Source organism: Cupressus sempervirens, chromosome 5 (genome assembly GCF_028749045.1).
Source record: "Cupressus sempervirens isolate cs-2001-9-10 chromosome 5, ASM2874904v1, whole genome shotgun sequence".
NCBI classification, from domain to species: Eukaryota; Viridiplantae; Streptophyta; class Pinopsida; order Cupressales; family Cupressaceae; genus Cupressus; species Cupressus sempervirens.
Window position 1 is genome coordinate 387,425,244 of NC_143122.1, and position 72,089 is coordinate 387,497,332.

At 34.2% G+C, this 72,089-nt stretch overlaps 2 protein-coding genes across 2 annotated transcripts; both read left to right on the top strand.

Moving 5' to 3' along the window:
- The first annotated feature begins 30,810 nt into the window (after nt 1-30,810).
- Nucleotides 30,811-34,746, top strand: LOC149556405 (putative laccase-17). Its single transcript, XM_089785864.1, has 6 exons — nt 30,811-30,927; nt 31,402-31,553; nt 31,661-31,905; nt 32,372-32,500; nt 32,985-33,926; nt 34,471-34,746. The coding sequence occupies exons 1-6, from the start codon at nt 30,811-30,813 to the stop codon at nt 34,599-34,601; spliced, it is 1,716 nt and encodes a 571-aa protein (XP_089641990.1). The 3' UTR covers nt 34,602-34,746.
- Nucleotides 34,747-55,130: 20,384 nt separating this feature from the next.
- On the top strand, nt 55,131-58,617 carry LOC149556406 (senescence/dehydration-associated protein At3g51250-like). The gene is made up of 4 exons (XM_089830696.1): nt 55,131-55,944; nt 57,622-57,788; nt 57,878-57,962; nt 58,265-58,617. The coding sequence occupies exons 1-4, from the start codon at nt 55,172-55,174 to the stop codon at nt 58,377-58,379; spliced, it is 1,140 nt and encodes a 379-aa protein (XP_089686822.1). The 5' UTR covers nt 55,131-55,171; the 3' UTR covers nt 58,380-58,617.
- The last annotated feature ends 13,472 nt before the right edge of the window (nt 58,618-72,089 follow it).

Here is a 72,089-nt window from a genome sequence, read left to right on the forward strand (position 1 = left end):
TTGTCCTCTATCCCCTTCCTCTCCATTCCATTTCTTTGTAACTCCCTGTCACTCCCTTCATTCTTCTTGTTTGAGCCTTCTTGTTTTCTTGAACATTCAAGGAGTTGTTCACATGATTCCACATTTAGTTCTTCTACATCTTTCATTAGTTCATATTTCAATGGAATTATTTTTTCCTTCAACTTAGCCATCTACTAGTTTATCCATGTGGAAGTGAATGGTGTTAAACATGAATCATTATTGTGTCAAAAATTCATCTCTGTTTGACCAATCTATAGCAGGAATTACATTCTTTCTTGTTGTTTCATGATCATCTTGGAAATAGCATCTACATTTGCTCAAACCATCATATCCTAATATCTTAAATGCAATAAATTGGAGGGTATAGTAACTCAACTATATGAGCTTCTTCTATTGCTGACCGCTACTTTCATTCATACTAATTGTCAACATACTCTCTTGAAATTTTTTAGCTTATATTTGTTCTCTAATTATTTTTAGTCAAACAATGCTCTTTCCTGGATTTGGCTTGGGCTTGATCATGCAGGGACAATCTGTGTCTGTGATCATATGTCATTGGCACCTTGTAAGCCTTTTTTCTTTCTTTATAAAATCTAACCATGATTTTTCTATAGCTTTCTCATATGAATGGCATAAATATTGGTATTGGTATTTTATTATGTAACAATTGAGTCTTTAGCTCAACAGGCTAATAAAGATCATTTAGAGGAGGGTCTCATCTATCCACCATTTTGAAATATTAGGAAAATATCAGTGCACATAGCTGCATAAATTGCTGCAATGTCCTATGAACTAGGTATTTTCCTGGGGATCATTTTCATTTTCTATACAAAATTTTTTAGCTAAAATTCTTGAAAGTGGTGGCTTTTAAAGCTAATCTTTTTCATTCTCTCATCTACAATTTTTTAAAGAAAATAGGACTATACAGACAGATGTGTGACGGGAGAAAAATACTTGTGTAAGCTTGGTCTTAAGTCCATAGTTTGATTTTTCCATATTATTCTATTGTAATATGCCCTACCTTCCCTTAGCTAGCTCATAAAGTTTTTCTCTAGTTAGAGAGAGGTATGGTCAAATTTGTTCTTTTGAAACATTTTGCTAGTTTTTGTGTACGTTCTTTTTCTGGTTTCTCCTTTAAAAGTTTGTGTGCATGGGATCTTTAAAGAAAAAAAACTTCTCACAAGATTCTTACCCTCCAATTTATTGCATTTAATATATTAAGATATTAAGATTTTTCATGATCACCTTGGAAATATCATTTGATCAGCTTGGAATTTGTCATGTATTGCATTTGCATTTACTTTGACATTGCTTATAAGAGTGTTTCAAGGTTGGGAACCACTTCAACATCCTTTGCATGGTTTAGAGGTAATTTCATTGTGGCAAAGGCTTCTAGAAGGGAATACACATCGTGATTATGGCATTCACATAGAAGTAGAACTTGCTTCTTCAACTCCTTTCACTCAATTCTTCACTAAAGTTATTCTTCCAATAGTGAGAATAGCTACTACAAATTCATGGGAGCCAATAGAACCTGAACCTATGCTAAATTTTCTAAAGACATGGGAGAAGTTACTACCAAATTCAATACTTGATAACATTTTGGATCATATAGTGATGCCCAAATTAATAGCAACAATAGATACTTGGGATCCTCATAGGGAAACTATGCCAATACACGCATGGTTACATCCTTGACTTTCATTTTTGGGCCAACATATGGAGCCTTTGTATCCAACCATTCATTATAAGTTGGGGAATGCACTTCATGCTTGGCATGCAAGTGATGCATCTACATATACAATTTTATCACCTTGAAAAATTGTATTTGATCATGCTAGCTAGGAACAATTGATTGTTCATTTTATTGTACCTAATCTGATGATAGTTCTACATGAATTTGTAATCAACCCAGATAATTAGAAACTAGACCAATTTAACTAGGTTATGGCTTGTTTCTTTCTAAGAATATATGCTATGATATGTTTTTGTAAAATTTATTGTGAACTCTACCCATTTTTCGTTATCAACATTATTTTTGTGTAGGATCTTGAGCTAAGTCATTTAGTGTGGGTTGAGTGAGTTTTATTGTTTTATTATTTGGATTATGGAAAATGTGTGGAGCTGGATCAATTTTTATATTATGCTAATATTTAATAAGAACCTTCAAAATCTCTCTATATATATAAAGACTACAAGTTGTACACTTTGTCATGTATTGCATCTATATTTGCTTTTCCATTTCATATAAGAATGTTTGAAGGTTGGAAACCAATTCAACATCCTTTGTATGGTTTCAAGGTAATGTCATTGTGGAAGAGGCTTCTTCAAGGGAATGAGCCTCATGATTATGGAATTTATACATAGAAGCAAAACTTTCTTATTCAACTCCTTACACTAAACTCTTCATTGAAGTTTTTCTTCTAGCAATGACAATGGTTGCTACAAATTCTTGGGAGCCAAGGGAGCTTGAGGCTATTCCACATTTTCTAGAGACATGGGAGAAGTTACTACTAGCTTCAATACATCATAACATTCTAGATCATATAGTGATGCCCAAATTAACAACAACAATAGATACTTGGGATCCTCATAGGGAGACTCCAATACATGCATGGTTACATCCTTGGCTTCCATTGTTGGGCTACCATATGAAGCCTTTATATCCAATCATTCCTTTTAAGTTGGGGAATGCACTTCTTGCCTAGTATGCAAGTGATGTATCTGCATGTGCAGTTTTATCACCTTCAAAAAAATTATTTGATCTTGCTAGTTGGGAATAGCTGATTGTTCATTTTATTGTACCTAATCTAATGATAGTTCTACAGGAATTTGTAATCAACCCAGCTAATCAACAACTAGACCAATTTAACTGGGTTATGGCTTGTTTCTTTCTAAAAATATTTGCTATGATATATTTTTGTAAAATTTCTTGTGAACTCTACTCATTTTTTGTGGTTTGCATTATTTTTGTGTAGGATCTTGAAGTAAGTCACTTAGCATGGGTTGAGTGAATTTTATTGTTTTATTATTTGCATTCTAGAATATTTATGCAGCTGGATCAAATTTTTTTGTGAGCTAATATGTAATAAGCACCTTAAAAAAACTCTTTGAATATATAAAGACATACATGTTTAGAAAGAAAAGAGAAGAACATTTACATAGGTACCTCTTCTTACCCTTGAAGAAAATTGTAGAGCAAGGGCACGTAGATCATGAGGGCACATCACAACAACAAAATCACAAAGCAAGGGCACAACAATGAAATACAGAGATCACAAGGGAACAAAAATAAAATGTACTAATCACAAGGGCATGCCAATGTTCACAGCTCTCCACCCTCATTCAGAGCTCTCCACCTCTTTCGCCGCAACTTTCCATAATCAAAATAAATGGAGAATGATTTATGGGTGTATGCACCAAGTTGTGGTGCCAAAAAGATGACAAGGTTTTTTTTTTTTTTTTTTCTAATTTTCAATAGTGCGTACGCGCTATTCTGATATGAAAAAAGTTATATGATGGGCCGCAGACTCGCGGCCCATCATTTTCATTTTTCTTTTTGGCTCACCAACAGCGCGTACGCGGGTTTGATAGCAAAAATTCACCACCATTTGCCAAAATGCCTCCTCACCAACGAAATCCAAGACAACAAGCACGCCGACGATGATGAGGTAAGTGATATAAACTTAACTTTTCATTGTTTAATATGTTTTCCATATTGTTTTATTGGTTTTTGATATTCTTTTGTAGGGTTTTTACAAATTTCATTTAGATTTGTTTATTTAGTTGGATTTCAATAGATTTTTTATTAGGAAATGTCCATAATCAACCGAAAAATCCACAAAACCCTCAAGAACCTCAAAATCAAAACCCTCCTCAAGAAGAACAACAAATTCCACAACCTAAACCAATTGCAAGACCTCCGCCAGGAACACAAGAAAATATAAGAAATGAAATACAGAGAGGCAAAACTGAATTAGAAAGACTCATTTCTCGGTTGAAAGAATCCGGACAAACCAATCCAATGAGGGCTTAATTGTCATCATCCCTCGAATCCATTAAAACTCAGATAGCCTAAGTTAGTGGTTAGTTAGATATTTGGTGGGCTAAGAGGGATGAACAAAAAAGATTTTATGCAAATAAATTGTCATATGAAGATGTTAAAAAAAAAGAAATATCAAAAGGTAGTATATGTGCATTATTTAGAAAACCCGGTGAGCCAAATACTGTTAGAGAGGGTACTAAATGGTTCCCCATCCATTGGTGTATACACGATGCTATTAGAAATAATTTTTGGGATAGATGGTGGATGGTTTTTGATGCCCCTCCTTGCAACAATCACGAGGTCCCCATGTATTGTTTGAAGAAATTATATTGTGAGTTTGTCCTTGGGGAGATCACCAATTATTTTGATATGTTAGACTCCTAGGGTAGAGGTGGCGGGTCATCATTTGAGAGGCTAGGAGCACGTCGTGACCCTAATGTAGTTAGGGCACCTGTGGTCCATCCACAGCATGAGCATGTGATTATTCCTTCAGTTGTGATGGAACATGTAGAGGCCAGCACTCTAGGGACCATTATTGCTTTGATGTAGAACCTCATCCATTCCATGAGCCCATTAGTTGAGGGGGAGCCTTCTATGCGTTGTGGTCACATGTGCACTTCATGCGGATCCCTATGCACATTTGGCACTCATGCCAGAGATGCTACGGATGATGGGCTTGTCAGTGATGAGTTCCTGAATGAGACATTTGGCATTGACACATAGGTAAATTACTAATTTGATCACATTTCATATGTATAGTGAATGATTAATTAATTAGCATTTATTGACATTGTTCAAAATTTAGGGTCAAAATGTTGCTAGGCCTAGCATCGATCCTCTAGGCCCATTTTTTGTCCCTTCGACAAGTCCTGAGGTATGTATAAATTTAATCATTTTAATTAATACATATATTTATTACGTAATCATATTAAGGATTGAAAAAAAAAATTATGCATGTGCATCAGTTCTCCACAGGATCCTCAACCTTTACCACAGACACAGAGCAGAGACATCATACGAGCTTCACACAGGTACAGTTGTTTCATGTTAATTTAATTCATTTGATTCTATTTATTCCATGTTTCATGTTAGATATAATATGTATTGTATGACATGCAGCTCATGATGTCGGACACACCTCCTCATCTGTGACAGTCTGTTGATAGTGGAGTGGCCGCAGCTGTGGCTAGCTCACAGCCACTGATGGAGTTATGAAAGAATTTTCTTTGTTTTAGTTGTTGTTTATAATAGTTAATCTCAAATTTTCTAATGTTAATTATAAGTGATTATATTTATTGAATTGTTGTAGGGTCTTGTCACACCTGATCGTCCACGAGCATTTGAGGTGGACTTACAGAGTGACTATTTGTTGGTGGTAAGAAAATAATTGATTTTGTGTGTACATATATTTGATTTCAATGTATAATAAATATTGATTCATATCTACTTTCTTTGTATCAATTGGACTTGGAGAAGAGCCTCAACAAGAGGTCAAGTGAGCGTGTCAGGAGGGCCCCGTCATCTCCACTGTCTCCCTCCACACGACGGCAGAGGATGTCGAGAGACTTGTTTCCTTCCCCTTGTGAGAAGAAAAAGATGTAGTTGAGATATTCAATACATATATATATATATATATATATATATATATATATATATATATATATATATATATATATAGACTTGTTTCCTTCCCCATGTATATATATAGGCATCAGAGAGACATTTTTGACATACATTTGATGTACATATGACATTCTATATTTGATTTATGACATTATTGGTTAATATATGATATGTTTGTTCATATACGACATTATTGGTTATCATAATATATTATGTGTTTGTTAATGTATATTACATTATTGGTTATCATTTTATATTATATGTTTGTTCATGTATGACGTTAAATTAGATATGTTCGTGTATGATATTAAATTAGATATGTGCATGTATGAAATTAAATTCAATTTCTAGAGAGTTGCCATTATGTCTACGAACTAGTAGATGTTATTTTTTGCTTTATTAGTATTTCTCAAAAATTGCAAAGAAGTTGTTTCTAGTGAATAGTTGTAAACAATTGTGATCATCGACTTCATGTACTCATGGCTTTGGCTGTGAACACTTGTAACTTTGGCTATAAGCATCCATGGCTTTGGCTATGTGCACTAGTGGCTTTGGTTGTGAGCATTTATGACTTTGGTTGTAGGCACAATATCGCCTTGGCTGTAGGTTGTCTTTCTTGCTGCATGTCAAAGTTACCTTCAAGAATATCATTAGTCTAAGATCATTACAATTAAAATACTATGACATAATACCTTGGAAATAATAGTCTTTAACTCATTACTTTATTTGTTAAAACATCATGTAGTATCTACTATAGTGCTTCTACTCAAATATGTTTTCAAAAATACTTAGTATGGCAAAGAAATGTCTATGGAAAGCTTGTCAAATAGGATATTGAAGAACTAAATGTGGACAGTCATTAGTACCCATCAATCAGAACACGGACATCTTTCTCAAGCAAGCCATATGACATTAGCTTAATTTATAAATTTCCTTTGCAAATAACTAGAAGATGCTATGAATCTTAATACAGAGTTAATCATGAACTCATTATTCCATCCAAGAAGCATATATCACCCTAAGCCAATTAATTGACAGGATAAAAATTAATTTAATTTCAACAAAATTTTGAGTATAACAAGCATCTTAGGGATTCTTACAAGAATTAACACGATGTTCACAAGAGCATTACAAGTTCTCGTGATGCTATTTCACATATTGTAACCATATTCAATTTTGAATGGCCATTTGTGTTACAAGCATAAAATTTCTTTAAGGTCTTTTAATTCTAGACATGAATTTTATTCTAAAGCTTTTCTATGAAAACCCACTCAATGCATATATTGTTGTTCCACATTATGCTGATTTGACTTTCATTGGTTGATTTGGATCTAGACATGACGTTATTCACTACCTTTTTTATATATTATTTTTTTGTAGTGAGGTTCTAGCCTGAATGAATGTATTAATCATCGAAGTTGTGAACCTTGGTTGAGATCCTTACAAATATATTTTCAAATTGGACCTCAAATAGTTTTCTCAGTCACCCCCTGTACACAGATACTGAAATTGTAGTTAATTACAAAATTAATACTGAATTAACACAAGTTTAATTGAGAAGTATTATGTACCTCAATAGGCTAGATTATTATTGACCAGGAAGCTTTATCTTAGAGTAGTTGGTTTCCTAAATTTTTAGCGCAATGACACTCTTATGGAATGTGGAATTAGGTATGCTAGCTAAGGAACGTTCTTTAAAAGGCAGAGGAAACTCAAGATTCACATGTTTCCAATCAATATAAATGTTTAAATTGCTTCTCTAATTTTTTCTATTTATGATCTTCTTAAAACTTAACTTTCTAAATGCATTGATGGGGAAATAAAGATCTTCTAGGAACTAAAGGCTAATCATGTTTAATACTTACAATTCTTTGTTTTTATCTAATAATTTAAAAAAGATTGTACAAGTGTTTTCAAAGAGCAACACTTGTCACTAACATCATAAGAAGGAATATCCAAGGATAATTACCATTGATCCCCCACCACCAAATTCAAGAGAAAACAAAAATCCACTACTAAAGAGATAGTAACAATGATCATCCCTAGTCTCTCCCTTATCACAAAATGATTACCATCAAAATTTGCATTTCCAATTGTGTCATGTGCGTTGAAGTGATAGTAACATTTTCACTCTCTTACCTAATGTCTCCCATTTCTGAAACTCCTAGGGAAGGGCAAGGCCATCTTCTCAGTACTTCAAAATACAATGAATTCCATTTTTTCCCATATTGATAATCGTTGAGTTAAAGTATAGTCAAAGTATTGACGACCCATAGGAACTCAACCTTTGAACATCCCATCTGTAAATGACCTCATAAAGAAAGTTCAATAAACTTACATGAAATAGTGAAACAAAAGTTGCATACTTGTGAAGATGATCAGACTGCAGGTGATCAATATGTCTCAAATCTATATTCAGTTCTTTTACTATGCATATAAATGGTTTGTTATATAAAAGACTTATATCCACCAGATAAATAATCATTTTCTTACTATGCTATCCTTATCCTTGGCTGATCTTTGGTCTCTGCAACATAGTCCTGTAGGAACTAGAATCTCATCCATATCTCGCACGAGCTCCGAGATATGCCCTGTCAAAGATTGTAGCCCTGTGGGATTTAGTGACCCTTAGGGACATTCTGGTTCAGTATGCCTGAGAATGTTTGAGCACTAAATGGGATAATACGAGGTTGGGGATAGGGTTTACCCATCCACATGGAGCTAATGGAGTAGATAGTTTGATCCCACGACGAAAGATGAGAGAGATTTGGCAGTTGGCAACTTTGTACTAGCCAACACTGCAAGTTTCAACATCACCCGAGATGGCGTTGTAGAATGAAAAAAAAATGCAATCTTCAAAAAGAGAGAGAGGTTATTGTAGGTCTTTGCAATACGGTCCTTGAGGAATTGGAATCTCATCCATATCTCGCACGAGGTCCGAGATATGCCCCGTCAAAGATTGCAGCCCTGTGGCATTTAGTGACCCTTAGGGACATTCCGGTTCAGTGTGCCTGAGAACGTTTGAGCACTGAAGGGGACAAGACGAGGTTGGGGATAGGGTTTACCCAGCCACTTGGAGCTAATGGAGCAGACAGTTTGATCCCACGATGAAAGATGAGAGAGATTTGGCAGTTGGCAACTTTGTACTGGCCAACACTGCAAGTTTCAAAATCACCCGAGATGGCGTTGTAGAATGAAAACGGAATGCAATCTCCAAAAATTGAGAGAGGTTATTGTAGGTCTCTGCAATACGGTCTTTTAGGAACTAGAATCTCATCCATATCTCGCATGAGCTCTGAGAAATGCCCCATCAAAGATTGCAGCCCTGTGGGATTTAGTGACCCTTAGGGACATTTCGGTTCAGCGTGCCTGAGAAAATTCGAGCACTGAAGGGGACAAGATGAGGTTGGGGATAGGGTTTACCCAGCCACCCAGAGCTAATGGAGTAGACAGTTTGATCCCACCACGAAAGATGAGAGAGATTTGGCAGTTGGCAACTTTGTACTGGCCAACACTGCAAGTTTCAACATCACTCGAGATGGCGTTGTAGAATGAAAATGGAATGCTATCTCCAAAAAGTGAGAGAGGTTATTGTAGGTCTCTACAACACGATCCTTTAGGAACTAGAATCTCATCCATATCTCACATGAGCTCTGAGCTATGCCCCATCAAAGATTGTAGCCCTATTGGATTTAGTGACCCTTAAGGACATTCCGGTTCAGCGTTCCTGAGAACGTTCGAGCACTGAAGGGGACAAGATGAGGTTGAGGATAGGGTTTACCCAGCCACCCAGAGCTAATGGAGCAGACAGTTTGATCCCATGATGAAAGATGAGAGAGATTTGACAGTTGGCAACTTTGTACTGGCCAACACTGCAAGTTTCAACATCACCCGAGATGGCATTGTAGAATGAAAATGGAATGCAATCTCCAAAAAGTGAGAGAGGTTATTGTAGGTATCTGCAACATGGTCCTGTAGGAACTAGAATCTCATCCATATCTTGCACAAGCTCCGAGATATGCCCCGTCAAAGATTGCAGCATTGTGGGATTTAGTGACCCTTAGGGACATTCCAGTTCAGCGTGCCTGAGAATGTTCGAGCACTGAAGGGGACAAGACAAGGTTGGGGATAAGGTTTACCCGACCACCCAGAGCTAATGGAGTAGATAGTTTGATCCCACGACGAAAGATGAGAGAGATTTGGCAGTTGGCAACTTTGTACTAGCCAACACTGCAAGTTTCAACATCACCCGAGATGACGTTGTAGAATGAAAATGGAATGCGATCTCCAAAAAGTGAGAGAGGTTATTGTAGGTCTCTACAACACGGTCCTGTAGGAACTAGAACCTCATCCATATCTTGCACGAGCTCCGAGATATGACCCACCAAAGATTGCAGCCCTGTGGCATTTAGTGACCCTTAGTGACATTTCGATTCAGCGTGCCTGAGAACATTTGAGCACTGAAGGGGACAAGATGAGGTTGGGGATAGGATTTACCTGGCCACCCAGAGCTAATAGAGTAGACAGTTTGATCCCACAACGAAAGATGAGAGAGATTTGGTAGTTGGCAACTTTGTACTGGCCAACACTACAAGTTTCAACATCACCCGAGATGGAATTGTAGAATGAAAATGAAATGCGATCTCCAAAACATGAGAGAGGTTATTGTAGGTCTCTACAACACGGTCCTATAGGAACTAGAATCTCATCCATATCTTGCACGAGCTCTGAGATATGCCCTGCCAAAGATTGCAGCCTTGTGGCATTTAGTGACCCTTAGGGACATTTCGATTCAGCGTGCCTGAGAATGTTTGAGCACTAAAGGGGACAAGACAAGGTTGGGGATAGGGTTTACCCAGCCACCTGGAGCTAATGGAGCAGACAATTTGATCCCACGACGAAAGATGAGAGATATTTGGCAGTTGGCAACTTTGTACTGGCCAACACTGCAAGTTTCAACATCACCAAAGATGGCATTGTAGAATGAAAATTCAATGCGATCTCCAAAAAGTGAGAGAGGTTATTATAGGTCTCTGCAACACGGTCCTATAAGAATTGGAATCTCATCCATATCTCACACGAGCTTCGAGATATGCCCCGCCAAAGATTGCAGCCCTGTGGCATTTAGTGACCCTTAGGGACATTCCGGTTCAGCGTGCCTGAGAACGTTTGAGCACTGAAGGGGACAAGAAAAGGTTGGGGATAGGGTTTACCCAGCCACTTGGAGCTAATGGAGTAGACAGTTTGATCCCACGACGAAAGATGAGAGAGATTTGGCAATTGGCAACTTTGTACTAGCCAACACTGCAAGTTTCAACATCACCCGAGATGGCATTGTAGAATGAAAATGAAATGCGATCTCCAAAAAGTGAGAGAGGTTATTGTAGGTCTCTACAACACGGTCCTGTAGGAACTAAAATCTCATCCATATCTTGCACAAGCTCCGAGATATGCCCCGTCAAAGATTGCAGCCCTGTGGCATTTAGTGACCCTTAGGGACATTCCGGTTCAGAATGCCTGAGAATGTTTGAGCACTGAAGGGGAAAAGATGAGGTTGGGGATAGGGTTTACCCGACCACTGAAGCTAATAGAGAAGACAGTTTGATCCCATGACGAAAGATGAGAGAGATTTGGCAGTTGGCAACTTTGTACTGGCCAACACTGCAAGTTTCAACATCACCCGAGATGGCGTTGTAGAATGAAAATGGAATGCGATCTCCAAAAAGTGAGAGAGGTTATTGTAGGTCTCTGCAACACGGTCCTGTAGGAACTAGCACCTCATCCATATCTTGCACGAGCTCTGAGATATGCTCCGCCAAAGATATTTGAATTCACAGTGTTTAATGAGAATATAGTTGAGGCTTGCTTTACTTTTCTATGTTAAGTTTGGCTTTCAATTTTGGTTTCCCTACTTATCTATGTGAAAGTTCCACTTTCATAAGTAACATGGATGCAATAATACTAAATTAAGTATAGGTCCATGGTTCTAGAAGCTTCACATAGCTTCTCTTCAACTATGGATCTTGTAAGCATTGTACCATGACTATTGGTGTTGTGAGAATATACAAAGTAGATATATTGTTTGACCAAATGTCTTCAATGAACATGAACTATATGGAAGAAGAGAAGACATGTTGCAAAGTCTTTGAAAATTTTCTTCAAGAAATGTAAGGAGCCATGGGTGATTCATCCAAATTATTTGGTAAAATAAGAGAAGGAATGAATCAACCTTGATGATAGAGGTAAATGCTGAATAATATTTATTTAATCACATTGTTTGAAAAAACTTTAATGACCTTTAAATACAATTGAAAGAAATGGAATTGATCTCCCTTACTCATGTAGATGAATAAAATTGGAATTTAAAAAAGAGAGGGACATCCACCATAAAACCATGCAATCATGCACGTCTTGATGGGAGTATCATAAGTTCATTGTTAGATGGATATGCCAAATGTGGAAGAATTAAAAGGAAAATATGTTGATTGATTGATAACAAAAAATCAAAGTTGATTCCATAAGGTCTAACAATATCATATAATTCATTTATCAATAATTTGAAACATCATAAGCATATGTCTAATAATGTCATACATGAAATATATGTAAAAAATGACATACATAGAAAAAATTATACAAAACATATGCCCAATAATGCCATATAGGTGTAAAATGTACATCATTAGATATATACTCTTTCCAACTAGGGGAAAAAAATAAATCCCTAATTGTCTTTAATTGCCAACAAGTGGGAGATGACCAGTGTATATAACGAGGTCTTCCTAACATGCTCACTAGTCCATTAGTCTAGAATCTTCTGTAACTTGACATGTTACAATCAAAATTATATATGAATAAATAACTATTTTATATAAAAAAAAAATATATATTTACACATAAAACTTAATATTTTCTTTTAGCTAGCTGATAATTCCTCTATATATACACCTCAAGGATACACTGATGGTCAGTAATAATAAGACCCTACAAAAACTATCAAAGTTACCACTCGATTGTGCCTATGAATTTTATATTGAATTTTAGTACTAATGAAATTTTAATGTAAACTCTTTCATACCTTAGTCATTGGCTTAGAACTAGTGAGTGCAATAAGGACTCGTTGATCAATATAATGATGAAGATGTAAAGGTATCTCTGATGTCAATAGCTGAAATTGATAATACATGAGACTCAAATACAGTTATGAAGAATACACATTTTCTTTTGTATCCATATCAAATAAAATATTTTGGTACCTCTGTGAATGTAGTATGACATCCTTCATTTTATAGTGTTGATCCCAAAGCTACAACACTTATTATTTATTACACATGTATGTAAATCTGTTAAGCATCAAATTCAACACCTTTGTCTGCAAAATAATGTACTATATGTTAGAGTAATAATTTCATTTCCTTAGTAATTAAATTATATTGATATAATTACTAAGTTACTTATTATATTGATATAGTTTACTTATAATTCCTTTCGATTTACAACTAATTGAAATGATTTCCCCAATTTTCCATCTAGTCACTAGAAAATTGGATTTGTTGTCTCTTTCTCTTAAAGAACCGGATCTACTAGTTCTTTTGGTCTAGAAGCCTTCCATTGAGATTGGGGTTTTGAAAGGTTCAAGGGTTGAGGAACTTTTTATAGAATATCTTGAAGAAGGAGAGGTCATGTATAATGGTTTTGAGGAAGGCTAGAGTTCCATCCAGATGTTGTTGCAAAATGGCCAAGCAGAGGAGGAGGTAGAAGAATAAATAGAATAAATGCATGAGAAGGAGGGTCATGGGAGCAATGGATTCAAAACCACAACCAAGCTTTTATACCATTATACAAATTACAAATTATAAGACTATGCCTTTCATGATAGTCGCATTTTCATATTGGCAAATGAAGAATGACTTCTGGAACAAACATAATAAATACTTCCAAATAAAAATGAAGCCAATGTATTGTATTATAAGCTCAAATGGTAAAGACCAAGCCCAAACATTTATTAAGGTGTAGCATTTATAATTTGTAGGTTCATGTGAAGAAGTCATCGTTCATATTCTCATTGTTGTGTAATTTGATGATAAGAAGAATACAATGATATAGAGGTTGATAGTGACTTAAAACTTTACAAAATGCAATCAATGAGAATTTTACATTGAGGGGGGAGTAATAATAAATGTTTCATTCTAATTGTTTGACAAACTCTTATATAAAGAGGGAGTAGACAGATGATATGGTTTAGTCTTCTTCCGAGAATCTTAGTCATATTGGTTCAGAAGGATTCATGATACAACTACTATACTTAGCGTGACCAATTGATGCTAAAAACCTTAGTATTGATGCTACAAACCTTAGTATTGACATAATTTAACCTCTTCAATTCCAAGCATAAGATGATTATCATACAATGGTACTTGAACAAAGAATACTAATAAATATTGAGGATGTGAATTGATAATACCATTTCGCAGATGATTTTGGCATCTCACCCTTTATCACTTGTGCATCAACTTTATTAGCCCTCTTCTTTGGTGACCTACAAATGAAGAATTAGCACAATAACAAATCTAAGATAAGATTAAAAAAATGGGTCCTATTAAAGAATCTAATATGAATTCAAATAATGTATCTATATTCTAAACAAATCAAAACTAAATCTCATCACTTACACATCATAACAATACGGTCCACCTTAGTCATGTGATAGTCTTGGGGAAGAGGTTGTAACATTGTATTTGGATCCAATTGATCACTTTTTCTCTCTCTCCCATTTCAATCTAATGAGCCAACTGGATCTGCTCGACATTTTAATGTCTCAAGTATCGCCTCATGGTCTGACTCGTGAACTTTCCAAAGAATCTTATTATGTGGTTTTCTACCATATTTTATCAAGTGGACATTTGATGCGACAACAAGGTTTGAATAATGAAGAATCTTCCTCTCTGTTTGCCAATCCTCGAATAACCACAAGTTAGGATTCTTCATAGGATATCGTCTAAGCCATGTGCCTGTTACAACCACCACACCGACATGGTACTCTAAACCTTCACCATCTATAACTGAGTGATCTAATTTTTGTTTGGCTTCAACACAATGACACAAATAATAATCTGTCCCTTCTTCATTGTCTTCAGGTGCAATAACAACAAAAACATGGCCTACAGTGACAAATGTACAAAATGCAGTCATTAATTCAGAAAATACTTGGGTAAAAGTTATAAAGTTACATATTGAAATTACAAAGATATATAAATATAAATATAAATAAATAAATAAATAAATAAATATATATATATATATATATATATATATATATATATATATATATATATATATATATATATATATATATATATATATATATATATATATATATATATATATATTACTAGGTTGCACTAAATCTGACAAGTGGTCAAAGTCAATAGATGAATCCATCTCTACCATTTCCAGTGCTTGTGGGGGATGATAGGTGTCAATTGGGTCCAAAACCCGTATATCCCATTTGTCCACCCATTCAGTTGACTCACAGTCATCCCAATTTTCCTCTACACATGATGGACAATATCATGCCATTTTTCGTGTGTGGATACTCCATGAACCTGCATTAGAGCTTCTAAAAGAGTGTAACTCACTAGATCCTGTTAGTGTGCAACAATCTTGATATGGTGCAATGTTAGTATTATCTATCAAACAAAAAAATCTACGAACTATAGACTCACCTTCTTTACCTAGACCCATTGTAGCGTTACACCATTGGACGATGGATTTTGCATCTATCAATATTGCTCCATCTTTGTACTTTAGTTCTTCATGAGCCAAGGCTCTTTTAATGCATGTGCCTGCACCATCATGCTCTCCCTTACCATGACCAGCCTCTGTGAAATTCCACATATATTGAATTCTACACAACCTATGCATCCTGCTCAACCAATAGAACATCCGTGCATTCTTGAATTGAGATGCACAATTTTCTGACCAAATAATGTGTTGATGATATGATATGCCCCTATTAGCCAAATCTCCATAAAATAGTTGAAAACAACCATGTACAAACTTCATAGAATGTGATCGATCATCGCTAGTGTAAAAATGGTACTCCCTCAAAATCTTCATGTCATCCTCTGTACTTGTAGGTGAATGCATGAATGTTATGTGAACAAATATAGAAACCTGTTGAGATGTATAATACTTTGCTTGCACCTCATTTTGTGGTTGTAGTGTGTAGTTCTCTGCAAAATCTACAACCAAAACAATGGTATCCAATGAAAACGTATCCTTGCACAACTTGAATTGCAAATCCAACCATCGAGTTCTATGGGTATGCCTTGCATACTCGTACACAATCTTTTCACAAAAAATCTTCATGAACTCATACACTGGAATCTTTTCAATAACTAGATCACATCTTTTACCATGTTTCCCATCTTTTAGAGCATATGTCACTGTCTTGAATTTTCCATAATCTACTATTTCATTTCCAATTGCATGTGTACTATCCATATGTTGACAAGTTGATAAAAGTTGCAAAGAACCACAAAATAAGCACGTAACATCCAAGCATGATGTCTTGTAAAATTGTTGGCCATCCCCTATTTCACATAAAATGTTGGATATCAATTCCCTTGAAGATCTTGGTGGCTCTTTTATGTCACAATCCTGCAAAACAAACTGAGAATGCAAAACTATACATATGTGCCTAAGAACATCAAAATGGTTAGAAAATTCAATATGTATCCTACAACAACAAGTTGTGCGTGTGTGATTTATTTTCACATAAAAAGGTTTACCCATCTCAAAAAATCTTTGACTTATTCGAATTTGAGGATACATACCAATAAATTTTGCAAAAAATTGTGTCTGAGTTGAGTCCAAAAAATGTTTCGCATGTGGCTCACGATTTTGGCTACCAATCCTCCTTCTTACAACATCTCTTTGATTAGGAGAAACATGTGTGTTATTTTTTCAAAAATCTTCGATCAATGATTTCAAGGCTTCACTAATTTCTTTATCCTTTCGCGGTAGTCTACTGCTAAATGTCCATAACTCATTTTTTGTTGGATCTTCTAATCTCTCACGCCTTAGCATGGCTCTCCTTAAGGTACCTCTACCAATTTTTAATGTTTTGCTTGTCTTTCTCATGAGTCAAGCTTTCTTCATTTGGCTACTTACTATTGTCGATGTGAGTGCTCATCTTGTGATATTACTATCTTTGGTGCATGATTTAGAACCCACTTTGTCATAAGCACTCATTAGATTCTTTACAATATTTCTTTCATTTGAATCATCCATCATTCTTAGCCCAAGAATCTTCATGATAGGCCTAAATTTCAAATTCCTCATCATTTCAACAAATAATTGGCATTGACCTGTAATATTTAATTCTTCAAAAAATAATCTCCACATATGATTAACTTTTCTTTGACAAGTACGCTTGCTAATCTTGTCAGACATTGATTTCAAAATGTTAGTATCAATATCAATCAAATATTTTGGTTTTCTAAAACGAATTCTAGAAGGTGTTCTAATCTCTTCAATTCTCTCAACATTTTGAACATCAATATAAGGTTGAGTGTACTGCGTACCTTGAACTGAAGATGATGTGCCTTGGCAATAAGATGTAAAAGATGGAATATCACCTACTTGATGTGTTGATGTTGTGCTTTCAACATGACATGATGGAGTGTGTATATCGTCGGATCTATAAATCAGTGTCTCTTCAACATGAGAGGATGATATGACTTCAACATTGGAAGATGGTGTAGTGGATGATATGACTCCAACATTCGAAGATGGTGTAGCGGACGATATGACTCCAACATTAGAGGATGGTGTAGCTTCACAATTCAATTGTCTTCTTGAGCGTAACAATCTCATTCGTTCTCTTTGTCTTTCTAATTCTTCCTCCTTGTTTTTTTGTACTGGTGGTTCTTGATCCTCTTCAAAAGTTAATTCTTCATCATTGCTTTGCAATTTTCTTTGTTCACATAGTAATTTCATTTTATCTCTTTTAATTGTCAAATCTCTCTCCCTATCTGCATTTGTTTGAATCTTTGGTTTCTTCCTTGGCATGATGATGATTTCTACATGTCAAATTATTCAAACATCTGAATTACTTAAAATGTGTAAATTACAAATTATTCAATTACATATAAAAATTATAATTATTTGAATGAATACACAATATATATCAGATGACTTGTCAAATTTCTAACCATTTCGAAATAACATTTCATTCAAATATACATTTTTTAATGAATTCACTATATATTACATAACATATCAAATTATAATCAAATTTGTATCTATATATCGACAAACAATATTTAAAATGGATTGCACTAACCTTTTCTATTAAAAGAATATTCAAAAATTCTTCAAATCACGTATCCAATGATTGAATTTGGTGTTTGCTAGCTTCCAAAAGTGTTGAAATAGTGTTTGCTAGATGTTGAAACCCGTGTTTTCTGTCAGAATAACAGAGAGCATAACAGACCAAAAGTTAAAAATGGATGAAATGGGTCCCAAGGTTGGTTTTTGACCATTTTTTGGTGATTTGAGATAGTGCGTACACGCTACAAAGCGCGTACGCACTATCTCAAAACACATCACTCCCCATCCTCCTTACTCTCTCTCCCATCCCCTCCCTCTCTCTCTTCCTACTCTCTCCCATCCTTTACTCTCTCTCACCCTCCCTCTCCCACCACCTACTCTCTCTACCTCTCTCATCCCCTCTCCTCTCCTATCCCCAACTCTTTAGATCTCTCACACACACTCTTATCCCCCCTATCTCTCTCCCTCTCCCTCTCCTACCACCTAATTTCTCTTCCCCCATCCCCTACTCTCTCTCTTCTCTCCCATCCCCTACTTTTTCTCTCTTACACACGTTCCCATTCTCCCTCCCTCTCCCTCTCCCACCGCCTACTTTCTCTCCCCCATCATCGTACTCTCTCTACCACCCCTTACTCTCTCTCACCCTCACACTACTACTACCTACTATCTCTCTCTTTCAAGTTCTCTCTCTCCCTCTCTATTCTCTCTCCCCCATCTTGTACAAGCTCTCTCTGCCTCTCCCACTCTCTCTCCCATCGCCTACTTTCTCTCCCCCATCCCCTACTCTCTCTCTCTCTCTCTCTCTCTCTCTCTCTCTCTCTCTCTCTCTCTCTCTCTCTCGTCTCCCATCCCCTACTCCCTCACACTCTCACACTCTCCCCCATCCCCTACTCTCTCTCTTCTCTCCCATCCCCTACTCTCTCACACTCTCACTCTCTCCCATCCCCTACTCTATCTCTCTTACACATACACCCCCATCCCCCCCTCTCTCTTACCCTCTCCCATCGCCTACTTTCTCTCCCCCATCGTCGTACTTTCTCTCTGCCACCCCCTACTCTCACACTCTCACACTTTGTCCCATCCCTTGCTCTGTCTCTCTTACACACACACTCCCATCCCCCCTCTCTCTTTTCCTCTCCCACCGCCTACTTTCTCTCCCCTGTCGTCGTACTCTCTCTCTGCCACCCCCTACTTTCTCAAAACACATCACTCCCCATCCTCCCTACTCTCTATCCTCCCTACTCTCTCTCCCATCCCCTCCCTCTCTCTTCCTACTCTCTCCCATCCTTTACTCTCTCTCACTCTCCCTCTCCCACCACCTACTCTCTCTACCTCTCTCACCCCCTCTCCTCTCCCATCCCTGGCTCTTTAGATCTCTCACACACACTCTTATCCCCCTATCTCTCTCCCTCTCCTACCACCTAATTGCTCTCCCCCATCCCCTACTCTATCTCTTCTCTTCCATCCCCTAATTTTTCACTCTTACACACATTCCCATTCCCCCTCTCTCTCCCTCTCCCACTGCCTACTTTCTCTCCCCCATCATCATACTCTCTCTACCACCCCCTAATCTCTCTCACACTCACACTACTACTACCTACTATCTCTCTCTCAAGTTCTCTCTCTCTCTCTCTCTACTCTCTCTCTCTCTCCCCTATCTTGTACAAGCTCTCTCTGCCTCTCCCACTCTCTCTCCCACTGCCTACTTTCTCTCCCCCATCCCTTGCTCTCTCTCTCGTCTCCCATCCCCTACTCTCTCACACTCTCACACTCTCCCCCATCCCCTACTCTCTCTCTTCTCTCCCATCCCCTACTCTCTCACACTCTCACTCTCTCCCATCCCCTACTCTATCTCTCTTACACATACACCCCCATCCCCCCTCTCTCTTTCCCTCTCCCATCGCCTACTTTCTCTCCCCCATCGTCGAACTCTCTCTCTCATCCACCCCCTACTCTCACACTCTCATACTCTCTCCCATCCCTTGCTCTATCTCTCTTACACACACACACACTCCCATCCCCCCTCTCTCTTTTCCTCTCCCATCGCCTACTTTCTCTCCCCCATCATCGTACTCTCTCTCTGCCACCCCCTACTTTCACACTTTCACACTCTCTCCCATCCCCTACTCTCTCACTTTCATAGATACACACATTCTTATCCCCCCACTCTTCTTCTTCTCTCCCATCCCCTACTCTCTACATCTGTCACACACACTCCCATCCCCCCTATTTCTCTCCCTCTCCCTCTCCCTCTCCCACTCCCTCTCCTACTGCCTACTATCTATCTCTCTCAAGTTCTCTTTCTTCCTCTCTACTCTCTCTCTCTCTCTCTCTCTCTCTCTCTCTCTCTCCCATCCCCTACTACTTTCTCTCAAACTCTCACACTCTCTCCCATCCTTTACTCTATCTCTCTTATAAATAAATACACATTCCCATCCCCCCCTCCTCTCTCTCTCTCGTAGTCCTTGTCCCACTGCCTACTCTCTCCCATCCCCTGCTCTATCTCTCTTAAATGCTTCCATTCCACCCCTCTCTCCCTCCCACTCCCTCTCCCACCGCCTACTATCTCTCTCTCTCTCTCTCTCTCTCTCTCTCTCTCCCATCCCTCTACCATTGCCTACTCTCTCTATCTATCTCTCCCCTCTCTCATTCTTGACTCTCTCTCTTTGACACACACACACCCATCCCCTACTTTTTCTTTCACTTGCTCTCCCTCTCCCACTTCCTCTCCCACTGCCTACTCTCTCTCTCACTCTCACTCTTACTCTCTCCTTCTCCACTCTCTCTCTCTCTGCTACCCTCTAGTCTCTCTTAAATTTTCACACTCTCTCCTATCCCCTCCTCTCTCTCTCTCTCTCTCTCTCTCTCTCTCTCTCTCTCTCTCTCTCTCTCTCTCTCTCTCTCTCTCTCTCTCTCTCTCTCTCTCTCTCTCTCTCTCTCTCTCTTACACACATTTCTATTCCCCCCTGTCTCCCCCTCTCCCACTCCCTCTCCCATCGCCTACTCTCTCTTCCATCCCCTACTCTCTCTTGAGCTACTTTGTCTTCCCCCTCTCCCATTCCATACTCTCTCTCTTTCACACACATGCACTCCCATCCTCCTCTCTCTCAAGTTCTTCCTCTCCCACTCTATCTCCCATCACCTTCTCTCTCTCTCCTCCATCCCCTACTCTTAATCTCTCTCTCCCAACCTATACTCTCTCCCACACTTCCTCTCTCTCCCATCCCCTACTTTAAATCTCTTTCCCCCATCTCACTCTCTCTTTTCCACTCGTACTCTCTCTCACACTTCCTCTCTTTGCCACCCCTACTCTCTCTCTCTCTCTCTCTCTCTCTCTCTCTCTCTCTCATCCTATACTCTCTTTTCCACCCCTACTCTTTCTCACTTTCTCTCTCCCATCCTGTACTCTCTCCCCTCTCCTATCCCCTACTTTCTCTCTATCTATTTCATGCACACACATAGCCATTCCCCTATCCCCCCCCACCTAGTTCTCTTTTGAAACTTACATCTTAATAGTGTGTGCGCACTATAGTGCTTGCGCCCTATAGTGCGCACACGCTATTTAGAGTTGAGGTGTAAATAGCGCGTGCATGCTCTAGGGCACACGCGCTATTTAAACCTTAATCAAACCCAAGCCTAAGGCTTGGCTTTTCCTTGGAGATCCAACCCAAAGGTTTGGATTTGATGAATAGGCCTAAGATGTGTTTTCCAGCAAACATACAAAAAAGATTATTTTTTCTTTTGTGCTCCCCTTCAAGATTTCTCGTGGTTCGGTATCGATAAGATCAGGTTACATAGCATTATAGGTCTCTGTGTTAGCTATCTAACCATATAATTTATTTTTAATTTGAACTATTTCAAGCCTTTCACCTATAATTTCTTTTGAATGTATGTTCATTTTTTGTCAAAAACCACCATGTACTAATTGGGCTATAGATTTTAGCTCATTCATCGAATTTTGTAACAACTTAGTTTTTTAGAAACTAGACTCCATTCTACACACTTTGAAAAAAAAAGTTTTTATTTTAGATTAGTTTTCAATTATTTCTACGGGGAGCACACAGATATTTCATGTTTTTGGGATGTGTCTAGTTAAAAAATTCGTTAAAAAAAAATAGACATTATAAAATTAATCGAAAAATTTGGGATAAACTACATAGTGTTAAGTAACTTTTGACCAGAGTGATTAAAAAATTTCAAAAAAAAAGTTAAAATTTTAGGGGGGCCACACTTTGTACTGTGCTATGTTTTTTTGGAATAAACAGTACCACTTTTTGTGGCCCCCTTTTTTGAATACCTAAAACTAAACCATTTTGAAAAAAAATTAGTAGTTTAGAAACTAGATTCAAAGGACTACGACTTTTTTTTTTGTCATATTTGAAAATTTTGAGTGTAACTATCTTCAAATTCTTGTTGAAGTTCAAAATTTGCAGATTTCAAGAAAAAGGTGTCCACTTATACCCCCCTTTTGGCACCACAACTTTGTGCACTTACCCTTATGTCACACTTTTTTTTTGTTTATGCTCATGTGAGTGTCACAATTACGACATCAAAATTAGTATTGTGACAATGTTGGAACAATTACAAAAAAAACATGGAAATCACCACAAATTACACTGTGTCACAAATTGCAATCGTAATTTGACCCCAAATATTGTAGTGAAGGTTTACCTTTATCTTGGTAAACCTTTATCCATGGATTGAGCTCTTAGCCTGAACTACCAAATTTTGAGCAACTCAAAAATGAATGCACTCAAGAGGAGTCAAGAATAATCTCAAGAGGAATTAGTCCACATCAAAATGGAGAAATTCAAGCTCTACAAACTAATGCAAACAACAAGGGAAAAAAGGGTAAATTCAAATAGAAAAGAGGAAAAGGAAAAAAATCATACAAAAAAAGAGACTAGTCCAAAGTGAAATGTTACAAATGTCATAAATTTGGTCACACTTACAAAGTCTACCCAGAACGAAAGAAAATTCAAGCTTCTCTAGTAGAAGTCAAGGATGAAAATTTAGCATTATATTTAGCCCTCTCAAGTGAACTGAACTCTAATAAAAATACATGGATAATAGACAATGGAGCATCTCATCAAATAACAAGATTCTAGGACAAATTCAAAATATTTGACGATTACTCCTCTAAAGAAGTAACTATTGGGGATAATTCTACATATCCAATAAATAGATTTGGATCTTTCTCTATATAACTAAAACAAGAATCACTATTCAACTAAAGAATGTATTATTTGTACCTGACATAAAAAGAAACTTAGTTTCAATATTTGGGCTTGCAAATCAAGGGTATCACATCACATTCCAAGAAGATAAAGTTCTATCCTGGCCCAAGAACTCCAATATCAAGAATGTTATCACCATTGGTCTCAAAGATGGAAGCTTGTGTAAATTTTGTAACCATAAAAACCTATTCTTTAATTGTAAAATTTCAAAATCTAATGAAATATGGCATAGAAGATTGGGCCATCTTCATTTTTGTGCCTTACCATCTAAAGAAAAGATTGTAACATGCTTACCTAGCCTTAAAGCTAATCATATTGGAACATGCAAAGGATGTGCCTTAGGAAAAAATACCAAAGGATATTTTCTCAAAAGTGAACATAAATCCAAAACCATACTTGAACTTATCCATAATGACATGTGTGGTCCTATGTTTGTCCTTTGTCTAAATGGGTGTTTTTACTATGTAAATTTTTATTGGTTATTTCAATAGAAAACTTGGATTTACTTCTTAAAACTTAAGGAATCAAGAGAAGTATTATCCAAATTCAAAGAGTTCAAGGCTTTAGTTGAAAATTAAACTAGGAAGAAAATCAAAATTCTAAGATTTGACAATGGGGATGAATACATTTTTGAAAAATTCAAAGAATTATGCACATCTCTTGGGATTATCAAGGTGTTTTTTTGTGTCATATAATCTTCAAAAAAATGGAATTTAGAAAGGAAAAATAGGTCTATTATAGAATCCTCCAAAGCCATAATGTATGACCAAAATATCCACATATCATTTGGGGTTGAAGCATCCAACACCGCAATTTATATTCAAAATAGATATCCTTGCTCAATTTTAGAGAACATAAATCCTAAAGAAGTATTTACAGGAACTAAACCTGAATTAAGTCATCTAAGAATATTTTAGTGTCATGTATATATTCACATTCCCAAAGAAAAGAGAACTAAACTTGAACTATCTAGAATGAGAGGTATCTTTATAGGATACAGTGAATCATCCAAAGGTGACATGGTCTATACTTGTGGACACAGAACCATTGAAATTAGTAGAGATGTAAAATTTGAAGAAGACATTACTTTTAACCTCTCAAAGAACATTGATGAATAAAACATAGAATCAAATAGTAAATTAGATGAGTATCCCATAACTAAGAATTAGAGGGAGAGTAGTTCTGAAGGAAATGAATCACCTTGTCCTTTTACAGGGAATACTAAAAATCCTAACAATAAAAAGAGGCTACTTTGGGTGAGAAAGACAATTGAAGAAAATCAAATAGAACCTAATGTATTTTTCAGAGAAAGAAAAAGAGTGAGAAGCCACACATGCTATGTTGCTCTAATATCTGAACTCATCAAATCAGAACCTTCAAGTGCTGAAGAAGAAATATTGTGTCAACCTTGGAAAGATGCAATGACTAAAGAATATCAATCCATATTTTAAAATGATGTTTGGGATGTTGTACCTAAACCTAAACATAATCTGGTTGTCTCATCCAAGTGGTTATTCAAAATATAACATGCACCAGATGGTAGTATTGAAAAATACAACGCCAAATTCCTAGCCAACGGATTTTCTCAAAAGGTAGGAATAGATTATGAAGAAACATTTTCTTTAGTTGCTTGATACACATCTATTAGAACCATCATAGCCATTGTAACATCCAAAGGGTGGAAAATACACCAAATGGATGTTAAAACTACATTTCTAAATGATGTAATCGAAGAAGAAGTGTACATAAAACAACCAGAAGGATTTGTCACCCATGAAAAATCTTCCTATGTGTGTAGACTAAAGAAAGCACTCTATTATCTTAAACAAGCCCCCAGGGCATGGTATGAAAGAATAGATAGTTACCTTTCAAAATTAGGATACTCCAAAAAATGAAGCTGATCCTAATATATATTTCAAAATATCTGACGGTGATATGACTATTCTTGTATTATATATTGATGACTTACTAATAATAGGTGAAGAGCATCTTACAATCAAAATACAAGTGGGATCTAGTAGTTGAATTGGACATGAAAGATCTTGAACTCCTTCAATATTTCCTAGGTCTAGAAGTATGAAAAAATGAGAACTACATTTTCTTAAATCAAGGAAAACACATTTTTGACATCTAGACCAAATTTGGAATGATGGACTGCAAAGCTTTGACCGCACCTATGGAAGCAAATCTTCACAAACTTAAGAATGATGGATTTGAATAAGAAACTAATAATCCCAGATACTATAAAAAAATAATTGGATCACTAATGTAATTGGTGAATGTTCGACATGATATTTTTTTATGCAACTAATACCTTAAGTCAATTCATGTGTGAAACTAAGAAGATCCACCTCATGATAGCCAAGCACATCTTATGATACTTGCGTGGTATGTTTGAACTTGGTCTTAAATATGATCAAATTGAGATTTAACTTTATGGATACTCTAATTTTGATTGGGTTGGCATCTCCATTAATCGTAAAAGCACTATAGGATGTTATTTTAGTCTGGGATCAACAATGATATCTTGGTTTAGCAAAAAACAATCATTAGTTGCCTTAAGTTCCAACAAAGAAGAATATATAGTTTTCTCTGTGGGAGCTAGAGAAGCACTACGGTTAAGGAAATTGCTAGTTGGATTATTTGGAAAGCCTTTAAAGCCAATAATTATGCATAGTGATAGTCAAAGCTACATCAAGTTGTTAGTAAATCCAGTTTTCCACAACCGATTAAAGCACATTGAAATTCCTTACCATTATGTTAGAGATATGATGAACAGAGATGTTCTCAAGCTAGAATACAATAGCACAAATGAAAAAATGGTTGATGCACTTATTATTTACCTCTATCTAAACCTAAATTGGATTATTTTAGAGGTAAACTTGGAATGGTACAAATGTGATTGTAACAATTGAAATAAATCTCAATTTTGTAATATATGTACATTTATATTATTAATGAAAAGGTTGCTATACTATATGTATGAAATGTGTTATGAAAGGTGACGATCTTTCATTGATATATATGCTTAAAGGGTAGCTATAGAAAGGTGATGATCTTATCAATAGTTGAACCTATTATAATGGAGGGCTACATTAAGTTGTTGCCCAGAGTGTCAAGTGTCAAGATAAAAAACGTATCATAATCAGACTTCACTAGTTGTTGTCCCGGAGTGCCGAAGATTATGATAATTATATATCATGATATAGATCATAACATTGTGATTTCTTATTATTTGATAGACTACTTTAAGTTTATGTCCCAGATTGTCGGAATTAGATAACCTATTCTCCTAATAGGTATCAATGAGATTGATGCCAATGCACATATCAAGAGATTATGAATTCCATTGTTGATTCACTTATCCCTCGCTAAGAGGGAGTGTTAAAATGTAGCATCACTCCAATTGATGTACATATTAGATTGATTATATGTATTTGAATAACATAGTGTATATATATACTCATAAACTTATATATCTTATATATATACACATACATACATATACATAGAATATATAAATCAAATAATGGATCAAGATTTCCTTATATTATTGTGCATATTATTAGTCTGTGATCAAGTGAGTATCAACATAATCCATGTAATGAAAGGCAGCTAAAGGGTGTGTCCACATAGGGACATGACCCTGCGTGGCCATGAGCCATGAAGCGTCATGTCTTTACATAGACATGACTCCCTTCATTGTATATATCTCAAGTTGTTGCCAAGGGAAAGATACAGAAGAAATATCGTGTCAATACCTCCTACAACAGTTAGAAATATCAGTCTCAAGATCTCTACATTATATATTAATTAATATATATTTCTCACTACTACATTATATATAATAATAGTCTTTAGGTCTATTTTGGTTAGATCAAGATAATATTTGAATCTTGCATTCATCTCTATCAGGGATCCTATATACATTTACATTATTTACTTTCATTCAACTATATGGCATTAAGTAGGACTAGAAAAAGAAGAAGGAGATTTGGGATATTCTAGAATAGGGGAAGTTTACAAGTTTTATGAAGAAACTGAAAGGTAGTAACCCTTCTATTATATGCCAATTCATTAAAACTTGGAAGAATGGGAGAATTTTGGTGGATAATTAGAGAGTGGAGGTTACTGAGGACATCATAGTGGAAGCTACAAGCCTTGACACAGAGGGGATCAACTTTTACAGAGATAGGAAGCTTTCAGATCGGGTAGTGGAGGAATTTGCGGATATGACAAAGGAACAAAACAAACTAGTGAAAATTTGTAATTCTTATTTTAGCCTTGGCTCTATTTCTTGTCCCTGGAGGTTTTTCATGTTCATTGTTATTTAATACATAGCCTTGGATGGCCACTTCACTAAGATATTTGGGTACCACTTTATGCTAGTGAACCATTTTAGGCATAGGGTTAGGCTTAATTTGCCCTTCTACCCTAGGCAATCATTGGGTACTACAATTTTAGCCATTCAGAATGATCCTGAGGGTGACCATGCCTATCATGAGGGTTTTATGGTGCTAGTTATGAACCTCTTTAAATCAAAAAAATTGGATAAACCTCAGTTTAGTAAGAAAACCATGGAATGTGAGATGGAGGGGAGTGAACAGGATGAGGGATTTGATGAAGACAAAGAGGATGAGTTTGAGGAGATTGAGGTTAAGAAGAGGAAAAAGCTGGAGTCTGGTAGCTCGTCTGGGAAGAAAAGGAAGATTAAGGAGACTGATTTGGATGAGGATACATATTCTAAAGAGGAGTTGGAAGAGGGGAAAGGGAAAAGGGGTATTGCTAGTGAGGTCTCTAAAAACAAGAGGAAGAAAGTGGATAGGGCCCCAAGCATACCTTCTGATGATGAACCTCTGATTAAGAGGATGGAGTGAAAAGGGAAAAACCCACTTTGCCAAGGGAAGATGGATGCTAAAGGGCATGAGAAGACCAATTATGAAAGAGATAATGTTGGTGGGGATGAGGATGACCAAGGATTTCTAAAAGGGATTTTTGGAAACTCAGAGCTAATGAGGAAGTTGATTAGTAGTTTGTAGCTGTAGATGCAAGATATTGTTAGAGAGTTTGATCGGCTCAACAAAACTACTAAAGGGGAGAGAACTTTGTGACAAAATATTAATAAACTCTCTGAGGTGATTGGTAACATTGAAGAGGTGAAGAATTTAATGAAACGTGTTCCAACCCTTGAAGCCAAAAATAGAGATTTGGAGCAGCTAATAAAAGATTTCTAGAAAAAGATTGATGGTCTAGATAACAGAGTGGTGAATATGGAGAAGATGGTCAAGAAACTGGCTAATTAGAATTGCTCTATTCTAAAGACAGTGGCTGACAACATTAATACTCTCCTAAATAAATTTGAACAAGTGAAAGGTCAAGGTTCCAAGGAAGGGAAATATGATCAAGGACCTAGCAAGTGCACTAGGGCCAATTCGAAGAAGACAAATGGTGTCAAAGCCAAAGTAATGGATGATCTAAAGACCTCTGCTAAAAACATGAAAATCGTTACAGATCAAACAACAGATCTACTGAAGACCCTGTAGATGGTTTTGTGTTGTCTTTTTTCTTTCTTTTTACTATCTTTTCCAGCTCATTGTTTTTGGCTACTTGCTTTAGCTTGTTCTACTTTTGGTGATGATGCACAATTCTTCTAGGTTTCTCAGTTTTAATTTCTCTGCTACTCTGTAAAAGGTTTTTGGTCCTTTAAAACTTGTTATTACTTAATCAAAACTATAAGGCATTAAGTTTATGCATGCAAAGTGGGATCTTATGTTCAAAAGGTAAAACAAATTTGAGGGCTAAAGTTTTAGAAAGTATTGATTCTTAGCACCTTAACTTTCCAACACTATGACACATAAATTCACTAAACAATTGTAGCTAAAAGGTCTTAGATGATGACTTCTTCTATTTTAAGACAACACAATATCTGTTTTAGGAAAAAACAATTATGCTTTATGGAGTGAGTATTATGCTTCAAAAATATTGTTTATAACAATGTACTAGTTTTTGTGGGAGATAGAAAATTGGATTCAAATCAATTTCAAAAAATAGGAAAATTTGTATTTAGAACATAGATGGAAAATTCTTAAAGACTCTAGAATTCAAATCATCTTCAAATTTTAGTGGTTCAGTGATAATATGCATCCAAATGTGAACTTATTTTCTTTAAAATGAACATTTCAATGTGAAATTAGGCAAAAATGTATAATCAAAGTGTAATCACTATCCGAGGCAATCTTTTCTATATCTTTGAAATGACATGAAATCAAAATATTACAATATAGTTATTTTACATTAAAAAATCAAATTGTCAAGAAGTAGAATTCCATCACGAGAGCTCAAAAAACATGAATGAATTTAAGAATCTAAACAACTGGATACATATAAAGGAAAGAGGGGAGACAATGTCCACCAATGAAGAAAGTGACTCTAGGGACCCAACTATAAGCATGAGCTACACTCATAAAGATGTAATCTATCCTTTTTTATGACCCAATGAATACTACTAATCCTTATACCATAGAAAAAACCTCAAAATTTTATGTAACATAAGTTATACCAATTCAAATCTATGCATCACTAACTAGATTTAAAAGAATTATATGCCAAATTATCATAACATTTGACTTCATATTACCTCATCCTACTTTTAATACATACCTAAAAATATGATTCACAACTATGATTAAAACATTACTATAAAAATTGAATACAACTATCTCTCAATGAAGAAAATCAATTATATATATAAAATAGCCTCCAATTTCTATTATAAAACCAATCTCTTCAACATTAACTAAAATTAGTTGTCATTTTCATTAAACAAAATCCGATAAGAAACATTCATTTTATTTCATTTCCTTAAACACCAACCTCATGCACCACAAACAATTAAACAATCCTACATTTCATATCATGCTATGTTCAAACTATTGGTGGGCATGTTCATGCTGAGATAGTGTTGGGTGCCAATCTGATTTTGATGTAAACTGTTTGGTGGGTACCCAAAGAACGGGTAGAATAACATTAGCTGGTAGACCGCTACAACCATGCGAGGAGATTCTTATCGTACCTAAATTGTTTGTACAAAGAGTGTGGAATTCTTCTTTTCATAAATAGACATCCTACCGGTCATACTCAATTCTTTTATAATTTGGTGAAGATAGGTGGATTGCCCAAATCTTCAGCTCTTGACTAGGAAAGCTTGTTTGTACCCTAGCAAAGTAATTTTCCCAATGATTAGAACCCATAAAAACATACATGTAAATAAGGAGAATCTGAAACGTGTAATGGGTTTTGTGGGTTCTAGAAATTTAAAAATGTTTCGCTGACTTGTATTCAGAGAGATTACGTAGTTTCTAACTGTAATGGCTGCGCTTAATTTACTCAAAGACCAGTTCCTTCATTTATTGCTGTAGTTCACCAACCCCTCTACTCTGTTGCAACTAACTATTCTTATTTCCTACACTACATATATGATTGTTCTCTAGTTTTTTCTTAAACCATTTGGATTCAAATACTTTTCTTGGGTTTTGCAATTTGTCAACAATGGCAGATTTCATGTTCAAACAGCAATGTCAACAATGGCTTCTATTGCTTATTCTTTGCATGGCCTTCTTCATTGCTACGGCCTTGGCAAGCAAGATTCACAGTCACACTTTTGTTGTGAGTCTTTTTCTTCCACGTGCTTTATAATCTAAAAGATAATGAAGGATATTAGTTTTGAAGAGTTTGTAAGTATTGTAATGTTTACAAGATTGTTTGTGTTTATTCAACAATTCAATTGTATATCAATGATTTAGATCACAATAACCAACTGAATTAGTTTGAAGAGTTTGTGAGTATTGTAAAGTTTACAAGATTGCTTGTGTTTATTCAACAATTCAATTGTATATCAATGTTTTAGATCACAATAACCAATTGAATTATATATATTTGTATTAACATGTCAGATTAGATTTGACTATTCAAGACAAGACTAGATTGCTCAATATGACAAAAATGTTTGTAGACAACATTTTGAAACCGATACTTTTTCAACATTTTAACTACAACTATATGGGTCGCATTATAGTTACAATTGTTGGGATTATAACTGGTTTGATTGATGAACTTATATGATTTTGTGCACAATCACAGATACAATCAAAGACTGTAACGAAGCTGTGTGGAAGGCATAATATAATCACAGTGAATGGACAGTTTCCTGGTCCGACTCTTTATGTTAGTAATGGGGACACTCTCCTTGTTAGAGTCATTAACAAGGCTCAACATAATGCTACCATCCACTGGTATATGTAGCTTCTATATTATGATTAAAATTTATCTTTTTTGTGTTTCTTTTAGAATAAAGTGTGACACAGATTTGTACTTTTATTCATTTATGTTATATTCACAGGCATGGAATACGACAGTTGCGAACAGCATGGGCTGATGGACCAGAGTATATAACTCAATGCCCAATTCAGCCAGGAGGAAACTACACATACAGATTCACCATCACTGATCAAGAAGGCACTCTGTGGTGGCATGCACACAGCTCCTGGCTTAGAGCTACAGTCTATGGAGCTCTCATTATTTCTCCCAAACAGGGAGCATCTTACCCATTTACCAAGCCTGCCCAAGAGATCCCAATCTTGCTTGGTATGAATCTTAATCAGTATAGATATTGATCTAAAATATATTGTTAAAATATTAAATTTTGATATGTGAATGATTGTCAAATTTAAGTTGACAGAAAATTATTAAAGATAAGATTTATTTTCATATGTGATGTCATAACATAATTAAAAATATTCACAATTTTGTCTAAAAGATTCTTATCCTCTTTCATATATATTTGAGAATATCATAAATATTTAGACATAGACTAGTATAAATATCTTAAATATTCTATCTAGAAATTGAAAGATATCATTTTACAACTATTTTATATTATTTGAAGACTGGGTCATAAATTATAAATCATAAGCACATTGATATGTGAATTGTTATGAAATTTAAGATAAAAAATGAATAGATTATGTTAATATACTAATATCATGACTCGCCATCCCTTGTTACTACTGTAGAATATCTCTGGATATTAATATTCTGTGATTGACAACAGGAGAATGGTGGAATGCGAATCCTATAGATGTCATCAATGAAGCTATGCGTACAGGAGGCACCCCCAATGATTCTAATGCGTTCACTATAAATGGGCACCCAGGAGACCTTTACCCATGCTCAGCCTCAGGCAATATACTTGTAGCCCAAAAGCTCTTCAAAACCAAATTTTATTGATAAGTAGAAGATATATTTCACAACAAGTTAAATTGTGATATTGCTATCAAAATTCAACTCTATAAATTTTTGAGTCAACCACATTGTCACTTATTTCATAAGTACTGCTTTAGACAAACCCATCTCTCGACCCATATTTATGAGCAGTAGTTTACAAGAATCCATCTCTCATCAAACTCGTTGATCCACATTTCATAAGTAGTCGTTTACAAGAATCCATCTCATTCACTCATGTTTCATGAAGTTCTTGTAAACCACTTTTCATAAAACATGGGTGAACAAGATAGATTCTTGTAAACCACTGCTTATGAAACATCGATTGATCGGTTTGATGAGAGATGAGTTCATGCAAACCAATGTTCGTAAAACTTTTACGCATTTGAATCATTAAAACATGTAAAAAGCTCATTTCTAAACCAAATTGTTGATGAATGCAGATATATTCAAAGTTGGTGTGAGGACAGGGCAGACAAATCTCCTGAGAGTCATGAACGGTGCACTGAATACCGACCTGTTTGTCACCCTTGCTCACCACAAGATGACAGTGGTGGCAGTGGATGCATTGTACACAAAGCCCCACACTACAAAAGTCATCATGTTGGGACCAGGGCAAACAACAGATGTGCTTGTAAACTTCACCAAAACAGCAGGCGAATTCTACTTAGCTGCTAGGGCATATGCAAGCGGTCAGGGAGTATCATTTGACAACACAACTACAACTGCAATATTTGAGTACAATATAGCAAGTTCATCAAAACCCAAAATGCCTAATCTTCCCATGTACAATGACACCAAAACCGTGATAAAATTTGAGAAAAGCCTGAGAAGCCTGAATTCTCCTGAACACCCAGTTAAAGTCCCCCAAAAAGTTGATGAAGATCTATTCTACACCGTTGGATTGGGACTAGTAAACTGCCCCAACCAGTCATGTGTAGGACCCAATGGAGCAAGACTTGCAGCAAGCATGAACAATCACTCATTTGAGCTGCCCACATCCATTTCTATTCTACAAGCCCACCATTTTGGAATCAAGGGAGTTTTTACAAAGGGTTTCCCTGATAACCCTCCATTGCAATTTGATTATACTTCTCAGAATATCAGCAGTGGACTCTGGTTGACTCAAAAAAGCACAAAAGTGAGAGTTTTGAAATACAATGCAGCAGTGCAAGTGATTCTTCAGGGGACAGGTATCTTGGTGGCTGAAAGCCATCCAATTCATCTTCATGGCTATGATTTTTACATTGTAGGCTCTGGATTTGGTAACTATAATGCGGCCAAAGATTCTAAGAAGTTTAATCTGGTGGATCCTCCCAAGAGGAATACTGTCAATGTTCCTGTCAATGGATGGACTGCCCTCAGATTTGTGGCTGATAATCCAGGTAAGATGATTGTAGACTTTTTTTTTTAATAAAAAAATGTTTATAGATAGTATTATTATTATTATTCTTGAAATTATTCTACTGGTCTAATATTCTATTGAAAAGTTTGATAAGGCATTAAATATGATGGTCTCTTTATTTTCTATTGTAGTTAATCTCTGGACAAAATGTACTGAAGACAAAATAAAGTCAATTTTATTTTCCCAGATTCACGAAAATGTAGTGATTTGTTTTGAAATTTTTTGTTTTACAAACTACTGAAATTTTCGGAAAAACTCATGATGTTTTCAATTTTTTGAAAATTGGTCAACTGTAGAGTTTGTAGGGAGGATAGCGAGGTCCTTTTCTATCAATGTCATAAAAATGAAAAAGATAGTTAAGTATGCTAGTTATTATTTTCAATTAAAGTTAAGATAATAAATAGAGTGAAATCTAAATTGTAATATTGTACTTATTTTGTCTTCCATTACATAATAATATGAAAATTTTGTTCATTTGAATTGCAAATTATGCTGAATGAATTTTATGTTTGAAATTATGGCAGGGACATGGCTGTTCCATTGCCATTTGGACTTGCACATTGGATGGGGTTTAGCAATGGTGTTTGTGGTGCATGATGGACCTGAGTACGCCTCCACTCTCGAAAGCCCACCCTCAGATCTTCCAAAATGCTGATAAATGGAAAAAAAAAATGACAGTTTGTGTTTAGTTTCTGTCGTCCAAGTTCAAATAATTTTGCACTTTATAGTTGAGGAATGTGCTTCCTCAAAGGTTCCCATTCATTTATTTAAATAATAAATATTGTTAAAGCATTTGCATATTCTTGTGTTCCACGGCTTCTTTTCTATTTGTCACTCCGATTTCTTTGTTGGGAAACACGTTTAGTCTGTGCATCCGGATAATTTATAATTAAGTCGAAAGGCTTTCTACAGTGACAGCAATCTTCAATGTAAACATTTTCCATTTAAAAAAAAAATTGACATTCATTTACATGTCAGAAAAAACAATTTATTGCTATGATTTTTATGGAATATGATTTTTTAAAAATTTGTACATGATGAAATAAATCATTGTCTACATTTGATTTGCTGAATTTCCCAGTCTCATAAAACTTCTATGTATTAATATCAAGGCATAGTATATATAAAAACAAATACAATAGTTTATTCATGGAATTTTTGTGTTTATTTGAATACAATATTTACTAAATGTATATTAATTCTTTTGAAAATTAGATACCTCTCAGCTTATTTTTTCAAAAAATTGAATTAAATTTTTAGATATACTAGATTATCATTTATAATATGTAATTAAGGAAGATAGAGGAGAGGTACATCCCAAAATTGAGGAGGACTAAGTCCATAAGAAAGATTTGATAAACATGAACAAAGCAAGCTGAGCAAAATGAGAAAGTGATAATATTTTTAAATTGAAGTAATAATTGAATAGTACTAATAAAATAGTAATAATTTATAATGTAACATAGTTTTTTTTTTTTCCCTTCGAAAAGGAAAAAATAATTTTCAATCTTTTGTATCTTAAGATTTTTATATTAATATTTAATATGGGTTAAATATAAAATAAGTCTATTATATCTAATTATTGAGATCATTTAGGATATTATTCAATATAGTTTAAATTTGGTAGGTAATAATATATGTATACTTTGGCTTGAGGTATTCAAGTGTCATGAGTGACTCGCTAATCTTTTATTAATGACAAGTAGGCACCAAATTTGTTGACTCAATGTTGCATATGGTGTCAAAGTCCTTTGCACTCAACTTGAGACTTGATCCTTGGTGGGCTCATTTGAAACCAAACACCTTCACCAATAGATCGAGGGCCCATTGACTTTTCATAATATTTAAAAAATTACTTTACCTTTAAATATAAATTGTATTAGCAATTGATAATCTTATATATAATCATTTAAAAGAAAAATGAAGTCATAACATGTTTACGTACCTAAAGAAGTAACTACAATGTATTCTTCTTTTATATCTATGAAATATTTAAATGATGTAATGTTTCTTTGAGCTCCATGTAACGAAACCTAAATTAAGTGAAAATAAAATCCCAAATATGAATGTTAGTCATCTAAGTTCAAAAAATTGAAGAGCATAATAATGACTATCAAAAAATTTAGAATATTTTGCATACATCAATATCCTTTTGGTTGTCTTCAAATCAACTTTGGATAATCATGACACGAGTCCCAAACAAGAGAAATTAAATTTAAGGACTGTCCAATTTCTCGTATGAGTTAAGAAAATCAAACATCTTTAACTATACCTTCTATAAGTTATCTCATCAACCATTTCAATGTCATCTTCTTTATATAGCATACTTGCATGAGAAATTGGGTAGGAAAACAAAATGTAACTAACAATATCAATTGTTCATATATTGAGACTCAAGTCTTCTATTTAAAATGCACTTATCATAGAAATTTTAAATCAATGTTTTATCTTAGAACTACTAGCTGTATAATATAATCAAGAAATTAGCTTACAATAAGAATATCATTATCCCTTTTCTTGAAATAAAGAGTAAGCTCACATTTTATTTTATTTTATTCTTATTGCCTAAGATCTCCATCAATCCTGGCATACCATCTTGTTCTCTTTCTTGAGCCCATACAAAGTCTTCTTCAATAAATAGACTTCATTTTCTATACCTTGCACTTTTCATTTCTATGAGATGAATGGTTCATAATTTAGGGATTTTAATAAAATTGTCATTCTAATGGTTGCACTTCTTCCAACTTGTACAATTACATATTTATAATTCATCTTGTATCGCAACGTGAAGCATGTAGAATAAAAAATATTTATGTCTTGTCACACTACAATCGTAGTTGCACATAGTCATGTAGGCATATTTAATACCAATAATTTTTTCATACAAAACACATATAAGATCCCAAATATAATTCTTATGAATATAGAATCTATCACTTTTTGCATTTTTTGCACTTAAACCTTTTTTTGTAATGGTGTTCACCAAGGAGGAGTTTTTTGTCCATGTTCTTTGTTGGGTGTATGTGCACCATGCCTCTATCTCTCTATCGCCTCTTCCTTTCTTTGTTCTTTCATGTGGAGAAAGTGTTTTGTATCCCTATTGTGTTCCATAGAAGTGGTTGTTCTTGATTGTGGATTTGTGTGGGATAGTGATTTTGGGATTTATTTGTCCATATATCCCCTCTGTAGGTGGAAGATTTTTTCTTTGTATTTATGAGATTCTACTCTATTTTGGCTTGTTCCTTCTTCTAGACATAGAGGTTTTCTTTCCTCTATTCTTTGGAATTTGAGTTTTTCATTTTTCCTTGTTTTGATCAAGATGGATCAACATTGGTGCATTTTGAAGAGGGGTGTGTATTTTATATAGTTAACATTGGTTTGGTTTTCTTAAGGTTTCTTTGCCAAGAAAGCCCTACCAAACCCTCAATTTTGCTAGTTTTGTTGTATGGCATGTACACACCTTGAGATCCTAAAAATCTTGAGCATGGGTCCTATGTATCAATTGTTCTTAAGGCTAGAGGTTTTGAAACTCTAACACAAAGTGATGCAACAATATGCAGTAGAAGTCTTCAAACAATAAGGAATGGTGGAAATGCTCAAATTCCCTCAACACCCAAGGTGAAGGGTCCTAGTGCCAAATACCTATCATAGGTATGGAGATGGGCTTAATGGAAGGTTATCACAACCCCACAAGACAAGGTAACCTAATCACTAGGTCTACCCAAGTACCAAGCACCAAAAACTCAATATGCACTACTAGATTCCCTTAGCCAAAAGAGAGATCAAACCCAAAAATTTGAACAAAAAGACTAGGGGTGGCCTAAAATCACTGATATAGCCTATTTAGGTTCTAAAAAACATGAATCCATGATTCATTTCATCAAAGGAAACTTATAGTATGAAGTTGCTTTGAAAAACCACTAAATTAGCTTGTAAACCTCCTAGAATGAGGAAGAGGTGTAAATTTGGATTCTTCCAAAGGACATGGTAACTTGACCAATTATTTGGAAACCCTTTTGGGTCTTATGAAACATGCCAAAGTGCCCAAGCATGGAGAAGAATGGAGGTTGTTGTTGTTGCAACATTAGACCGGATTTGAAAGCCTAATTAGGGCTCCATTTGCACTACAGGTACACTTTCTAAAAAGAGAAAATATAATCCAAAAATTAGGACATGTGGAGGCATGTAAATGAGAAAAATTTCTATGATATTAGCCTCTAGTGAACCCAAGAACTCAATCTAGAAGGACTGTTGTAAATGTTGATTTGGTGTACTCTTTAGGAAGCACACCTAGGGTATGGTGGCAAACTCACCTCCTTGCATATTCTAGAAAAAAAATTACAAAATATGAAAGTAAATTATTAAAACTTATATCCCACCAAAAGGCATCAATTTCCCATGGTGGAATATGCCAAAATAACCCAGCCCTAGCAAGTTGCTGATTTGTAGGCTAATTTCTACGCAGCCATCAATAAAAAATTGAATAACTTTCAAACTATGAAGAGTTAGAACATGAGACTTTTTGAAAAATGAAATAGATAAAATTCCCCAACTTTTAGATCCATTGAGACATCTCCAATCATCTGTACACATCCATACCAGGGTCTGCAACACATGTTTATGCAAGGAAAAATGCTGATTTTATTGCTTTCAATGCCAAAATTACATATTTATCCTATCACACACCTATAAGGGCTTATATAGGATGCTCCCAATGTTTGTATGAGTTTTTTGAACCAACTAGACATTTGGGAGAGGATTTTACAAGTTTTAGCAACTTTTTAAGAAGTTGCTCAAAGTTGCTTTGACAACTTTTAGAGCAATTTTTGCATATTTTGCAATTTTGCATATCTGGTGACCAAAATTGGTTCTAACCTTATTTTTATGATTCTTAAAGGATGTTAACATGAAAAAAATGTAAATTCCTATGCCTCAGATCATTAATGACCAATAGTTAGACAAGGGCTTATAAAATGCCAATCTTGTAACTATGGCCTTATAATGAAATGCAACATTAAATCTATTATTCCTAAGCATGACTAAAGGACACAAGGACCTTAATTTGAAATATTTATGGTTCTTGTTGAAGGTAGATTGGGTGCTCCTACACCACAAAGGAGCTATTTCCCCTAGAAATATGGATGGAGGCTTAATTAGGGGCTCTACTTGTAGCCCTTTTGTGAAGAAATATTGAAATGGGTGTTGGAATAATGATACATTTGTCATTAGTTACAACACTTATTTGATTCTGAATGCTTACCGAGTTCATCACTCAGTTTACAGTTCATACCGAGCATTCGTTGGTTACCAAGTATGTTCAGTAGTGTTTACCGAGTCAAGAAGGTAAACAAAGGTTTTAGTGTTTACCGAGTCAAGAAGGTAAACAAAGGTTTTAGTGTTTATCGAGTCAAGAAGGTAAACGAAGGTTTTAATGTTTACCGAGTCAGAAAGGTAAACGAAGGATTTAATGTTTACCGAGTCAGGAAGGTAAATGAAGGATTTAGTGTTTACCGAGTCAGGAAGGTAAACGAAGGATTTAGTATTTACTGAGTCAGGAAGGTAAATAAAGGTTTCAGTGATTACCAAGACAGAAAGGTAAAAGAAGTATTCAGTGCTTACCAAGTGAATCGAAGGAGTTAGTTTCTACCGAGTGACACAATGTTTACCAAGTCACCAGTGGTTACCAAGTTCCAAGCTACTCAGAGTGATTAGTATGGACCGAGCCCCTACCTCTACCGAGTGCATGACGATGCCGTGTAATGTAGTGGATGCCGAGTGTCAGAAGGTCACCGAGTGAGTTTGAGGAACCTGAGTTTTCTACTATCTGGCCGACTCAGTAATGTTTTGTCCACTTGTGTTTGGCCGACCTTGTTGCTGTAAATATTGGAATGGTATATATGTAATGTATTGTGCCATTTGCAAATATGATGAAAAATAATAAAAGAGATATAATGAAGAGAAGTAACAGTGAAGTAAGAGCAAATTGAAAGAGAATCAACAACGGAGTATTCAACAAGGTTATCAAGGAGCAGCAAAGATATATCCATCACATCAAGTGATCAGTACATAAGATCTAATCAGCAAACCAGTTGCAAGCAGATCCACTGCTTCATCCTAACAGGTGAATCAGTTTTGTAAATCCTTTAACAGGGTAGACTTAACAGTCTTTTGTAAATCTCCTAACAGAGTGCATACTTCATTGTATGTTTGTAAATCCTCTAACAAGGTGGATCTAGCAGTCCTACTTGCTCCTAACAAGGTAGATCACCAGAAGTGATCACTGTAAGCCTTAACCAGCCAACTTTATACTGCAGTATTGAAGTTTTGTGGGCATCATCCCCACCCCAGTTTTACTTTCAATTTGAAAGGTTTCTGGGTCACCAAATCAGTGTGTTAATCTTTTCATGCATACAGTAAAGTAGATGAATGAATGGTGAATTTTTTATTATGCTGAATTGGTTTAAATTTTAAAGCTTACTGATTCACCCCTCCCCTCTCAGTAACCTTGTTAGTCCTGAATATTTCTGACAATGGGGTACAAACCCATTATTGTTATCCATTCAAGCATAGTACAAGTGTTCCAATAACTCCTTAGGACACCATAGAAACTTTGGTTGAACTGGGAAGTGCTATGGTACCCTAGTAGACCTATAAAACCTTTGGAGGGGTACTATTCCTAGAAGAGTAAGGAAGTGATGCTGCAAGTTTGGATCAGTTTACCTAGTGAGGAGGTTAGGCAAGGTCAACGGATGTTCTAAGTAGCAAGAGATCCTATAGACTACATAGGTGTACAAAAAACACCAAGATCCACATATAATATACAAGGTTGCACAGGGACGGGGGCACTTGGGGTACTTAGGGTACAGGTACAACTATTTTTTATAATAGGGGATGGGGTTACTTGGGTATGCCAAACTTTATTTTTAGTTATACTTTTATATTTATAGAAAACTTGAATTTATGAGTCATGACAATGATTTTTCAAATCAAGAACAGTGATAAAGTTTGCAAATGTAATGTATTGTTTTTAGTTTCAGGTTTGTTATATGTTTGTAATAATAATTTATGATAAATGTTTAGATGCATAACATAGAAGGCATGCTTTAAACATAAACAAGAAGATCATAAATCATATGACAATGAGATATTGCAAATGATAAATTTCTAGCTTTAACACTGATAATTTTTATTGTTGATCAATATTGTATCAAAAATTCAAACTGAAAATTCAAATTGATTAGGTATTGAATTAAGCTTGATAAGCAACGAGCTGATACACAAATAAAAAATTGAAAAAAATAATCCAAAATCTCAATCAATGTCCTTAGCTATGATGCTCTCCACCGAGTACCCAATACTTGGGTAAGTGGGTATGAGTACCAGGGTTGTGGGTACAAGTACCCATGCAACCTCATAATATATTATGATAACCAATAATATCATACATGAACGAACATATAATATATTAACCAATAATGTCATAAGTCTAATAATTTCATGCATCAAATAAATGTCATACATCAAATATAAAATATCATATATACATCAAATATATATCGAATATGTCCACTAACATAAAATTCAACATATATATCTGCTAATGCCTATACATGTATGTCTATCAACTATATCTTCTCCTACCCATGAACTAAAGGAAACAAATCTCTAGAGGTCTTCGATCGTCGTGTGGAGGGAGACAGTGGTGATGATGGGGTCTTCCTCACACACTCACTCGTCCTCTTGTTGATGCTCTTCTCTAACTCGAGCCGATAAAAATAAAGTAGATATGAATCAATAATTATTATACATTGAAATGAAATATATGTACACACAAAATTAATTATTTTCTTACCGCCATCATATAGTCATTTTGCAAGTCCACCTCGAAGGCTCATGGATGATCGGGTGTGACAAGACCCTACAAAAATTGAATCAATTGAATCACTTATAAATAACATTAGAAATTTTGATACTAACTATTATAAACAACAACTAAAACCAAGAAAATTCTTTCATACCTCAATCAATGGCTGTGAACTAGCCATAACTGCAACCACTCCATGATCAACGAACTGTCAAAGATGAGGAGGAGTTTCAGATGTCAAGAGTTGCATGTCATACAATAAACGTTAAATGTAACATGAAACATGAATCAAATATAATCAAATGAATTAAATTAACATGAAACAAATGTACCTCTACGAAGCTCGTATCACGTCTAGGCTCAAAGTCTATAGTGAATGTCGACAGTCTTGTACAGAACTGATGCACATGCATAATTTTTTTTGTCAATCCTTCATATGATTAATTAATAAATATATGTATTAATTTAAATGATTATATCAATATATACCACTGGACTCATCGACGGGATGAAAAATGGGGTTGGGGGATTGCTACTAGGGCCACCAACACTCTGATCCTGAATTTTGAACAATGTCAATACATGATAATTAATTAGTCATTAACTATACATATGAAATGTGATCACATTAGTTTATTATAATTGTAATTTACCTATGTGTCAATGCCAAATGCCTCATTCAGGAACTGATCAATCACTAGCCCATCATTTGCACCATCTTTAGCATGACTGCCAAAGGTGCATAAGGATCTGCATGATGTGCACATGTGACCGCGACATGCAAAAGGATCCTACTCATTTAATGGACTCGTGCAATGAATGAGGGTTTGTGTCAAAGCACTAATAGTCCCTAGAGCACTGGCCTCTACATGTTCCTTCACAACTGAAGGAATAGTCACATGCTCACCTTGTGGCTTAACTATAGGTGCCCTAACTACATTAGGGTCATGACATGCCCCCAGCCTCTCAAATGATGACCCCCCACCTCTACCCTGAGAGTCTAATATATCAAAATAATTGGGGATCTCCCCAAGGAAAAACTCACAATACAATTTCCTTAAGAAATACATTGGGACCTCGTGATTATTGCAAGGAGGGGCATCAAAATCCATCCACCATCTATCCCAACAAATGTTTCTAATACCATCGTGTATGCACCAATGGATGGGGAACCATTTAGTGCTCTCTCTAATAGTATCTTGTTCTCCAGGCTTTCTAAATAATGCACAAATCCTACCTTTTGGTATATCTTTTTTTTTAACATCTTGATATGATAATTTATTTACATAATATCTTTTTTTTCATCCCTCTTAACCCGCCAAACATCTAATTGACCACTAATAGAAACTATGTGGGTCTTAATGGACTCAAGGGAGGATGCCAATTGAGCTCTCATTGGATTGGTTTTTCCACAAGCTTTCAATGTACCAATGAGTGCTTCTAATTTAGTTTTGCCTCTTTCTATTTCATTTAAAATATTTTCTTGTGTGCTAGGAGGAGATCTTGCAATTGGTTCAAGTTGCAAAATTTGTTGTTCTTGTTGTGGAGGGTTTTGGTTTGGATCTTGTTGAGGGTTTTGGTTTTGATCTTCTTGGGGATTTTTTGGTTCATTATTCACATTTCCTAATAAGAAATCAATTGAAATCTAAATAAATAAATAAATTTAAAAAAATTTTGAAAAAAGCCTACAAAACAATATTAAAAACATATAAAACAATGTAAAAAGAAAGTTAGATGACATATGGCATGCTTGTGATCTCAAAATTCAATGGCGAGGAGGCATATTGGCAAGGTAGGTGGCAAAAACCTTCTATTCTCTCAATCTACGTACACGTTGTGAGGAGGGGAAGTAGGAAAATAGAGGAAAACTGAATGGGTTGTGGGTATGCAACCCATTTATAATAATTTGGTTTTTTATAAAGAATGTGCACACTATAGCACATATGCAGTATAGCACATACACACTATGGCTCGGGTTACCAAGGCCATAGTGCGTGCACGCTATAGCACTTGTGTGCTATTGAAAATTAGAAAAAAATAAAAAGGTGTCACCTTTTTGGCACCACAACTTGGTGCACTTACCCATAGGATATCTCCATAGTTGCAATGGATCTACTAAAACCACATCATGGAGCCATGGATGTAAATGTTCCTCAATGAAGAAGATGATAAATGCCTCAATGTAGATCTCCTCCCTTGATAGCCAACAAGATGCTAGATCTTGAAGAGGAAATTCTCATAAAGAATCCTTGAAACTTTGAGTGCATTGAATGCTTGATGAAAAATTGCTTGCTTGAATAGTGGATAACTTATGATAATGATTGAATATAGAGTGTGGGTGTTAGAATGAAGACCTAAGCCTCTTTTTATACTAATTTTATGGTAGGAAATTTATACAAGCCAACTATAGATGTCAAAGCTTAAGGTAGGGACCCATCCAAATATTAAGCTTATTTTGGCTAGCAATTCCTATACCATCTTTTTAGCACTTATTTATGAAGCTACTGCTCCATTGAAATAAAAATTTGTGTTTATTTTTATGCTAAACTTTAAAATCAAAATTTCCCAGTAGCTCTTGCTTCATATTTCTAGCACTAATTTGTAAAGTTTGTAGTCCCATAAAATAAACATTTCTACTTATTTTTAAGCACCACTTTAAAATTCTTTTTTTAAAATGAAATTTATATAATATTTGTTGCAAATAAATTTTATAAGAGAAAATGGTAAAGACATTGTTAGCTCATGCTATCTATTAAAAAAAAAAACTAATTCCCTTAATCATGTCATAATATTATCATTCCTCGATAAAAAGATGAGGTGGAGACCACAAATTAATTTACATTAAAGTCTAATATTTAATTCTTTCAAAAGAATTAAACATTGTCTTCGGTGAAAAATGATTAATTTTTTATCTTTTTTGATGGAGGTCATCCACAAACAAGTTTTAGGTACCCAATACGGGCCCACACGTGCCTAAAACCTCTTCGGCTAAGAGCCAAGGACTAAGGAGCATCCATATTGTCAAATTTTCTTAGGGCACGATCTCAGCCTCATCCCTTATGATGTCTTTGAACCTTGCAGTTAGCAAGAATTGATCCCTAGTGGGATCTTTGTGAGCCATTTAACTTCACTAATAGACCAAGGGCCCATTGACAAAATGATTAATTTTATCTTACATATTAAATAAATTAATTCTTTTCAAGGATTAATTTAAAAAGTTTATAAAAGGAAATGTGGCTTCTTCTAAACAAGTCACATAGTTTTTGTTTAGATTGAATTTATTCCTTTAAAATAATTAATCATGAAAAGGGATAAAGGTTGAAAAAGTTGTAAATGGGTGGGGTAAGGAGTTATGGTAGTTATGAACTACCAAAAGGTGCATTCTTTAAAAGGGGAAAAATCTTATTTTCCATTGACTTTTTTTTCTTCCTCCTCTATGGGAGAGAGAGTTTTGTAACCATATTTTAAGAAATCTTAGTAAAGAGTTGGTGAATGTTATGTTTAGTTGTTAAGTGATCAATATGGATCTAGTTGGTGGATTTTCTTTTCTTTTCTTGGAATTTGTGCCATTGAGATTAAAGTGGTTCATGCATTATAATTTTGGAGGGATGTTGCTAGTTTTTGTGCTATTAATATTTTGAAGTAATTTGTTTGCAATTCCTAAAGAGTATTGTTAGTCTTTGTGTTACCAATATTTCTTATATGTTTGCAGATTTGGAGAATACATTAGTCTAAATGCTAAGTGTATTCTCACTTATTTTATTTACAAGAATCCATTCACTTTTTTTTGTTACTTCTATTAAAATTATTAATAGACTTTGCTTTGTTAATAATCACTATCTTGGTTACAAATTTTTATTGTAATGGAGGGGAAAAATTATTTCAAATGTAAATAAATCAAGATTTAAGGGAGCTGCCCCCTTTTAAAGCAAAGGCGAATCACCCTGGTCATGGTGATTTATCCTAGCATTACAAGAATTTGTCATTTCCATTGGGTAGATTTGGCAAGCAAAGCACAGTAACAAATTACTTGCTAACATACATCTATAATTTTTCCAATATGTAGTTTCTACTTAGTTTAAGTTGGGAGCCCCTACTTTCCTCCAAAACTTATTTCCAAACTTTTAGCAATTGTTGCTCCACTATAATAGGAAAAGATTCTAATTTATCATTTCCTCCTTACTTAAAAGTTTCATGGAAACACTCTGGTCACTTAAATTTAAGTTAGAACTCTCCATAAGAAATCACATTAGGACATGGGATTAATGTGAATCAAGGTGTGAGTGCCTGATGATTTGTATCTTGATTTAACAAATACAGAGGCCTAAAAGACCAAGCAGTTTATAGTAAAAATACTAACAAAAGTAGAAAATAATGTACATCCAAAAAATTGACAAAAATGGAAAATATAAATTCAAATCTAAAATTGGAAAATAAAAATGAAACATCTTACCAAGTTTGCATATTATGGTGCACTAGCTTGATTTGCAAAGATTTTTTCCTTGAATTTAACTTTTTCATAATGTTGGAAATCTATAGTCACAATTCACCAGAACAGAAACCTGGATGCAATGGTGAGATCAAATATTGCTCTAGGTACTCCCAATTACTACAACTCTTGAGAAATATTGTGGCCCTCCAAAATTGAAGCAAATAGGTCCCTAATGACTATGCAATGACACTCCTATGATGTTGATACCATGTAAGAGTTCACCTAAGGCAAAGAATGAAAATGCCAAGATCTAGATGCCCAATTGAGAGAACAATAGAGATAAAATGATGAGATCAAATAATTGACTCAATATTTGAACAAATGATAATAGATATAAAATCAATGAATACAAAGTAGTTATTTGTTAACGTATAGGAAATGTATGATAACTAGGAGTGATGCAAGAGATAACCTATCAATCATACTAGGTATAATCACATGTCCACAAGCAGTGGATCATCCTCCATTACACAACAAAGTATGTCAACATGTGTAATGATCAAAAGGTGATAATATGATAAGAGCACTAAAGGTGGATCTCACGTAGAAAGAGGTATGAGATAACAACCAACCCCACCTCAAGTGGATTTCTCCTATACCATGTGATAAAATAAAATGCAAACTCCTATGTATCTACATGATAACTGATATATAAATGCATTATCCTAAGTAAACTTAAGCAAAGTGTAATTATTCATAAATTTAATTAAAATAACAAAGTTGCATAAGGATTGGTGGATTGAAGAGGTTAAATGTGTATCAAACAATGAAAACATAGGCTCTAATCAAAATCTCACAATGGAAAAAATAATTTTGGGTTGTAGTCAATTCAAATTAGTAATCTTTGCAACTTTTTTAGGTTGCGAGTCTATATGGGTTTTCTTAGGCTTACCTTAGGGTTTTCATATTATTTCATTCTTCCAATCATGTCACACCACATTTATTATGGGAATTTTATTAGTTATTTATATGACTTTTTGCTGGACTTGACTTAGTAGTTGTTGCTAATGTTGAAGCATTCACTACAAGTATTCATGGATTTGTTGAGAAAATGTCCCAAGAAATTAATTTTTAATGTATTTCACAAGATAAATGCATTGCTTCTCTGGATGTCATTTTACCTTTTTCATATTTTGTCAAAGCCTACAAATGACTAGAAAAAAATACTTTAATTGATTACTTTGTGGGTAGAGTCCTTTCTAAGAGAGTGCTCAAGGATTGGGTTACCAAATCTTTTCTCCCCCATAGGATTAACTCACCAAATGGTTTTTTTATTTTTTGGGACCACCTTTACAAGTTGATGGAGTTCATAAGTATGGTTCATGTTTTTTTCACATTTTTCTCGTTTTCTAGCTATGGTTGAGGGAATTCTCTATATCTGATAATAAAAACTCAAAGTCCTTCTTGGGTAGAATTTACTGGATTTCCCATGCCTTGTTGGCCCTTTTTCTATATTTCCCAAACCCTAGGTAGGGTGGTATGTCTCAGTGATGAGTCATTCATTCCTTCTTTTGTTTTTAGCATTCTTATATATCTCTTTTTGGAGTAGAGTTTTTCCCACATGGCTTGTGGAATTTTTCTCATCAAACCCTTTATGATATCAGAGTTAGATCTATTGTAGCTTATTCATATTTGAAGGAAAAGGAGGGAATGACTCATCGATGACACCTCCCAATGAAAAATCACTTCACCCCTAGCATAGAACACAACTGAAGATATTGTGGGGATGCAAAAGGTTTAGTGAAGATGTTTGGAACCTGTTCAACAATGGGAATATACTCCAAGCTAAGAGAGCCATCCTGAATCAAATGTCCGATGAAGTTCATATGAATCTCAATGTGCTTGGTTCGTTGATGCTCGACTAGGTTGTAGGAAATGTGTATAGCACTCTAATTGTCACACCAAAAAAAGGTGGGACTATCGGGGGGGAATCCAAACTCTATCATCAACTGTGAAAGCCACAAAACCTCCTAACTAGTTAGCACAAATGCACTATATTCTATCTCTATTGATGATAATGCATGAGCATGCTACTTCTTGCAAGACCATGTGATAGTACAAGAACCAAGATGGAAAATAAATCCGAAAGTAGACCTTTGATCATCAATATCACCATCTCAATATGAGTTTGTATAACCAACAATGTGAGGATCTCCTAGTGTATAGTGAATTTCACAACATGTAGTACCCTAAATGCACCTCAAAACATGTTTGGAAACTTGCCAATGACTCTCATGAGGATCATGTGAGAATCAAGAGACAAATAGCTAGCTGCAAAAGAAATATCAGGATGTGTGTGCATCAAGTACAAAAAACTACCCAGAAGTTGTCCATATAATGTGGGATCCACTGTAGGAGTAGAGCAAGTGGTGGATAAAACAACACCTGACTGAAAAGGTGTGGGGAAGCCTTGAAATCAATCACGTTGAATCTATGAAGCATATCAAGAGCACACTTTTGCTGGGGTATGTCTATCTTATCCAAAGACTAAACAACCTATAGGCCCAAAAAATAATGCAAAAGTCCTAGGTCTTTCATCTCAAATTGCTTTCTCAAAGCTCACTAAACACTCTAAATCATAGAGAGTGAGCTACCTGTAATAATGAGATCATCAATAGATAGCACAACATGTGACGTTGGATGCAAGAAATAAGGAATCCATCTTCTCATACCAAGCCCAAGGGGCTTGTTTGAGACCATACAAAGACCTCCAAATTCTGCACACCATAGAAGAGTCCTACAAAAAATCTTGAATTTGTTCCATATAGATATCCTCATGTAGTTCTCCATGTAAAAAGTAACTCTTCACATCCATCTTAAATATTTTTCATCCCTGAGAAGCTGCAAGAGAAAGTATAAGGCAAATAGAATTAATCTTGGCAACAGAAGCAAAGGTCTTAGAGTAATCAATACCCTCCACTTATGAAAAACCTTTCAAAATAAAACGTGCCTTATAGCTGTCAATAGAACCATCTAGATCATACTTGGTATGGTACACCCACCTACAAAAAACCAAATTTCTTCGTTTTGAAAAAGAACAAAGATCCCAAGTGTGGGTCTTCATGAAAGAAGAGTACTCCTCATCCATAGCCCTATCTGGATCTGAGTGTCTTATCACCTACGAAAAACTCTGTGGATCATCTAAAATGGCATGACTCAAAAGTCCAATACTAGATATATGAGCATGAGTGTAATGAGAATCTAAAGGGTCTCCTGCCATAGGTCTAGTTGCATCAAAAGTATCACTAGCCCACTTGGGTACTCATGGAACATTAGAGGGAGGAGGGGAAGGTGGATCATCATCAAGATCTTCCTCAAAAGATAAAGAATCCTATAGAGAAGAAGATAAAGTACTAGGCAATGAGCGAGAAGTTGGTGATGGAGGCTCCATCCAAAGATAATGTTCATCAAACTAGACATCTCTCCAAAAAAAGACCTCTTTGGAATTAGGATTAAACAACCTGTATGCCTCCACATCCTCACAGTAGCCAAAAAATATGAGTTCTCAAGTCTTCATCTCCATGGCTTTCCTCTAAGCATTAGGAATAAATTCCCAAGCCTCACTACACAAAATATAGAATGTAGAAACATCGGGCTTTACATGAGTCCAAATCTCCTTAGGAGTCAAATGTCACAATATCTTGTGAGGAATCCAATTCTGAATATAGTTGGCATAATTGATTGCCTCAACCCAAAAATAAGGACTCATATCTCAACATTGTATCATATAATTGGCCATCTCCCATAATGTTATGTTCTTTCTCTCAATAACCTCATTTTGTTGAGGGGTATGGGGAACTATGAACTGATGATGTAAACCATGTTCAATGCAAAAATATCTCAAAGACTTATTCACATATTCCCTTCCATTTACTAGACCGTTTCTCCAAAAATGTTTTAAAGATTTGAAATGAATCAAAGACATCAGACTTGTACTTCAAAAATTACACCCATTTACATATATAGAGAAGTCATCTGTGAAGGTAAGAACATATCAGACACCTAAAAAAGATGGAGTGGGGAATGACATGTAAGATCACTATGTATCAACTCCAATGGTGCCTTAGCACATGTGGATCTACCTGTTGGAAAAGGATCCCTATGATGTTTGCCAAGTGCATAACCTTGACAAACATTGTTAGTACAAGAGATCTAAGGTAGCCCAATCATTAGCTCTTGTATACTCATATGTTGTAGATATTTGTAGTTGACATGGCAAAACTCTCATGCCAAAGTTTTCTCATTGTGTCTACATGAGAAACAAGAGAAACACCTATAGAATTAGAGCTCTTGAAGCCATCAAACTGATATAAGTAAGAATATAAATCAACACTCCTAGTAGAAACAATTAAATGAGGATGGTGGAGGTCTTGAATAACCACATCATGTGGTGAGAACTCAATTGTCTTACCATAGCCAAAATGAAAAATTTGATAGATAGACAAGAGTTTTGTAGAAATGCCCTGAACTAATAGAACATCCTATAGGGAACCACCCTCCAATGAGATAGTGCTAGAACCTAAAATTGAAAGTTTGGCGAAGTCACCAACTGCAATTTTTATAGTAACACTTTGAGAAAGTGAGATAACCAAATCAAATGAGTGTGTCATATGGTGTGAAGCACCTAAATCAATGACCAAGTAGAAAAAGAGGACAAAGCTAATGCAGAAAGAGCATGTTATTTCCCAAAAGGAGGTGGTGGTGGCTTTAGAGTAGCAATATTGTACTTCTACATAGCCTCCTCTAAACCCTCAAGACATTTCCAACACCTTGAAAATGGATGTCCTTCCTTGCCACAAAAACCACAAGGATCACTTGTAAACTTCTTAGTCTTGGAGGAAGACTCACTAGACTTGGAAGGTTTCCCTTCTAAGTGAATTTTTGAATATCTGATCTAGGATATTGCTTGGGGGAACTCTCATTGCCATCTGAATATGCTTTGGGCTTTGGTTTTGGCTTCAACTTCCCTGTAGATGTCTGAGCAAATAATGTTTGGTTCTTTGATCCTAGTAGAGAATCAAGTTGTGTAAGCTTGACCTTCTCTCTAGTCAACTAATCATAGGATACCTCAAATGTGGGCATTGTAAATCTAAGACCCAAATCATCCATAGTGGAATGGAAGGTGGAAGAGAAAATTGAATTTTTTTCTCAAAACTTTGACAGAATCTAAGACAGATGCACTTTGTATCAGTCTTGTTCTTTCCACAACCCTGAAACAATGATCTCCATTATTTAAATCTCATCAAAAGTCCTTCATGGAGGAAAAATAATTATGTACAAGTGATGTAAGCTCTTCCTCAATCTAGAGTGTCATGAACTCATTGATGGTACCAAACAAGTTCTTAAACTTGGCCCACATCTATCGAGGAGAATCACACCCATCAAGATGAAACTATAAACTATGTGAAACACTCAAAGAAATCAAACCCATGACATCATCCATCTTATTCTTGTACTCTAAAAAATTGGTTGTGTTTCATCTAAACAAGACCGCAAACTATTTGAACAAAGAAGTCGTGCCATGGTAGTTGTCCATGTGTGATAGTTATGTGGGTTTAGAGGAACTAGACAAGAAGGGGTCCTGACCATTTTTTCTAGAAGGTGTTTGTTTTGAAGTAATTTTGGTTTACTGATGTAAATTATAGAAACAAGAATAAAAAAACACCCCACAAAATGCAAAATAAATGAACCCCAGATGCTAGAAGGAATGTGTATATAAGTAAGAGAAAAAAGTAGCTTTAGTTGAGTATCATGTGTACCTTTAAAAAATTCTAATGGAAATAATAGAGAATATGGAAAAAGCTCAAAATGAGCTTGTCAACACTTCTTCCGGATAAAAAAAATGGAGCTAAAATGAGCAATCTAGGCTTCCCAGAATGCAAGAATAATAATTTGGCTTTGATTACAAAAAAAAGGTACAATACTAGAAAAATTCACTAGTAAAAACTACACAAATGCATTCGTCTTAGAATCAAATTTTCGACGGTATCTCATTTACCATAAAATGATACTATATGCTCTAGATATTGCAAAAAAAAAAAGGTGCTTTAGAAGCAAAAAATGATATTTAAAAACATTCTTTGAGGATAAAAAAATTAGTCCCGAGCCTTGCATATGACCACAAGTGGAGCAAAAGGGGATAATAAAGGGTCTAATGGTGCTCGGGCAGTGCAAGGGTTGAAAAGTTGGTGGAGCAACAAACTCACACCTGAGCACCAGTGGGGGAGGAGTGGAGCGAAGCTTTGGTGGCACTATGACAACCACACTGGTGGAAGTGGATTGTGGGCAGCACCTTAGTGACAAGTTTTCTAAAAATATAATTTTTTTAAAATTATAAAAAATGCATTGTAATGTGTGCTAGGGGCCATACAACCCTGGTGTAAAAAAAAATTGCCTCCCCTATCAACTATGGCCAAAATCAAAGTGTTTTATATGAAAATTAGGGTTTCAACATACTCTGGTTCCAACCATGATGTATGTTTGGACTCAACTTGTACTCAGAAAAAAAAATGCAAAAAATGTCAGATCCATTCTATCAAACCGTCGTTTTTCTTTTCCTTCAAATGTGAACAAGCTATAATAGATCTGACTATGATACCATGGAGGATTTGATGAGAACAGATCCATGGATCTGGTAGAACACATGCATGCAAAAGCCTATCACAGAGAAGCAAATGACAAGAGAAGGTAAGGGTTTGGCTTTGAAAATGTGCAAGAATATAATATCAAACAAAAAGAATGAGTAAAAATATACAATGGGTTAATCCTTATAAAAGGATATCGTAAAACCTAAACTAGAAACCCTAAGAGGTAAATGACATTTAATATTTAATATTTAATTATTAAATGGGAATGCATGTGCATAAAGTGAAATCTTAAGTAGGGAGTAAAGGTAATTTAATAAATAAAATAAAATAAATTCTTTACTCTAATAATTCTTCTTCTTTTACTCAAGTTAGAAAACTTCATCATTTAGATTTAGAACTTCCAAATCAATTATCTTAACTAGTGTGCATCATTTACATGATATAATAATTAATATCTGTGACACCATCTTTTGTGCAATTTAAATTCTTAATACCATTCTATTTTATTTTACATTTGATTTAACTTTTAATTAAATTTTTTATTCTTATAATTAGACTTTCATTTAAGTCTTTTAAATTATTAATGTTATTTAATATCTCAAAAATTTTAATACCATGTCTTGATTAAATTACATGATACATAGAAAGCAATAAAACCGACAAAATCTAAAAAATAATGCTCTAGGGAAAAGACTCATGAATTCATGTCTCCTTGATGAATTCACATGGGTAGTTGGTCGGATACTTACCTCAGTTTCAAGACAATTAAGGGTTATAATTGGATTTGAACCTGAACATTATCTCTCATCTCTTACCATTGTGATATTGCAATAGGGAACGCCCATCCTCACAATTCAGGGAAGTTGATATCTAATATCTACAAACCTACATGAAAGACAAGCATGTACAAATATATATGCATATGTAACAAATAATGTTGGAGAGTGGTACATTGTGTAAATCCTAACTTGTAGGTGACTATAACACTCTCCCTTGGCCACATTAGGCACATCAAATGGAAATATAAATAAAACATACAAAGCATACACACACAAGTATGATCTAAGTAAAACTTGTAAACTACAAATATAAATGATGTAGTATCCTAACATATGAATTCTATCATCATGAATATAAATGTAATCATCAACTAAAAGCACATAGTGTGATATCATCATGAAAATAACTATATAACCATCAACTAAAAGCATATCATATATCATTATCATAATAAAGTAATCATCACTATCCACTAACATGATAAATCAAATACCATATATCAAGGTATTACATCGCCAAATATAATATAACAACTAACATGCTCACATGAAGGTTTTGGTAGGGTTTAACTGCATAAACTCTAATGATAGAAAAGTGGCATGTATTACAAAGTAACCTTACTATTGTTTCTAAGAGATGTGAGCACATAATATTATATTACTGATTTTATTATTCTTTCTATAACTGTACCATGAAATGTACCTCTAGATAATCTTTGGTAGAGAGAAATGAATAAAGTTTACCCCTTAAATAAGGGTGGGTGACTCTCTCCTAGATTGGCAAATTTCACGATTTGGAATAAATATAAAAGATAAGAAGAAACCTTACATTTGATGTTTAAGATGATGTAAGTAAGTAATTTTATCTTGATGCTTTAAATTTTTTTTTTTTTTATTGTATCATGAATTATTTTGAGATAATGTTTGATAGACAACAATTAATAAAAGTTAGTCCTTATGTACAAGGAAGGTTGATTCTCTTCTATTCAAATTCATTAATTTGTAGATCTAACATCCGAAATAAAGATTAAAGAGGGAAAGCAAGCTCACAATCAATACCTAGATGATGTAAGTAGATGATATTACCTCGATGCTTTGATTTTTCTTTTATAAATGTACGATGATATATCTCTAGATAAGATTTGATAGACAACAATAAATAAAGATTAAAGATTAGTCCTTGTATACAAAGAAGGGTGATTGCGTCCTAATCAAACCCATAGATTGATATATATTACAATTATGGCCCATAAATTAGTAGATGATTTTATCTTGACACTTTAATAATATTTTCTATAAATGTATCATGAAATACAACAATGAAGTCAGGAATCCGCCCATTAATTTTTTAGCTATTTTATTAAGATACCTCTGCTTTACAGCTTATAAACAAAATAAAGAAGAAATAAATGGATCACGTAAAGAATAAAGTTCCCCTCATAGTTAACAAACAGTTGAGAAATAAATAAGAAGCACATAAGTGGAAGAAATTCAACTAAAAATATGAAGTGGGCGTTCAAAGTAGTCTGTAGTTTTTGCTCAGGAGGAGGAAAGCGGCAGCGGCCAAATCCGGAGCACCACGGTCACATGAAGGGCCACGAGGAAATCCTGGCGACAATTCCCAACGCAGTGGTGAATTTAGTAGACCAAGAGAAAAGCACGCAATTAGCGAAGGGCCAATTTTCGCTAGTTAAGCTTCTCCAAGGCGATAAAGCGATCGCCGTCTACGCTAAAGTTGGAGGCGATCTACTTTGGCCTGTCACAAAAGACGCACCCACGCTAAAGTTAGACTCCCGCCACTATCTTTTCTCTGTTCACGCCCCGCCAGGTGCCGAAGATGGCGGAGACTCCGCCAAATGTGGCGGGCCCGAAGTGCTGAATTTCGGAGTCAGTTTTGGCGAGGAAGAAAACGTGGGTGTTTTGGACAAGTGCCTTAGAAAACACGCGTGCTTGTCTTTGCCGTCTGGTTGGTGCACGTGGTGTTCTTGTCTGCCAGATCGGTCGGCGGCACCGCCAAAATCTGGTGGCGATTCGGAGGCTTATTGGACCGCATTGGCTCCAAATGTGGAGGAATATAATTCTGTTTTGGCGAAGGCTATAGCTGGCGGATCGGGGGAAATTATAAGGGGGATATTTGTGATCAGTGATGGTTATTCGGCTCAGGTGAGGAAAGGAGGAGAATTGCTCAGGAGCCGATCGAGAGCTGGTGAGAAGACTCCGGTGGAGAAAAAGAAGGGCTCGGAAGTTAGCCCTCGTGTCAAGAAAAATATTCGAAGGTAATTAGAAAATAGTTTTGATGTTATTTTCACAATTTTTGGAATAGGAATAGGAATAGGAATATGAATATATTTTCTATTTTTCGATCGGTACATCAATTGGAATACCTAATGGTAATACATATTTCCATTTTGTTCCTAAAATGAGCTTATGTCCATTCCAAAAAATAGTTGTTATTGGAATAGTCATTCCTATCCCCATTATGCATTCATATTCTCAATTCCTATGACTGTAACCAAACGGCCTTAAAATGTTAAGACAGTCAAAATTGACTTATTTTTCCAAACTTAATTTCTTCCTTAGTGTGATGTTTAAGGCTAGCCGAGTATGGATTCCTAGGGCTATGTTGGGTACATGGACAAGCTAAGGGAGGGTGAGGGTGCCATCTTAAACATCACTTAGTATGAAGAAAATTAAGCTCTCGAAAACTAAGTCAATTTTGACTATTAGTATTTCTAGTTAAGGAATAGAGCCTTAGTGTGTGATGTTTAAGTGGGTTCTAAGAAGTGGGTTTCACTACTTTAAACATATTCAAAGAAGAGAGTAATGAAAAGAAAACTTACTATCCAAGACAACTCTAATGTTGGTGCATATTGTAAAATAGTTAGTAGTTAGTCTTGATGAAGCTATGCTAAATCTTTAATGAAAAATAAAAAATGGGTAGTTTTTAGAGGAAGAGATAACTATAGGCTCCTACTTTACAAAGTTGTTCTTTATAAACTAAATCTTGTATTTATGTTTGAATAAATTGGAAAAAAAAAAAAAAGATATGAAAATCTACAGTTTTATAGATTATTTTTTATTTCTGTTTTATTGAAGGTAATTAGAAAATAATCTTAATTCTCCCTTGCAAAGTATATTTTGAAGATATAATATTAAATAGAAAATTTATTGTGGATGATTTTAGTGAATTGAGACGCTTTTAGTTCTTAGCTCTTAATCAAAGAGATATAAATATAGGTACATATTCTTGATAAATCTTTGTGAAAAATATGTTTCACTTAAATTAAAAAAATCTTAGGTCATTTGACATGACATAATGAATAACATTTAATATTGAATCATTAGTCCAAAATATATGAACTCACAAATATAGAAGCATGAGCTCATGCTCTCATGTCAAACAAGTATATAACATATTATAATAAATAAAAATATTATATAGTTATTATAATAATAATACTAATAGGTACAAAAATATAACAAAACATACCCATGAGATAAGATTCTCCTACTAATCATTAGCTTGAAAATAATTAGTCTCAACTCTTTCTTCTAAAATATGTTTCTATCGAAAAAGTTAGATTTAAAACTAACTAACTAACTAACTAACTCTATATATATATATATATATATATATATATATGCCCAGCCTCACCTAGTTCTTTTTAGATAATTTAGATATAAAAATAAGCTCATACTTTCATAAGAAATAGAAATGCAAACTAGGCTAGTCTACCAAATAAAATTGTCCATTAAAATTATAATATTAATCATCAACTCTAAAATAATTAATCTTCTCTCCTTTATGTTCTTTGGAAAAAAAGTTCTAAAAAAATTGAAAATATACAAAATGGATTTCAATGTGTTCCAACTTAAAAAAATTCAGAACTTTTTAAATAAAATTAATATTCTTAAAAAATGAATGCTTGTATGCTCTATGTACAATGTACCAGGGTGAGAAAGTTGTCAAAGATGATGGAAAACATGAGCAACATTGTTGTGGATGGGGTTTCAATTACACCATCAGATGTGATGAATAGTCATCATACAAAGTCTAGTCTTAATTGCTTCAAAAGACTACCTGCAGGAGACGTTGTCCTTGCTTCACTGGATGCTTATAGTAAGTAAATGTACCCATTATTATTTTTTCTTATTCTTCATCATTAAAATCCTCAAATAACTCCTTTTTTTTTCATGTCTTTATTTCAGACAAAGTTTTGGAAGCAACACAAGTAGCTAGGAAGGATGCTGCAAAAACCACCTCTGAAGTGACCACAGGACTTATTATTGATAGGTATTTCAATCCAACTTTACAAAATAATCTCTAATTAATAAAACTGTAAAAGATAGCATTTTACAATAAATGTATAAGAACCCTAAGATTAGGTATAATATTAAATATTGCATGTTTTGTATACCAAACATAGTAATATTCAAACAAGGGAAAATATTATATGCATTGCAATTTTTTAAAATTAGGAAGAGGAAGCCTAAGTACTATAGTGAAGTTGAGGTAATGGTAGATTTTATTTTTTATTTTTTATTTCAAAATTTAGTTTAGTAAGTTAAGTGTGAAATTGGAAACATTTGAAACAGGTATGGGGAGGATGCAGGAGAGATTGCTGAGGATAGTCTTGCAATTACAGGGCATGCCATTGGAACTGCAGTTAATGTGGCAAAAGTTACAAATCCTGAATTAATGTTATCTTGAACTTCAACAACAATTGGTGATGTGTGATTTTAATATGATGAATAAGTAAGTAGATTTAGAGGGTGATAAATTGGATCTCTTCACTTCATAATGATAATGATGGTGATCAAAATTGATGGGGAATATTTTAAAGAGTGATTTGTATTCTAGTTTGAAAGATTCAAGGTGCTTTGTATCCTAATTTAGAGGAATGATGGTGATTTTTTTAAAATTTTAATTGAAAAAATGTTTGATCGAATTGTGTTTTTATATTGAAACAAGTCCATATAGTAGCTTGTATTTGTCATATGTTTGATTAATTAGAATAATTAAAATTTAAATAAAATAGTTATAGATTGATGAAAAGTGAAAAATTAAATTAATTGTAATACAAAATATTAAATTAATATTTCATTTATATTTTAATATTTGATTATTATTTTATATTTTACATATATTTTTAAAACAAATTAAAATTATCATATGCATATATATAAATATTTGAAAAATAACATATTTTTAATATAAAAGTATATAAGTAATTTTTAATTTATAAATTTACTATTATAACTTAGTTTTATTTTAGCGTTTAATCACTATAAATTATTTTATATATTTTATATTTATATATCGTGCATTTAAAATATGGGTATTAATTATTAAAAATTATTTGATTATATATTTAATATGTTTCATATTTTTATAAATGCATGCATCCTAAAATATCACCTTATTGTAGTCATAGTGCTTCCAAAAATCACTCTTATAAGACTTCAAATATATGAATATGAACAAAGTAAAATAATTTTAATGATGTTAAAACTTAAAAAAATGATAAATAAACATTACAAAAATTAATAAGTAAAAATAAAAATAAAAATAAAAGCATTTGATTGGTTGAAAAAGAAAATATTAATCACTAGTTCAACCAATTGCAATATATTGAATAATATAAGTAAAAAGTAGCTCTAAAATGATAATTTATTCAAATATCATCAAAAAATTTGATTATTATAAGTATTTTGGTATACTTTTATTGCAATCATTAGAATTATAATTTACTAATAATAATTAATTTTATTGATATAAAATTTATCTATTAAATTCTTACAATTTTTTTTGATGAATAAGAGGTGGAAGCCAAGTTTAATTCTTATTGTACTTGTCCGCACGAAGCCTACATTATTTACTATTCATTTTATTATTATTGTTAGATTAATTATTATTATGTGTCCAGTAGATTCAAGCCTAAGACCTCCCAAGGCTCACAATTTACCAATATGTTGTAAGCCAACTTAATTATTTATTTTTAAAATAATGTTATTTTTATTTATCTTTTATAACTAGTTTATAATTAACTATAATGCAAGTACATGCCACTAGGTTGATAAATTGTTATTATGAGTAGACAAAAATCACTTCAAGATAACAGCTCACAATTTACATTGTATTATAAACTCTTTTTATATTAAGAATAAGGAGTTCAAATATACAACAAAACTGCAGAGTATCAAAGCATCAGAGGACAAGCCTCACACCAAAAAAGAAGAATTACATATAACCTGAGAAGAAAAAGAAAGAAATGGAGTAGAAAATAGCAATTAGTAGAGCACATCTTCAACAGTGTCCACCCACACTATCCAACCCATATAGCCTTCCTTCCAAACCAAGTTCTTTTGATCTTGAATTTGTTTTAGCATGCAACATATCTTGCCAGTAGTGCTATGAGGGGTCATCTTGATTTCCTTGTTGATGAGCTTGACAATTTGATTGAAAGTGTGAATCTTATCCAAGTGTAGTGTCCAGAAGTACCCATTCTTCACCTCATTAGCAAAGAACATGGCATGACCATCTTTAAGCAACCTTTTGAACTTAGACTTGTTAATTTTCATGGTAATTTGAACCTGTGAAAAGATTTTAAAATAAGTGAGACTTCGAAAAGACTCAGTAAGCAACCTGGGGATATTTTAAAACCTTTCTTCATTTTTGCACTTCTAAATTTTCCACAAAATGTTAGCTGAGAGAATGTCCCAAAACATGTTAACATCTTTTTTTGCGTTAAAAATAAAACCAGTAATAATTTCAAAAATATTGAAGGTAGAAGGGATAGATATACCAAACATTAACCAAACATTTTTAGCAAAACTGCATTCAAAGAAAATATGTCTTCCTATTTTTGGGGTTCTGCAAATGTTGCAATAATTAATATCAAAGAAAGTGTTTCTAATAGGAAGCTTGTTGAGAATAAGCAACCATTTAAAACATTTAATTTTAGGATCAACATAACTTTTCCAAAGATAATTAAAAAGTTTATTCCAGGAGGGAACATCCAAATCAGTATACCAAGTATTATTAATATGATTGATAATCTCTTCATTGTGATTGATAATAGTGTAAATATTCTTAGCTTTAAGTTTGGAGATGATGATTCCACCCAGCCATTTACTCTTCAGATAACTATTAGAGTCAACATGACATAAAGTGGGGATATCCTTACTAGCCTTGGTGATCATATTATAAATCTTCTTGTGAGAGTCAAGAAGGTTAAATCTATTTTTTAATTCATCACACTGGATAAGTTTATCCTTTTCAAAGGTATCAATAAATTGTTTGATCCCATAGTTGGCCCAAATCTTGGCAGAGCACCCTTGGGTAAGAGCAAGGGGTTGATTACCCAACTTAAGGTTCCACCAAATGGATATTTCACCATGGAGGGTCTTATCATCAAAGAAGTTTTTTTTTTTGATGAATTGCCTAACATGGTTCCAAGCTTTCCAAACGGACTTAAATACCACAGATCCTTGAAAAATGATAGGAAAATCACCACAAATGAGATCTGTAAGGGGAAGATTCTTCCTGATTTTGGCATTTTGTGGATATCCTCTCTCAATATTGTTATGAATCAAGACTTTCCAAGGATCATCTCCCTCCAAGACGTGAAAGATCCATTTAGAGGAGAAAGAAAGACCACTTAGCTTTAGGTCTTTAATCCCTAGGCCCCCAAGGAGCTTGTCGACATGACACCAATTCCACTTGACAAAGTGAATCTTGTTATTCCTTTTTCCATCCGACCAGAGATAATTTTTGATGGCTCTCTGTATTTCCAACACTTGGTAATCATCAAACATCTAGGCAGAGGCATAGTATATGTTGCATGAAGAGAGAATTTTCTGACACACTTGGATTCTACCAACAAGAGACAGAGACCTATTGTGCCATTTGTTAAATTTATTATGGATCTTATCCTTGATCTAGCTCCAGATTTTTTTTAAAGAGGGCTCAACAAAGAAGAGGATACCCAGATATTTAACAATTTTAGAGGGTCATATTATAAGCTTTTGCCTAAAATTCTCATATTTTTATACATAAACTAATCTTTTTAAAATTTTAAACATAAAAAATTGTTATAGTATAAAATTAATATCATTTATATATATATTTTTAAAATGAATAAAAATCAATCTCAAATGAAAGAGACCAAAAGCGAGCTATATCTTGACTAAATATCATGATTGGAATCATTAACAAGTTCAACATTCAAATTGAACAAGCGAAGAGTAGAAGCAAATAGAAATAATGAGCGGACATGAAATTGCTAATATTATGCCCTAAGATTTTATTGTTTATCTATTGATCTTATCATGCTATTTTTTCCTTTGAGTTTGTGATCATGTGACAAGTGTTGTAGGGTTCTTAGCATAATTATTGTTAACAAAGAAGTTTTTTTATACGAAATATAAGATTGCACTGACAATTTCATAGAGTAATCGAGAGATCTCACCAACAATTGCACATAACAGCAGAAGTCTTACAACCTCCTAAAAACCCTCATGCATGGCCCTAAATTTCACAAAGCTCAAGATTTTCAAATAGCAGTACCATGCTAAAAAATTCCCTTTGCCTTAGTGCACTTTTAAAAGTTCCCAAAATTCTATAAGTTTCATTCAATAATTGCTTCATTGCACTCAATATACCTGGCAGATTCAAATCCCAAACCTAGGGGAAAAAGTAGAAAAATGGCGAGCTTAGAGTTGGCACTAGTCCAAATGATGAATGACTATTCAAAGTCTACAACACAAAAAATAGGTCATGACAAGAATCCAGGGTTTTTGGGGAAATCTCAAAACCCTAAATCTTTTTTGCATTGCAAGTAGATGGTGAAACATCCTTTGCCTTTGCTGTGGAGAACTAGAGTAAAAACAAACAAGTCTGGGAAACTTTGCATCGGCAACCCTCTTGCAAATTTGAGATATGTAGTGAAGATGTCAAATATGTTTTCAACTCTTAATGAGCCCATTAGTTTGGAACATGCTAATATCCAATAGGAAAATTTCAATCATAAGAGCAACATTAAAAGTCCACATGTGACTATTCCAAATAATCTAGAGAAATCCTCAAAAAGGCTAGGGTTGCGGCCAGTGGTAAAACCCAAAAGAAATATATGTGCTAGAGCAACTTTGGATTCGAACCACGACATTTTGATCCAATTCTCATCGGGTCGATACAAGGCAAGTAAGTGTCTAGCAAACCCTCAAACCTTTAAAAGTGACAATTTCCCCCATTTAGTAATTTTTTCTTCCAATAAAGGATTTCAACCTAATATCATATTTTTCATTGAAAGTCTTCACAAACAATTCCTCTTTTTTAATCATATGAAATGTGCTACCCATTATAGATTTCCAATGTATCCTTAGCAGATAGGTTCTCTAACTTAACCCAATGTGATTTCCCACAATACCCACGAAGCACATTTTTGTAAGTTTGATACCTCAATTTATAACCCATCAAATAACCCCCCTAATACATATATCCCCCCTCACCAAAGGATTTTTTTTCCCAAATCTCCATGGCAGCCCCCCCTCTCATCCTCAAACACATCCTCACTCCAATATTAATATAATGAAGGAAAAGGTCTTGATTATCAGCAATCAGGACAACGAAGATTGTTAGCAAGATTGCCAAAATGTTGGTGTATTCACATTTTGGAATAGGCCAAAACATGAATTGATTAATCTCATTAAATGGCTAAAGGATTTCTGCCAAAATTAGGTAAGTGTCTCTAACCATTCGAATAAACTAGTTTACATTCACTATAGTGATGAATGTGTCAAAAAAGATTTCCTCTTTGTCTTTGTATGCTATTTTAAAGGTTATGTTGTAAAATTCTTAGAATGGACCCCAGATTGTAAGGAAGAATGGTTAAATTTCTCCATCCCAACCTGGATCTCAATTCAATCCATCCCTCCAGAACTTATGCATGTAGAGATTCTCAAGAATATAGGTGCAACAGTTGCTAATTTGATAGGAATAGATGGTTCATATAAATTTTGTAATAATATTAAATTTCTTATCAACCTAGAGACTAATTATCCAAAAGTCCAACCTATTAAGGTAATAACAAATAGATCTATCTATAACTTAAATTTTGATAGATTTGAAGGCAAAATTTTGGAAATAATCAGAGTAGGTGATGAAAGAAAGATTACTTTCAAAAAAATTCAACCAACTCCAAACCTTAAAGATACCTTCCCTATGATGAATATAAGAAAAAAAAAAAGAACTTCAGGGGAAGTGCATTCATGTTACAACAGGAAAAGAAATTTCAGATTTAGAAGAGGGTGAAATAAGAAATGGAAAACCAACAGTCATATGTCCAATTTTAGAAACCAGATATAGTTCTCATTCTACCCTCAAAGATCAGATGAAAGTGTCAGAGCTATTACAAGTAGTAAAAGAAAAAGAATCTCATAGCATAGAAAAAGGAAAATCTTCAAAATTTGAGAGCACTAAAGAAATCATTGATTTGTTAGATAGGGAAGAAAATAAAGGCACTGGCTTACAGTTGAAATTTGAACCTACATGTGAAGCTTAAAATCTTGATGATATCAACAGAAGAGAAGGAACAAAAAAAGATCTATATTTAGCCAACGCTAGGATACAAAAGACAAAAAATAGCTGCAGAAGGCTAAATAAGAAACCTAAAAAAGCACAAGCCAAGGCTACAATAGAAATGAGTGGGAAAAAAATGAGTCAGAAAATGATTATGAATCTCAGGACAAGAATGTTAGAGTTTTAGGTGACTCTACAACACCCCAGAATGAAATGAAAGACCAAGATAACTTCCGCAAGAGATTGGCAAGACAGTTGCATGAAGATGCAAGAATTCTATCATTGATAATGGACTTGATTTGAAATGTACATAATCCTAAGTAAGCTTAAGTAAGTGTAATTAGTGAATATTTAGTTACACCAACACCCCCCTTGAGTGCAACTTAGGAGAACTCATCACGCAAGATGGGTCCTAGCTACTAGGCCATTTTAGGTACCCATGTACAATATGCAATGCAATACATGAAATGTAATCTCTCATAAAGTGGAGAAACAGAGAAAACCTCATGGGACAAACTCTCCTCCAAAAAGAGAGATGAAAACAAGATGCATTGATGGATGGAGTACTCAAGACCCACTAAAAATTGCATACATCATGTATATACAAAGAATGATCCCCCCATAGGAAGGAAATAAGGAGACATGATATCCCCCTCATAATGAAGAAGCTCCAATGTAGATAAAGATTACCTGCAAGAAAAATATAATCCAATGCCTATAAGAAACATGTATCTCCTTAGGAAGAGATAAATACACCAAATGATGAAGAAGCCACTCTATTTATAAAGTGAGGAAGGAGGAAGAGCTCAAAGATTCTATCACACCATCAAGCTGACCTATGAGATGTGAAAAATCAAGAGAACATGAAGAGTTGGGAAATCCAACCTCCAAAGAAGGTGAAGAAGTATCTTTGAAGAGAAACCTCCTCAAATGTATTAACCAAATTTGCATTATGAGACTCGTCTAAAATAGCATCTAGGAATTCATCCCACACTTCAAGATCTAGAGCATAAAGATCATTGTGCTGAATAGTAGATATAAATCATGTCTCAAGAAGTAGGAGGTGGAGGAGTAGGAAGTTCAACACTTGGTCTAAAGAACAAAATGATTCAAGTGTCCAATGTTCTCCTCACATGAATTATTTACCCTTGATAAAGGGTTAGGTACATCATGAATATCATCATCTTTATCAACAAAATGTGTAAAAGAATACAAGCGCGATGTATGATCAACAACTCCCATAGCTATGAAATTTCTAGTCTCCATATCCCTAATATAGACATAATTTGGAGTGAACTCAACAATTTTACCTTGTGCCCCGTGAGTAATTTGGTAAATGGAAAGGATATTAGTGGTCAGGAACGGTACGCAAAGAACATGATTAAATGTACCATGTCCCATAGGAATAGAACCTTTCCCACAAATCTTCATGTATGTATGATTACCCATCAATATAGGTGGAGAATTACAAGGCTCAATAGAAGAAAACATATCCATAGAAGATGCCATATGATGTGATGCACCTCAATCAAGAAGCCATTTATCTTGCTTAGGATGTATGGAAGAAATGAGTGCTTGTCCTTTGTCTCTAGATGATGATGTAGATGTAGCAGCTGTTTGATATTGAGAAGAAGGAGAAGACACTAATGAGGGCAACTAGATATTGTTCTTTTGAAGAATGTGAGTGAGCTCATCAATCTTCTTATGGAAACATTTATGCTCATCATGTCCTAGCTTTTTTCAATAAACATATTTATCTCTCTTTCTTCTAGATATTCCTCTCTTGAAGATGACTTGGATTCAATATTATGTTGTGAAGGAGAGTCATCACCTTTTTCATGTTGCTTAGGATCCTTGTGTTGTTTGTTTCCCTTTCCTTTGGGAGCCTTTGGAGAGGAGTCATTTGCAACCAACACTTGATACTTGGAAGGCTTCAATTGACCCATGTGTGCTAACTTTGCTTGTTCCCTTGTGAGTTGAGTTGCAAATTCATCAAGAGAAGACATTTTGTATGCACTACCAAGAGCATCCATAGTAGCATAGAATGTAGAAACAAAGATTGAATATTCAAGACCTAGCTTGGAAAGAATTGATAATATCAATTGCTCATCATCTTTAGTAATGCCACAATTAGAAAGCTCCAATTTAATGGAATTAAACTTAGAGACAGTCTTGAATATTGTCAAAATCACATGGACTTAGACCTATAAGCTCATTCTCCAATTTGAATTTTCTTATTCTATTAGGTTTACCAAAGATTCCTTCCAATGTAGTCCAGGCATCATCAGGATGTGTGCAGGATGCAATATGATATAACAAATCATTGGAGATGGTAGATGTAAGAGAGCCAAGTGCTTTAATATCCCTTCTATCAAACCATTTCCTTTTTTCTATAGGGTAAAAGCACAAACCTGTGTCACCCTTTTGTAAAGGAAAAGGCTAACAAAAGTATAGTTGTTCACCTTCAATGGCATAAAATTGGTATTATTATTTTGAATTTGGAAATGAAGTAAACTAATGAATGTGTAGAAATGGATGAATTTTAGGATTATAATTTTTAATAATTATTTGGAATAAGAATTGATATATTTTCCTAATTTTTATAGATATTTTTTTGGGTGCTGAAAAATGCTAAAAATTAGGGCTCTAGTTCCCACTACAAAACTATATGGAAATAAACTTATTTCCCTTTGATTTTAAACTATGTTATAGCTAACATATATATCTAGAACAATAAAAAATGAAAATTGACTTTAGACCTATATTTTCTCTTTTATATGGATTGAAATTTCAACTCACTTGAAATTGATAGTTTTCATCTCCCACCACATTTTTCAAAATAAATCTATTCATACCAAAAGAAAAGCTATGCATTCTAGAAGAGAACTCTCTCCTCTAAAATGTTATACAATTTTTAGATTATTTTGATATGATTTAATATTTTCTTCTTTCTCAAAACTGACATCTTTTTGAGTGTTAAAATACGTGGTTGTGGAATTTTTTGATTATAATATATTGTATCTAATTAAAACACTATAAACTCTACATGAGAATATTCTTGACTCTAAGCTCTATAAAATGATGTTTATATGTTATTAAAAAAATATCATAAAAAATAGTACGATTTATTGAAACACCACTTTTCTGAAATAATTTTATTTCTTTAGTAATTGGATGCAAACTAGTATAAAACATGCATTTAATAGACATTTCCAATTGGAAAAGTGTGAGACCATATATAACTTAGCTAGAATGAATTTATCTAGATCATATGTTTAGAAAAAATTGAATTTTGGATAGAAATACTCAAATTTAGTCATTCTGATAAGTCAGCCTAAAAGGTGACACAACTTTGTACTTTTACCTTGCAACACTTGTAGTTGGTTCTAGATCCCATCCAAGAATCTTTCTAAGCAATCCAATACTCATCAACTGATTAGAAACTGCTTGTTTCCATGCATGATAGTTATAGGGAGTGAGTAATGGAACTTTTGAAAAATCCATGATGAAATCAAATTATGATTGAAATAAATTGATAACTCCTTCAAATTATTGATACAATTAAGAAAATTGAAATCCAAGTATTCACCAAGTGCACATATAGCCAAAAAAGACCTATTGCTGAAAGTCATATGTCCACTTCAAATCACTGAAATATGATTATAGATATGAAAAGTAGAGAAAAAATCATGCACTTTCAAAAAAAATTGCACCTGAAAATGTTACCAAATGTGCCCAAATGGAGCCTTGAAAGTTGCAAAAAATGGGATTTGCGATTTTCAAAAAAATTCAGAGATAGAGATCCAAAATCACCTGTGCCACTATGTAGATTGTGAAATTCTACCCCAAAACAAAAAAATTGCTCAAAAAAGGAGTCTGTTTAAGGGAGATATCATTGTTTGAAAATCACCTCTGAAATTATTATTTCTGAATCACCGTCGCTGCACCTTCAAAAATCAAATGGCTCTAGATTTGGCCTCAGATGTTTGATTTGGATGAAAAAAAAATTGATTTAGGGGTTTTTGGACATCCTTTATATCATGCCAACCTCTGATTTGCACCAGCAAGCTCCAATTTTCACCTGCAATAGAAGGTCACAAAATAGGACTCTCGAAATCTCCTCCAAATTGTGATGTCCAAATTGCCAAATGTTGCACCAACAATGAGTTAAGCCAAGATTGCACTTCTTGAGAAGAAGTATTCACATTGTGAGAGCTCTGATACCATGTTAGAGTTTTAGGTGACTCTACAACACCCCCAGGATCAAATGAAAAACCAAGATAACTTCCACAAGAGATTGGCAAGACAATTGCATGAAGATGCAAAAATGCTATTATTGATAATGGACTTAATTGAAATCCAATGGATTGATTTGAAATGTACATTATAGGCCTCCTTATATAGGAGAGATGATAAGAGATAATGATAAGAAGAAGATAAGCTATCACCCAGACAAGGTGGAATCACATGTCCACGAAAGTTTAATCATCCTCCATTATGCAATGAAGTATGTGCAATGATTAGGATGATAATGTGATAAGTGCACTAAAGTTGGAATGAGATAACAACTATGAACACCCAGAGTGGACTTCTCCTACACCATGTGTTTAATTAAGGTGCAAACTCCCAAGTGTCTCAACCACAAACTATTATGCAATGCATTATCCTATGTAAGCTTAAGTAAGTGCAATTAGTGAATATTTAATTACACCAACAAAGAATATTAGGGTTGATATTAATAGTACTCTTGAAGAAACTAAAAACAAATGTCTCTTCTCTATTGCATCTCTTGAACAAAGCAAGGCTAAATACACAAATGAATTAATGGAAACTCCGTTGCAATAGAAAGGAGAGTCTATGAAGGAGACAATACACTCCAATAAAGAAGTAGTCAAGATGTTCACCAAATTTTGGCAGACACCAAATACCTCACAGGAATCTCCCATGCATAACCTTAGTGGACACAATTTATGGGAGAAGGAACAAAGTAAGAATAAGGGAACATTAACACAAGATTTTTAGGACTTCTTAAATAATGATATGTCAAAGATTGATGATCTAGAAAGGTTATCTTCAGATGAGGCTAAGAAAGAGAATTTGGAACTACTAACAAATGAACTAATCCAAGTTTTTAACCTCAACAATATCGACAAAAGTAGTGGCTTACAAAAAGAGGAACTAATGTTGTGAGTTCTAAAACTAGGAGGAGATAACTACACCTTTGAAGATTTAAGAAAAGATATGTTAATCAGTGAGGATGAAGATAAGAGAAGTAAATCTTTATAGACAACCGAAGATATAATAGGTTTAGGACAAGGTGAGACTAATAATTGGGACAGAACATGGAGTACTCTAGATGTAGCAGATAATATTCACACAAACATTCAGATAACCCTCACAGATAAGATAATGAAAGAATTAGAAATCAAAGAAAAAGATTTGAACGAAGGTTAGCAAATTGGAAAGTGTTGTAAATGCATAGGAGAACAAAAAACAACTGCGTATTCTGATGAATCAAGAAGGATTAACTACTCCCAAATATGGCATATGGAAAGCTAATCGAAGAAGCCCTAACCCATCATTCTGTCAATCTGAAATATTGTAAGCCGATGGATTATTGGGTTTGAAGGAATTTGAATAGTTGGAATATCTGAATTCTAGAAGCTTAATCAGATCATATGAATGCTTGGAGTTTGTGGGAGATGCAGTTCTAGGCTATTTGATCGCAGTTCATTTATACACAACTCATCCAGACATGAAACCAGGTATTTTGACTTGCTTGGGTTCTCAAAATGTTAGCAATGAAACTCTAGCTCGTGTTGTAGTCAAACATGGATTTTTTAAGTATCTTAGGTTTGAATGCCTAGATCTACAAGATGTGGTAAGATTTTTATCCTGAAACATATATATATATATATATATATATATATATAAAATTTATTTTTATCCATATATGTACAAAGATATCTAAAAGTTATGATGCAACTACAAGAGATAACTGATAAACCCCTTATTGGCCTAATTATCTGACAAATCTATTTAAGTTATTACGAATGGAAGTTGTATTATCCAGTTTTGATTAATACTTAGAATCTTCAATTTATGCTTAAGTTAATTATGATTATAGATTAGGATATTTTCACTGTCAACACCTAAATTTTCTAACTTATTTGTCACTTTATTACCTTCCTGAAAAATATGGAGAATTTAAATATCTTCAAAGAGGTTCATGAGTTTTAGGATTTCTTCTAGTTTAGAATTTAAAACCCAGTTTGGTGTTTCCCTTTTTCTAATAGCATTTAGGATGATTTGTGAATCTCCTTCAATGATAAGTTTAGAGATACTTAAATTTTGGCACATTTGGAGGCCTTCTTGAAGAGCTTCTAGTTCAACAAGGTAGACTATTTTTAAATTAAGTCACTTCTAATTTCCAGTGCTTAAATGGTTAAAGATTGGATTATACTCTTAGTATTTCATAAGCTATGTTGGCCTTGTATCTTTTTTTAGTATTGTGCATTATATATTAATTGTTTTAGTTGTTTATTGGGTGACCTAATCAAGATACGTTCTAGTGGGAATCTATGATGCTTTTCTGATTCTAATTCCTATGATTCTACTCTTATGTTACAAACCCTGCAAGAAGCAAAAGATTTGTTCTGGTTCAGTTTGGCAACTTGGCATTATATGGGACAAATATTTCTCAATGGAACAAAGTGGAGGCTAGGATCTTCTCTCTCCTTTCTCCTCTTTGATTGGCTGCAATACTGTATTTGTCTTTCTTGTGGAAATGTATAATGTAATCAATATAAAACATTAACATATTGATGAGCCCAAGCTCACAGAGATATTCTAAGTTGTAAGGAATAAATTGGAGAATGCCCCTTTAAATTTTGTATAATAAAGGACTACGTCCTAAGCAAGACTGGAGGTTTTTTTTTTCTCTTTCTTTTCTACCAGTGCCCGTTTGAACAAAGGAATTGTAATTTCTTTTATTTTATTTAATAATATAATGAAAGGTTTTAGCCATTTATTGATAATAAAAAATTAACATTCAAATTAGATCTTAGTGTACTTGTAATTTTTAAAAAATTTGTGTCAACTATTTTTTGAGATTAATTATTATTGTAATTGAAAGTTGGCATTTTATTAATTTAAGCCAAGCATTTTATTATTATTATGAAGAAGATATAAATTTATGTTAAATAAAAAATGAGAGTTTATTTTGTACTAAAAAAGTGGGAAGTATAAAAAAATTATAGTAAAATATATAATAAATTAAATGAATAAATAGTACTATTTAGTTAGAAATTCAATATATATTATGATAATATTTAAATCAATTATAAGAAATTATTATTTTTTGGATAAATGTTTTAAAATTTGTGAGGTTGGTATTTTTTACTACAAATCATTTATACAATCATGGTATCAATCGTCACACACATACAATATTTAACTTAATTCCACATGATTATGAGTTTGCACACTCTAGGGATTATTACTTCATATATGAAAGTTCATATTGATGTTAATTCAACCACTTACAAAAGGATCAAAACATTTAGTAAGTACCTTAAAATATTGATGCAAGTGGAAATTATTAAAATACTTTAAATTCAATGGTAATAATTGTATCTTGAATCTACTTAGTGGATTTCATTTTAAGCGATTCATGTTCTAAGTCATGTATTAAAATGAACAATTGTTACACACTTGAATACAACTTCAAGTGTTATAAATGAACATTGAACATATTTAGTTAGCATATAAGGTTCAAGTGGATGTTCACTCGAATTTTTGGAAATAGATAGTGCATGCATGTTACAACAAAGTTGTTTTATA

Coding starts and splice junctions, on each gene's coding strand:
- LOC149556405 (XM_089785864.1), top strand. CDS start 30,811: ATGGCAGATTTCATGTTCAAACAGCAATGTCAACAATGGCTTCTATTG. Junction 31,554..31,660: donor CATAATGCTACCATCCACTG/GTATATGTAGCT, acceptor TTATATTCACAG/GCATGGAATACGACAGTTGC. Junction 33,927..34,470: donor ATTTGTGGCTGATAATCCAG/GTAAGATGATTG, acceptor AAATTATGGCAG/GGACATGGCTGTTCCATTGC.
- LOC149556406 (XM_089830696.1), top strand. CDS start 55,172: ATGAAGTGGGCGTTCAAAGTAGTCTGTAGTTTTTGCTCAGGAGGAGGA. Junction 55,945..57,621: donor GTCAAGAAAAATATTCGAAG/GTAATTAGAAAA, acceptor ACAATGTACCAG/GGTGAGAAAGTTGTCAAAGA. Junction 57,789..57,877: donor TGCTTCACTGGATGCTTATA/GTAAGTAAATGT, acceptor TCTTTATTTCAG/ACAAAGTTTTGGAAGCAACA.